The sequence below is a fragment of the Conger conger genome, chromosome 5 (genome assembly GCF_963514075.1).
Source record: "Conger conger chromosome 5, fConCon1.1, whole genome shotgun sequence".
NCBI lineage: Eukaryota > Metazoa > Chordata > Actinopteri > Anguilliformes > Congridae > Conger > Conger conger.
Window position 1 is genome coordinate 36,806,208 of NC_083764.1, and position 72,089 is coordinate 36,878,296.

The 72,089-nt window shown below is 40.7% G+C and overlaps 1 protein-coding gene and 1 pseudogene across 4 annotated transcripts; one reads left to right on the forward strand and one right to left on the reverse strand.

The window, feature by feature from the left end:
* Positions 1–25,354: 25,354 nt before the first annotated feature.
* vegfab (vascular endothelial growth factor Ab) lies at positions 25,355–37,494 on the reverse strand. 4 transcript variants are annotated; one of them, XM_061243072.1, is made up of 8 exons: positions 36,814–37,494; positions 34,896–34,938; positions 33,034–33,230; positions 32,567–32,643; positions 32,422–32,454; positions 30,486–30,557; positions 27,202–27,333; positions 25,355–26,983 (listed from the first exon to the last, which is right to left on the reverse strand). In XM_061243072.1, exons 1-8 carry the CDS (start codon positions 36,874–36,876, stop codon positions 26,962–26,964), a joined length of 639 nt encoding a protein of 212 aa, XP_061099056.1. In that variant the 5' UTR covers positions 36,877–37,494; the 3' UTR covers positions 25,355–26,961. The 4 variants fall into 4 exon arrangements, with proteins under 4 accessions (XP_061099056.1, XP_061099057.1, XP_061099060.1 ...); XM_061243073.1 differs by lacking the exon at positions 36,814–37,494 and adding an exon at positions 36,622–36,767; XM_061243076.1 differs by lacking the exon at positions 36,814–37,494 and adding an exon at positions 35,198–36,422.
* A 33,749-nt stretch (positions 37,495–71,243) lies between these two features.
* The window catches only part of LOC133128854 (putative nuclease HARBI1), a 1,030-nt pseudogene continuing 184 nt past the window's right edge, over positions 71,244–72,089 (forward strand).

Here is a 72,089-nt window from a genome sequence, read left to right on the forward strand (position 1 = left end):
TCTCCAAAAGTTGAACTATTTTCAACTCAAGGCGCCCAGAGCGCTCCGCCAAAAAACGCTAGCCGCCGAGCGCGCTAAAACACTAGGCGCGGCGCTGGGAAGAGGAGCGCGCCTAGCGCGTCTTTAGCATAGAAATGAATGGCAGAAAGGCGCTGGCAGCTCAAAAAACGCTTTCTGTGGACACGGCCCCTTAGACTTTACACACACACACAAACAGTACACAAACCAAAACTGGTCTGGAGGTACTTTTTATTTATTTGTTGAAAGTTGAAAGTTGCACTGTGAGTTTACGTGATGCCAAAATTGTGTTTGGCGCTCTAATGCCAAATGTAATCAGGCAAACAGTAGATTGGGCTTTTTCAATTTTCCTGCTTTAAAATCTAAATAGACTCGATGGAACCTATGAATTCAGACACTTAATAAAAGGGAGGATAACCCAGATCCTACAGTCCGTTTACAGTGCGGTTGTGTATCTATTAAACTGGGGACAGGCTTGCAACCAACGACACATGACCGGGTTTGCAGAGCACACTTTCTTTCGAGAAAATTAACTAATAAAATGTTTTTGTTGGTTTGCTATATTGGCTGGCTAGCAATGCCAAATTAATCATATAGCTTGCTAGCTAGCGTTAGAGATGATGTTAGGGGCGTTCTGATAAGTAACGTTAACGTTACATTAGCTAGCTAGACCACATCGTATAAATCATATAAATAAAACAATTCTTTTAAGTTTTCACAAATTATTTTTATATTCTAACATTGACTTTATGTGTTCGTATTTTGGTTAACTGACACGGAAAACGCTGCCTACTATTCACATTCGTCAACGTGCATAGGCAGTTATATCATGCTAATTCGCTGTTCTGCCATTTTGGCTCCATATGGCTCTGGCCGTGTATAATTCTATGTTCCGTGTGTCACGTGGCTTGCAGTTGCATCATGTCTTACACTGATAGAGTCACTGGCTAACAGAGGAGCTAACTTTTCACAGTTCATTTTCAATTGCACCTCGTTTCCGTCCATTTTAATAACCGTAGCACATGAAAACCAGATTTTTCATAATCATATATTGGTCCCAGAACGGCAAAACGAGGAGGCTGGTGATTTTCATGTTTTGAATGCAAGTGTGGTTTGGTCATTATCTAACAGTTAATGACTATCATTAGCTACATTAACATTAAGGTCCCTTTAAATTGTTTTAAAAAGGTATAAATCATATTTAAAAATAGTAGTTACATTGTTAGATTCAGAGAAACAGGATGTGAGATTGAGATTGCCTTGATCTTGAGTGTGGCAGAAGGGTGACACATCAGGGTTTTCAAGTGGGCACTCCTTCCTTGATTAGCCCACAACTGTGTTCAACAGTTGATCACCCCCCAATGTGTCTTCTGGTTCTTGGTAGTCTGGATCTAGGGAGCCCAGCTGGGGTCCCTCCTCTTCAACCAGAGCCATTGACTGCTTCTTTATGCTGCCACAAAAGCAGGTTTTATGTTTTTTGCAGGGCCTGGCCATGGATCCCTAGGTCCTTCAGCAGCCTGGTGGTAGATATGCACCCTACTTCTACTGGACAGACTTCTGTTCTCCAGCCATGGTGTTGTGCTTCAGCTGTAAGTTCTGCATATCATAGCTTCTTACGCTACACCATTTACACTCCGTTTACATCATTGCCAGGGTACTGTGAGCTCAATGATGTAAACTGTACGCAGTGAAGTGGACCAGACTATCAGGAAAGTGGTGACTGTAATCTCTGGTGGGTATATTATTGATGGGATGTGATTTATAATTTACATTTCCTACACCTCCTTCTTTTGGCCACATGCTCTTCAGATACAGTACACAGTCACACCCAGACAAGGAAACAGGCACAAATAGTTCCGCCTGACCCACAAGCGTGCTTTTCATTTAGTTTGTAGCTAAATCAAAAACCATGTCCTTTTGGTGGCTTCTGCCTCACTTCATACTGCCCCCTAGCTATAACATTTGCTCTGAGGCATCCTTTCTGTCACTCGCATAGCTTAGCGTGGACTAGCTTGCCTGCAACTGTTATGCTCACATGGTGCACACTCGTTAACTGTGCTCTGGTAAATGGTATATTTCCAAATGGTTTCACATGTTTTTTGGTATTTTTTTCATTTTCTCAAATAACTTTTGTGCAGAGAAGATTCATTTCAGAGATACACATGATGATCGAAGAAGGTGTTTCATTACACCGAAAAGGTAAATTGAAAAAACATATGTGATAAGACAGTTAAAAGTGGTGTCAATTTTAAGGGACTAAGTTAATCAATGTCAAGTCCCAAAAACACGATGAGGCTAACCTAGGGTATCGTTAGCATTCTACTTAGTTAGCTATGTAACTAATGTTAACGTTAGCTATGTAAAGTATTTAACTACGTTAGGTTCCAAAACATTTCTGGGGACCCTTGTGAACCACTGCTGCAGATTGTGCAAGCACAATTGTGCAAGTTTGATGGGAAATCTATGAGATTGTTTCAGATTAGCCTACATTTTAAAACATTTTGTTCCGAAAAATAATGAGATGCAGATATGCATGATGCAGAAGTATTTACCCTCCTTAAAATCTTCATCTGGCAAAAACCAAAGCTGTCATTCTATAACTTCAAAATAATCCTTAAATTCTTACAAACAACACTTGAACAACAGATTGTTTTTGTGAATGTAAGAAAAGTGTAAATGGAATTATTACATGTTATAATTTGATGTATATACAGATGACATGAATTAAAAGGATATATGATACTTTTGGAACATAATTTGGAGAAAAGCGAGATGAACAAAATACCTACTGCTTAAATGGTTATATGAATAAGTCTTTCAATCCATTCTACTGTCATCAGTCTCATTGTTTATTATATTTACACATACAGACTGCTAAACATTACAGTAATTTAACCTGTAAAGGTCAAATGCATGGAACATCCAGCTCAGCCCCATATTACTTTGGCTCAGCCCCAATTGTATTCAAACCTTGGTGATGCCCCTGCAAAGGACATGATTGTAGGAGTTTTTCTCTGGTTTCTGTGCAAAAGGCGACAACCGCAGAGGAGCCTGTGGTGACGCCATGACCACTCTATCCCTACTCTATTATCCCTGCTTTAAATAACACATTGCACAACATGCATTCCTGTGAGAATGTCCTGTGATTCTGTGAGGACATTCTCGACTCCCTTGAGTACATTCCAAACCCAAATCGGGATATTGTGATTGGCTGGAGAGAATGTGAAGAGGATGCAGGTCCTCACTGTGTATTCACTTCAGTACGAGCCACTGCTCTGAGACCACACGCACTGATGGAGATTAAAGCACAATGTCACAGTTAGAGTGAAAGGCACATTAGGAGCTCTGAAGGGGATTACAGAACTATTATGCTTGAGGGAAGCAGGAACACGTAATTTATGGTCCAGATATCAGCAGGGAAGCAAATTTCTAGTAGGTAAAAGAGAAGATCAATCTCTATAGTACATCATCCTGGGGTTGTGTGCTCATGAGGAATCATAGCTCAATGAACTATATAGGAAGTGAACAGGACAATTTGAAAACTTCATCAAGAGTTATTAACAAATCTGTGTTTTAGCATAATGCAAGTAATGTTTTTTCAGCAATGTTTTTATTATTATTATTAACTAATCAGAACACCACAGATTCCAAATATACGTAATTTAAATCACTGTCTTGTGGGATATAAGGCAGTATAATTTTCACACTAACAAGCAGAAATTGTGTAGTCAGGGCATGGTGGAATGCCAAAATGTCTTTTAATGTAGCATTGTATATTCCATGTATACAATGCACTTAGTCGGCACCTATTTAGCACTCGCTCTTAACCATTTCTTCCGATTCATTCATTACATATTAATCTTGTCATATGCGGTTAGTAAATGGTAAGAAATTATGAATTCACCAAACTTGTATTAAAACAAAGCATTTTTCCAATCCGTTTTCCGACATTTCGGACACTGTTTCAATGTGTCCCACAGTTGTTTAAACTAACCCAACTCGCCCCGGGCTTCACTCCCACTACTGTTGACTGAACTGTAATCACCAGGAATGTCCTAGAACTGAACTAATGGTCATAGCAAAGATGTGTTCTTTCTGTATTAAACGTATTTTCTCTAAAATGTGTATATTTTTTAATTAGCTAAAAGTGTTATGTTGTTGTTCTCCCCAAATCAGCAAATTTGTGAACTCCTGAGGAAGCCCATGTTGTTCCTCTAAATTTAATGATGTGAGACAACCTGGCCCTATAGCCTACTGTATAAATGGCCTGCTTTACTGCACTTCTTCAGCCAACTTTTCTGTATTGGCTATACAAATGTACTGTAAAAATAATAAATGAAAATGAAATTTCAATTTTCCATTCATATTTTTATGGTTTCCAATCACATAATTTGAATTATTATTAGCCATCAGCTATGCTATGAGAGCCAAGTCTGCTGATTAACCAGAGTTCAGCCCCACTGCCATACAATAGACAAGAGGTGTTGATAGCCGAAATGGAAATGTGTCTGTCTCACTATTCAGTACATTGCATTACATTACATTACATTATTGGCATTTGGCAGACGCTCTTATCCAGAGCGACGTACGACAAAGTGCATACCCATAACCAGGGATAAGTGCGCTGAAGACCCTAGAGGGAAGTACAATTTCAATTGCTACCCGTACAACAAAGATAAGGACCAGGGCCATTAAAAAAAATAAAAATAAATTAAACAAACAACAAAGCAAAAGTGACCAAACTTAACTATCCAAATACTGCTTACCTAGCCAACTAAAAATACCAAAACACAATGTAAATCACAAAGACAACAATTAAGGTTCACAGGAAGGTAGGGAGGGATGGGGAGAGTGCTGCTTGAAGAGGTGCGTCTTCAGTTTGCGCTTGAAGATGGGGAAAGATTCTACAGTTCTGACCTCAACGGGGAGTTCGTTCCACCACCGTGGAGCCAGAACAGACAGTAGTCGTGAGCGTGAGGTGGAGGTTCGGAGAGGGGGAGGTGCCATGCGGCCTGTGGAGGCTGAACGAAGAGGTCTAGCAGGGGTGTAGGGTCTGATGATTTTTTGTAGGTAAGCTGGGGAAGACCCCTTAACTGCTTGGAAGGCTAGCACCAATGTTTTGAATTTGATGCGAGCCATGACAGGCAGCCAGTGGAGGGAAGTAAGCAGGGGGGTGACGTGTGAGTATTTGGGAAGGTTGAAGACCAGACGAGCTGCTGCATTCTGGATAAGTTGGAGGGGTCTGATGGCGGACGCTGGGAGGTCAGCCAAGAGGGAATTGCAGTAGTCCAGGTGGGACAGAACCATCGCTTGGACCAGGAGCTGGGTTGAGTAGGGAGTGAGAAAGGGGCGGATTCTCCGTATGTTGTATAGGAAGAACCTGCATGACCGGGTCACCGCCGCAATGTTCTCGGAAAGGGACAGTCTGCTGTCCATCACCACGCCAAGGTTCCTTGCACTGGGTGATGGCGTGAGTGGTATCCCCGAGGGAAATGGAGAGATCCAGATGGGGAGAGGTATTAGCAGGGATGAATATCATTTCAGTTTTACCTGGGTTGAGCTTTAGATGGTGGTTGTCCATCCAGCTCTGGATGTCCCTCAGGCAAGCAGAGATACGGGCTGAAACCTGCGTATCAGACGGCGGGAACGAGACGAAGAGTTGGGTATCGTCAGCATAGCGGTGGTAGGATAGCCCATGAGCAGTGATCACAGGGCCAAGGGAGCGAGTGTAGAGAGAAAAAAGAAGTGGGCCAAGGACTGAGCCCTGGGGAACTCCTGTGGCGAGGGGCCGAGGTGTCGATACCGAACCAGCCCAGGCAACCTGGAAGGAGCGACCAGAGAGGTAGGACTCAATCCAGTCCAGGGCTGTGCCACAGATGCCCGTTGCTGACAGGGCAGACAGGAGGATGGAGTGATCCACAGCATGACCGGGTCACCGCCGCAATGTTCTCGGAAAGGGACAGTCGGCTGTCCATCACCACGCCAAGGTTCCTTGCACTGGGTGATGGCGTGAGTGGTATCCCCGAGGGAAATGGAGAGATCCAGATGGGGAGAGGTATTAGCAGGGATGAATATCATTTCAGTCTTACCCGGGTTGAGCTTTAGATGGTGGTTGTCCATCCAGCTCTGGATGTCACTCAGGCAAGCAGAGATACGGGCAGAAACCTGTGTATCAGATGGTGGGAATGAGATGAAGAGTTGAGTATCGAAGGAGCGACCAGAGAGGTAGGACTCAATCCAGTCCAGGGCTGTGCGACAGATGCCCGTTGCACAGCTATTTAAGACAAACATTCAATCACTCTACAGGTATGCAACCAGTATAAGTGATTAACAGCAATAGAGACAAACAAACCTCTGCTGTTCAAATGAGCAATTTCAAATCAAACGTTACTGCGTCTAGAGGAAGGTCCGCAGCGATACTAGAACACCTGGTTAAAATGATGCACTTAATGTCTAAGGACAACTTTTGCGAGTCTAATATATGCTAGCGTTGCTCTGACACACCTATTTAAATCGCCTACAATTGCTCACAAGCAATACCAAATCAAAGCTTCAGTACCAAACTGAACAACAGAGGAGGGTAAATCAAATGGGCTGCATGTTTTAGGACTATTCCCATAGAGGACACTTTGTAATCTTGTATCTTTTTATGAGCAAACAATTACACAACCACATTCTCCAAAATATTATTGTAATATTATTATTATTAGTTTCTGATGAGCCTGTTAGGTTACCGTGACAGTGGAAGGAACGGTATCCTCACTGAACTGTAGTACAAAACAAAATCTCTGAGGTAGTATATCCATTCACTTCATCCGTATTTCAATGAAAAGGAACCATAATGCTCAATATGCTCGCTCACGTATAGTATTTTCATATTTTTAAAGTTCACCGAATGCAAAGATCAGCGTTCTCCATTAACTACATTACTTCATTGGCATTTGGCAGATGCTCTTATCCAGAGTGACGTACAGTTGCTTAGACTAAGCAGGAGACAATCCTCCCCTGGAGCAATGCAGGGTTAAGGGCCTTACTCAAGAGCCCAACAGCTGTGCGGATCTTATTGTAGCTACACCAGGATTAGAACCACTGACCTTGCGTGTCCCAGTCATTTACCTTAACCACTATGTTACAGGCCGCCCCCATTAATATGTGACTATTCAAAATGATAAGGGTTAGATAGACAGCTTGACTGTAACTGGTGGTATTTGTTACTGTAAGTACTTTTTTTACAGGATTTTATTTAAGTATTTCCATTCTTGGATACTTTTACTTTCACTCTGTTACATTTCGAAGGACTTTTCACTGCACTACTTTCTGCAGCATGTGTCCTTACTCATTACGACACATGCTGGAAGAAATATGCTGTCTAAAATATCTCAAAGAAAGGCCAAAGAATAATGATGCACTTTCAAACTGAATCTTCCAATCTGCACGTCGCAGTTATCCAGCCAACTCACTCGTTCAGCCTTGGCTCAGGCCACTACAAGAACCAAAGCTGATCTGAAGGCAAGTCTGCCAAAACAGAAAGTGATCTTTGGGGGAACTGAACAAGAATTAAAATCAGAGATTCTTTCAGTGGAGTTTTGAAGAAGAGGGCATATACAGACTGAAGCAGATGTAAATTAAAGTTAGCACATTATCTCTCAGTAGTGCTTAATACTTTCATAGCGCATTGCTAGAGCGACGCAAGTCAGTTATCCAGTGGCATAACTAAGACCTGTTGGGCCCTCCTCCCCTTCAGTAACATTATCCACACATACACTTGCAGTGTGCATGAACCAGCCATTGAGAACCACAGACAGTGGACAAAGCACAAGGACAAGCACTAGCCAGTCCTCCTCTCAGATAGCAGTAATGTTTCTAACAGATAGACAAATGTAATATTGTGATGTTGTCTCCTTTCTAAATGGACATCCAGCGCAACTGCCGCTCGTGAAATCATCCACCAAGCTCTACAGGTCAAAATTCCTGCCTCTGTCATTTTCAATTGAAAGTATTGATAGTCCACTTGGTCTCTCTTGTCCCATTCTGCTCCTTAAGCAGTTTGTGATACATTTTTAGTTTTGAGAACGAGCGTTTGGCCGTGCCGGCCACTATATTGACTATTGTGAAATTGAGAATCAAGGCAGTGCACACATCAGCCAAAGCAGTTGCTGACGTCACAAATTATTGTTGGCTTCATATTTATTATAATATAAACTGCAACATAATACAACTGCAAAATGGCTATTGGAGAATGTTAAAAAGACTCTCTGCTCGCGAGAACAATACAGGGCAATAAAATCCCACGCTTGCCACGCTCACGGTTTACAACCCTCACCTCCCCACAGACTCAGACAATGAAAGGCATATTCTACCAATCTTATTAATTATCTATCTCAAAAAATGATGTTGCAATGTAAGAACAAAAATATACAATTCAGAAGTTTTATGAAAAAACACATTGGGCCTCATTTATCAATATTTTCAGAAATCTGTGTGCAGATGTATGTGTGATCAGGAGTACACAGCTTTTTTTCAATGGGTATGTTGATAAATACGTGTGCCCAAAATGTATAATTAGCATAATTTGACGCCCCTAAAATACCTTATAAGGACCACGGAAATCAATTTCAGGCAATTTAAAGAGATGGCAGAGAAAAGGTGAGAAAAATCACTGTGTAGCCTACACATGATCAGATTTCTTTTTTTGTTATCATTATATGACTGTGTGCTACAGCTACTAGCTTTATTTGGAACTTAACATCTATGCCATGATGTTTTCCTATAATAAACCTGAATTTGAACTCGCCGTTATTGTTTGTTGTTTATTCTGTTCAAAGACAGATGAGGAAATTAAGCTGATTGTCCTGGTGGAGAAACATAAAATGATGTGCCAAACCTGACGAAGATCCACTGGGACCGAAACGTTGTCTACAATAAAGGTGTATAAGGAGCATATCAGTGTGCAGGCTTCCTTCCTTTCATCCAAACTAACATCTAAACATTGGTAATTAGCCTACTTTTGTTTATTCAGACTACATAAACTACATATGTGTCACATAGGACTGGAATAAAAACTGTAAAATGTGGAGCGGCGTCCACCCTGTTGCATTGACCTTATGCATCAGAGATATTGCTGTTTTTGTAATCTCTGAGTTTCAAAAATTGTTTTACATAAAACTGGAGGCAAAGTTTTATTTTATTGGAGATACACTACTGTTACATTACATTATTGGCATTTGGCAGACGCTCTTATCCAGAGCGACGTACAGTTGATTAGACTAAGCAGGAGACAATCCTCCCCTGGAGCAATGCAGGGTGAAGGGCCTTGCTGAAGGGCCCAACAGCTGTGCAGATCTTATTGTAGCTACACCGGGATTGGAACCACCAACCTTGTGTATCCCAGTCATTTACCTTAATCACTACGCTACAGGCCGCTACTGTTTGGGATACTGTTATCAAGAAACAGTATATTTTAATTGTCATTGTCTGGGCCGATTGCTTTGGTGAGGCTCACGAGTCGGTTGAGTGCTTTCCGTCCTCAGTTCTGGCTACAGTGTTGCACAAAGTGATATATCAATATAAAGTAAGCCATGCTTTAATCTTCTATTAAAGAAATACATGTAAATGTAAGGTAAATATAGTCTAATGCTGTATTCAAGTCATATCGGAATGACTGATAGCAGTGCAATTTCAATTAAATTAAAATTCACAGAAGACTGTCACAAAGATGCTTTTCAGAGTGAATTAAACATATCAGCCCTCAGCCCCTAATTGCATGAGGTACATGACTCCCTTACAGGAGAAAAACCCTTATTATTGTTCGTTGTTTCCTTTGTGAGCCTCACCAAATAAATCTGCTTGGTCTTTGAAGATGCACCCTTTCAGAAGTAGGCTACGCCATGCCCCATACGTGTTTTACGGACTTTATATTCAACTTCACTTAAGCATTAATTAATCAGGATTACCAGAATTAAACATGACCCATTTTAATATTGAATACCATTGCGTTTTTATATGATATGAATAATTATAATATCCATTTGGCATATTAAAATCATTTAGCCACTCTAAATAAAAATAAAATATGAATTAATGGAATAATAAAATAACAAAACATGCTTTACAACCATGTGCTTTCATTTCTGTGCAGAATACAAACATTTCAGCTGAGACCACTCGTGAAGTTAATTTGGCTCCTATGAAAAAATTGACGTCCGAAAACATTATTTGTGCAAATGCATTTCTGATGGATTTATGGTGAATTTCGTTTGGCTCACATTTGATAAATGAGGCCCATTGTTTTTTTCAAAGCTCACTTTTATTGCAAGTCCATACCAGCCATACATGGTAGAAATCTTTGTTTAGCAAATTATTCGATACAGACGTATTTATGGAACCAAATATCCCACCTGGTTATGACTGTTTTCTGACAAACATTGAAGTTTATTGAAGCCATTTTTGAGAAAACTATCTATTTGCCAGGACTATACCTAAGCGAAAGTTCTCTTCAACTGTACCCTTTCCAAGAAGGTATAATATGTAGGAATATTGCTGCATTTGCATAGCAGAAAGAGTGTTTGATTTGCAGGCAATTTTTTGTCTGACATATAGTAAATCGGTGCAGAATACACTAAGCTTTCACTGCAGGGATGGGCTATATCACCATATGTTTTTAGCTTATCCAGGGGGTATTATCTGGCTGTTGTGCATTCATGACTGTAGGATACGTCAATGTCAGAGGACAGTTTTTTAGCTTGTGTGTGGGTTGAATTTGGTGGTACAGGAGACATCATATTGCTTTCGGTCTGTGTATATTCCAATATTGTACTTTTGTAAATAGTTTTATGTTTGTTTGCCTCCTAATATCCAACCCCACGTCCATGAGGTGGTTGTACTGGAAACATGCATGTGCTGAATAGACCTACAATTTTTTATGGAACACCCTGAAAACAGATGTGGAAAATGGTTGCAATAGTAGGTTGTATTCGTTTTCATGTCAGATTTTTTTAGAACAAACTGCAGATTCCAAAGTGAGATTTTTCACAGGGGTGGCGAAGGGTGGGGGGGGGGGGGGGATGGGGGGGGTATGAAGACAGGGCAACTGTGACCGGAAGAGCTATGAACTGGGACAAGAGTCATAGTTAGATTGTAGGGCAGGTCAGAGTGCTCCTGCTATGAGCATAACAAACGTGCAGAAAGGCAGCAATGCATTTATTCCTCCCTATCAATATGCTGAATAAGGCATGATGCAAGCACTCCCTGTGGGTATTACACAGTGCCTCAGTGGGCAGAGATAGCACTATGAGTCATGCTGGCATTCTGTTTCAGAGCTCAGAAGGGTTGGTGACAGGGAGTCACGGGTAAATATAGGCATAATCCTCTGTATAGAAAAATGGGAACTGGTGCCATATAGGTACGTGTGAGAGAGCACACACATGCGCGCGCACCCACAGCCTAGGCACACAGTCACTCACGTCTCACTCAAGCATTCAGGCATACTAATCTACATATAATCTACAATAATCTACATAATACTACATAATCTCAGCCACATTACATATTACACAAATTGAGAACACAAACTCCAGTGCATGACATTTCTCTATCGCAGAGAGCAAGAAAGAAAGAGAGAGAGAAAGAAAGAAAGAGAGAGAGAGAGAGAGAGAGAGAGAGAGAGAGAGAGAGAGAAGTAGGTTCACAGACAAGATGAATCTGGGAATTAAGGGAGAGTCAGGTGACCAGAGTCTGGTGATATTATCTAGCACCAGAAGCAGTCTCCACAGGACTAGCTGAACCAGCTCTAACTAGGCAAATGACAAAAAACATGGCACGGTCCCAGATATTCAGTCACATTACCCTGTGCTGTTCAGTGACATCTCTGAAATATAAATTGTCAGGGAAATATATTTATTATATAATATCAATAACTTCCATACATCTAAAATAAATGTGGTTTTCGCCTGGCGCTTTAGGACTGATTTATTAGGAGTCTAAAGTACATTCTTCAAGCAAAGTAATTTACCTCTTCCCTTCCTCTCTCTCTTACAATTACTTGTATCCCATTGTCCATGCCAGTAAATGCCACAGTTGTTTCTTTACCAAAATACATTCTGGGTTGTGTTTTGATTGCAGAGTCTATCAGATGAATGTCTTGAATGCTAAAGTTCTAAACACAGTGAACGGGGATTTTAGCCAGGATGATTACTTACTTGATGTTGGTGAAATACTGACAGCTTAAATATGTTCTGATATTATTACTAGAATTTTTTAAATAAATAGACACTTCTTACACCCCTATCATAGCCCTCCCATCAGGAGTAAGCATTCACCCCTATGACAGTCTTGAAACCAAGCTCCATCACGGGAACAGAGCCTGCTCTGTTGAGCATTTCAAGAATTTGTGAGCAGGATCACCTGTCCCCAGTCCTCAGCACTCTAACAGCTTTTCTCATGTCAACATCTTAAAGCCCTGCAATTTATTGACCCATTCTGTACTCACTGACTCTTGACCGGGAATGACCTCATCTGGGATAGTAGGAATTTTCATAACAGAATACCCCATTCAGATTGGACAATCAACTGAAACCAGACCAGCAGTTCAAAGGGGCAAAAATACAGTTACAGAAACTGCAGTATGGCATTGCTATCTGCCCAATTACAGTAAAGCTCACCGCTAAATCATTGAAAGCTGCAGCACTGCACTGTTGAAATGCAAAATGCAGTAAACCATATAGCTAAAGCACTGATGCACAATTGAGACAAACTATTTAGCAAAGCACACACCTACAGAAAACAAGAATGTAGTGCCATTTAAGGCAAAACATGACGACACTACAACGCTCACTCACTATGTTGAGCACTGGGTTTCTAAAACACTATTCAACTATTCTCTAGGCTTAAGCTTAAAAAACTGCACCCAGAAAATACAAATTAAAGCTACTTTGTAAGTACATGAACATTGTCCTTCGAAATTCCAATTATTCATTGTTGAATTGAATGCTATGTCAACTGAAACCCTTACAACTATTTTCAATCTAGGCCCATTAGCCAAACTATAAGAACACAGGACATGTAGCCTCACTGATGATAAATTAATCTCTTAATATACTGCAGTTCTTCAGTGAGTTATTTGATCCTCTACCCTTCTCCTACTGTGCTGGATCAGATAAAGCTTCTAAAATAATAAACAACGTCATGGTTACGCCAGAAGATTAGGCCACAGTGGAGGTCCTGTTCCTGACTAGAGGGTGCTTTCTCTGGGGTCCAACTGGAACAATGTGGGTGTGTCCAATGGGCCTACTTTACCACTCACTCAGTGACCAATGATGTGCTGTGCTCGGAGTCCTCAAGAGAAACTTAGTGCTGAACCAGTGACCAGATGCCTCTTAATCAACGGCCCTTGGGAGCCAGTAACCAGTACATTTTCAGTGTAATGAGCCCCCACTGGAAAGTAATACACTGTGACTACATAATACACACTACAGCTAACTTTAACAATACAATTTTCTATTTATACACATTTAAATGTATTTATGCAAAGACCAGAAGTACTGAATATCAGAGTTTAAATATCATTATTCAAACCACAAAATAATATCTGAAATATAAACACGTCTATACAATGCAGTCCATAAGTATTTGGATAGGACAAATTCTGTTCTTGTGGCTCGGTTCTCCAGCAGATTGGATTTAGAATGAAAGAATGATGAGGTTAAAATTCAGTCTGTCACCTTTAATTTGCTGGTAGTTACCTCCTGCACTCTTCCGGAGCCAGGCAAGGATGTGTCTGTGAGTACTCTCAACGGAAGACTTCACAAAAAGATCTACAGATGCTACACTGCAAGGTGCAAAACACTAGTTAGCTGCAAATACAGGATGGCTAGGTTACTGTTTGCTAAGTAGTACCTAAAAGAGTGGGAAAAGGTCTGGAAAAAGGTATTGTGGACAGAGAAGACCAAGACTCCAAACTCATTGGATGATGTTTCATCCCACAGCAAGGCAATGAACCCAAATATGTACCAGCGCTTTCTTTTTCTTGATGTTCCAAACAGTTCCTGGAAGGAAGTGATTGAATGCCAGACTAATCAGAAACAGCCGAGAAGCCAACTGTCCAATTATGTTTAGTCCTCTAAAATAACCTGATATGGATGTAAATAACCTCAAATTAAAGGTGATACTCTGCACTTTAACCTCATACATTGTGTAATTTCAAATCCAGTCTGCTGGGGTACAGAGCCAAAAGAACAGGAATTGTACCGTTTGTACTATTGTACCACTGTGCAAATAAAGAAGTTCTGCCTACTTGAAGTGCCATTCATTTTTTTTTTTTTTTTCAGATTTTTCCCTTTTTCTCCCAATTTGGTAGCCAATTGTACCTCGTCTGATTCAATTGGAGGTAGTCGTATTAGATGTACCGCCCGTACCCTGTCCCTCGGCGGCCCGAATGAGAGCGACACGCCTTCTTCAAGCCGTCTCGTCTCCTGCCCGTTGCCGTGATTCCGAGGCGCCCAAGGTGCTTATTGTGCGGCGATCTAATAACCCTGCCAAGTCCCTCCCTCTGGAGCAGCGAGCCAATTATTGCTGCCCCACGTGAGCCGGCCAAACTTGGCTTTTGGCAGGACCGAGAATCGAACCCCGGTCCCCGGTGTGCAAGTGCCATTCATTTGTATTGTGCACACTTTATTGCAGCAAATAAACTGAGGAATGATAAAATCATTGAGTCTTGCTAATCATATTTTGCGAACATGTAGCCAAGCTTACCATGCACAATACACTTCAAGTCTTGCAAATAAGCATTTGCAACGTTCCTCTGTGTATTCATATCATTGATCCACCATGTGTATCATGTATAAAAACCATTCTTGTCCCATTAGCCTACTGTCTTATCCAGCCATTTCACCAATGAATATATCTTTGCCCAGTATCTCCAGGGCCTTAACTGTAAGTCAGAGGTCTGACTCCATTGGTTTCACATGTTTACATAGAATGACAAATAGAGATGTCCTTAGTTGTAATGAACATAGCTGTCGACTGGCTGCCTCAGAGGATTTTTATTTAACTGCCAAACTGGAGCACCATTTTTTGCAGAGACCAGATGTGGGCCTGCCTTCAGACGCAGTGCATCTGTAAGAAACAAGTTCAAAGTTCAAGTCAAAGCAAAGCTGTATTTTCTTTTTTTTCTGCAGGAATACTGCTAAATATTCAACTAGAAGTTCAGTATTCTATTCTTTAGGTTAAAAAAAGAATAAGGGGTAAAGTAAGCCTGCTTGCTTGAATTGCCCTTAAATCAGAGATTAAATCATTCACAGCATTCTTTGTGTATTTAGCTCCACAAGAAGCCTATATTTAAGGAAGATTATAATGTATTTTGTATGTAACATAAATCTGCCATGTACAATATGAGTGCATTCACACTACAGCATAGCAAGAAACACAAGGGTAATATTGTGTGAAGTAGCAGATTTAACCCTATCAACTTTGCCCCCTTGTGGTTGAGTTATTGACATCTCAAAGTATTGTTGCATTCATATTTATATAATACAAAAACCTGTGATGTAATACAACCACAAAACACTGATGCCAGATTGTTAAAAAGACTTGTTTTTTGAGAAAACAGCAGTTTAGATGCTTATCATCCTCTTATTTGTAAAGCAGGGCAATAGTATTTCTGGTTTGGTAAAAATATACAGTACTGTGCAAAGTCTTAGGCAGGTATGAAACAATGCTGTAAAGTAAGAATGTTTTCAAAAATAGAAATGTTAACAGTTTCTTTTTTATCAGTTAACAAAATGCAAAGTGAGTGAACAGAAGAAAAATCTCAATCAAATCAATATTTGGTGTGACCACCCTTTGCCTTCAAACCAGCATCAATTCTTCTAGGTATGCTTGCACAAAGTCAGGTATATTGTAGGCATATAGTCAGGTGTGTGATTAACCAATTATACCAAACAGGAGCTAATGATCATCAATGTAATATGTAGGTTGAAACACAATCATTAACTGAAACAGAAACAGCTGTGTAGGAGGGTTAAAACTTGGTGAGGAACAGCCAAACTCTGCTTCCAAGGTGAGGTTGCTGAAGACAGTTTAATGTCAGAAGTCATACACCATGGCAAGACTGAGCACAGCAACAAGACACAAGGTAGTTATACTGCATCAGCAAGGTCTCTCCCAGGCAAAAATTTCAAGGCAGACAGGGGTTTCCAGATGTGCTGTCCAAGCTCTGTTGAAGAAGCACAAAGAAACGGGCAAGGTCGGACTGTAGACGCAGTGTTCAGCCAAGGAAACTTAGTGCAGCAGATGAAGGACAGAACATTGGCAATTGCAAGATGTCCAGCAGTGCTATCAGCTCAGAATTGGTAGAAAGCAGTGGGACCCTGGTACACCCATCTACTGCGTGGAGAAGTCTGGTCAGAAGTGGTCTTCATGGAAGAATTTCAGCCAAACAACCATACCTCCGACGTGGAAACAAGGCCAAGTGACTCAACTATGCAGGAAAACACAGGAACTGGGGAGCAGAAAACTGGCAGCAGGTTCTCTGGACTGATGAGTCAACATATTTGGCTGTAGCAGAAGGCAGTTTGTTCGCCGAAGGCCGGTGAGCGGTGCAAGAATGAGTGTCTGCAGGCAACAGTGAAGCATGGTGGAGGTTCCTTGCAAGTTTGGGGCTGCATTTCTGCAAATGGAGTTGGGGATTTGGTCAGAATTAATGGTCTCCTCAATGCTGAGAAGTACAGGCAGATACCGATCTATCATGCAATACCATCAGGGAGGCATCTGACTGGCCCCAGATTTATTCTGCAGCAGGCCAACAACCCCAAACATACAGCCAATGTCATTAAGAACCATCTTCAGCGTAAAGAACAAGGAGTCCTGGAAGTGATGGCATGGCCCCCACAGAGCCCTGATCTCAACATCATCGAGTCTGTCTGGGATTACATGGAGACAAAAGCATTTGAGGCTGGCTAAATCTCCAAGATGTTTGGAACAACCTACGTGAGGAGTTCCTTCAAAAACTGTGTGCAAGTATACCTAGAAGAATTGATGCCGTTTTGAAGCCAAAGGGTGGTCACTACCTAAAAACGTTTGCACAGTACTGGGTGTTTGTTTTGAAAATTATTTGATAGGCATAATTAAACATTCATGGAACCAAATATCCCACTTGGTTATCAAGCTACGCCTGTTTCCTGACTAATGCTGAAGTTTTTCGTCATTTGTTCAGCCATTTTTAAGAACTATATATTTGCTGGGGCTATACCTATGCGAATGTCAACTTTAACTACTTCTTAGTATTTCGTAAATGCATTGCTAGGCCATTTCAGGACCAGTAATTTTAGTAATTTTCCTTCCGTTTCCTACCCTTTCCAACAAGGTATAATCTGTCATATTCAGGTGACAAACAGTTTAGGAATATTGCTGCGTTCACATAACAGAATGAATATACAGATGTGTAATTACAGGATTTGTACTTCTTATAGATAAACCTGTAATTGTGCTAGTGTGACCTGGCATAACACCACTCGATTACGCCACCTTGGGAATTACGCCCAAGGAAATAGTTGTAAGAATCGAGGATTAGTGATCAATCCCCACATAGGTGTGTTCAACTAAATGAACAAGCAGAGATGTGGATTCAATAATAACAGAGTTTATTAATTACAACTCTAAAAACACAGTAAAAACAACCCACACAAAAACCCACAGGATCCCCAAAATCATAAAATGAGCCGGTAGGTCTTCCCCGCCGCTAGGGGCGCTACTGGGTGCGTGCGGGTACGGGTCCGTGGAGGGTGGAGGACTTACCGGAAGTGGAACCGAATAAACTAATAAACTATCAAACTAGTGTGGGGTATGCATCCATCGACATTTAATGCTTGAAATTGTAAGAACTCTGCCAATTAAGGTGGCCACAGACTGAGGTACTTTTATGAAAACAGTTCAATAAACACTTTTCTGAGAGAAGTGTTATGTCTTCTACATTAATTTTCTTGCTTGTTTAAATGCTTACATCCCAGAGCATAACGCTGAGAATAAGAAATAAACAACCTCTGATGCGATCAAGTAACTCCACTGCAATAGAAGCCTCAGTGAAGTGGATTTCTTCTGGTAGATTTGATCATCATGTTTTTGAGAAATAGGTAACTATAACACATTTGCTTCCTCCATGTAGACCTATTTGCTAACGCTTGGCTAAGAACATAATTGCTTCACTGCTGGTTGCACAATCCAACGTCATGCAATGCATAATTAGCTAGCACCACATCACATCATAAGCACGCATTTTATTATCAGGGGCGTGTCTATGGGTGGGCTGGCCCAGAGATGAGCCTTGCCCACCCAGAGGAATCTGCCCATCCAATGAAAACTCACCGTTATAGCTATTTTTAGCGTTCATAGTTCTCTGTAATTTTTTCACTGGTCATCAAAAAATGCACTGCTTTCCTATTGGCCATTTTGAAGGTGTGGGAGTGCTCCTCCTTTACATTATTGCCAAACCACGTCACTTCTTCACACATGTGGTACAGACACGGTGAAGTGAACTGCAAGACCTGTTTGTAGCTAGCTACTCTCAGCAATCCAATTAAAACTGTTAATACCTTTGATTCTTGTTCATTCTTTTCTCTGGTTCTTATAAGTTATATTAGTAGTCCTGTAGTTTTTAGTTTATACAGTTTGCACATTTTGCAAGCTGTGTGTTTCTTTCAAGTTACAAGCTTACTTGGTGGCCATTGGTTTAGTGATTTGGCGAGCTGTATTTGTTGGCTGTTTGTCAACAAATGGATTTGGCTTGTTGGGTATTAAATAATGTTACAAAAGTCTGCATGGCAGGAATACCAGCATTGCTCATAGACGGGTGAAAGTATCATACAGCTACTGGCTCAAACCCAGATAGAAAAGAACATGTTAAAATCATAGGCAAAGTCATTCAGTTTCTCAGTGTAAATGAGCTAGCTCTCTGTTTGATTAGGCTTTTTGATTACAGGATACTTTTCCTAGCTCGCTATTTTTAAAAAGTAAAAAGATTTTAAAAATGATAAATAATAATTTAAAAAATGTTTAGCAAATCATATTGGGCATATTCTTCTATCCTATGCAGATCCTAGTTCATCATACAAATGTTCATCCTCTAGGATTTGCTTTCTTCTGTAGTTCATCATACATTACAATACATTACATTACATTACAAGGTATTTAGCAGACACTCTTATCCAGAGCAACATACAATTAAGTGCAGATTGAACACAGGAACAAGTGTGAAGAGGAATCGGAACCCTTGAAGAATACATCAATTTACAAACTAGCATACCACGGTTGGCAGCTAGAATACCCCAAGTACAACAATACAATAGTTAATACAAAACACAACAATATCTATATATAACTATGTACGTGCCATTATAGTCTATGGCATACACAGTGCATCCGGAAAGTATTCACAGCGCTTCACTTTTCCCACATTTTGTTATGTTACAGCCTTATTCCAAAATGGAATAAATTCATTTTTTTCCTCAGAATTCAACACACAACACCCCATAATGACAACATGAAAGAAGTTTTTTTTTTAATTTTTGCAAATTTATAAAAAATAAAAAACTAAGAAATCACATGTACATAAGTATTCACAGCCTTTGCCATGAAGCTCAAAATTGAGCTCAGGTGCATCCTGTTTCCACTGATCAACCTTGAGATGTTTCTACAGCTTAATTGGAGTCCACCTGTGGTAAATTCAGTTGATTGGACATGTCTGTCTATATAAGGTCCCACAGTTGACAGTGCATGTCGGAGCACAAACCAAGCATGAAGTCAAAGGAATTGTCTGTAGACCTCCAAGACAGGATTGTCTCGAGGCACAAATCTGGGGAAGGGTACAGAAAAATTTCTGCTGCTTTGAAGATCCCAATGAGCACAGTGACCTCCATCATCCGTAAATGGAAGAAGTTCGGAACCACCAGGACTCTTCCTAGAGCTGGCCGCCCATCTAAACTGAGCAATTGGGGGAGAAGGGCCTTAGTCAGGGAGGTGACCAAGAACCCGATGGTCACTCTGTCAGAGCTCCAGCGTTCCTCTGTGGAGAGAGGAGAACCTTCCAGAAGGACAACCATCTCTGCAGCAATCCACGAATCAGGCCTGTTTGGTAGCCACTCCTTAGTAAAAGGCACATGGCAGCCCGCCTGGAGTTTGCCAAAAGGCACCTGAAGGACTCTCAGACCAAGAGAAACAAAATTCTCTGGTCTGATGAGACAAAGATTGTACCATCCCTACAGTGAAGCATGGTGGTGGCAGCATCATGCTGTGGGGATGTTTTTCAGCGGCAGGAACTGGGAGACTAGTCAGGATTAAGGGAAAGATGAATGCAGCAATGTACAGAGACATCCTGGATGAAAACCTGCTCCAGAGCGCTCTTGACCTCAGACTGGGGCGACGGTTCATCTTTCAGCAGGACAACGACCCTAAGCACACAGCCAAGATATCAAAGGAGTGGCTTCAGGACAACTCTGTGAATGTCCTTGAGTAGCCCAGCCAGAGCCCAGACTTGAATCCGATTGAACATCTCTGGAGAGATCTGAAAATGGCTGTGCACCGACGCTCCCCATCCAACCTGATGGAGCTTGAGAGGTGCTGCAAAGAGGAATGGGCGAAACTGCCCAAAGATTGGTGTGCCAAGCTTGTGACATCATATTCAAAAAGACTTGAGGCTGTAATTGCTGCCAAAGGTGCATCAACAAAGTATTGAGCAAAGGCTGTGAATACTTATGTACATGTGATTTCTTAGTTTTTTATTTTTTAATAAATTAGCAAAAATTTTAAAAAAAAACTTTGTCATTATGGGGTGTTGTGTGTAGAATTTTGAGGAAAAAAATGAATTTATTCCAATTTGGAATAAGGCTGTAACATATCAAAATGTGGGAAAAGTGAAGCGCTGTATAAGGCTAGTCTAGGGATACAAATGGTCATCATAAAAGATTTTTTAAATTAAAGTTCAATTTATTTTTAGATTTTTTAATGGCCCCCCGATCCCCTTAAAAAATTAGATGCTGTAATTGTATTCCTTTTGCCCACTTCTCAAATTGGGGAGCGGGGTCGGAGGACCAAAGGCGACCAGGTTGGGTTCTAAAAGTTAACCTGAGATAACCATAATATTTTCTGGGGGCATCCATAGAGACAAAGGATACACCCCTTTGTCTCTATGGATGGAGGAAGGGGAAAACGATAAAGGGAATAAATAACTCCCAGGCAATTACCCAACCAATAAAACAACCAATCAAAACCCTTGAGAAGTCAAATCTGACTCGAGCAAGGAAATAACAAATGGCAGGGAAACTCAACCTCACGTCCTGATTACCGTGGTCGTAAGACGAGGCGAGTATGAGATGGGTACGCAAACAGTGCCAGGGAGAACACTATGCAGGCTCCCAACAGCCTACCTAGAACAGCAAAGTGATAATGAAAGACATCCCGTCTCTAATTCCACTGACAAAGTAGGAATGCTGACTCTAACACTAGAATACACAAAAAAACATGAAATCTAATTAAACTGATGAAGCAGTATTACTGATCCTAACACTAGAATACAAAAAAGATTAACCATCTAATCCAACTGACGAAGCAGGATTACTCGAAAAAGTGATGGGAATACATGAAACACATTGACCCCCTAGTTCCACTGGCGAAGCAGGAATCCTAATAACGCGGTAGGAAATGTAAACAAACAGCGACGGCGGTCTCAGTCACGGAACCCCAGGCTTATCTGTGATTTTGTGAAGCTGTCCTCTGAGTGATACTCCAACGACCATGTACACCACTAGACTTTGAGGAAAGTCAGCAACCACAGATATTCACCAGGCGATCACCTAGGCTAATTTAGGAGACTTACAAATGCGCCAACTAAATGCACCGGAGGTGAGCAGGGGTCTCTCAAATACAGTTACCTCTGACAGCGGCAAATTGAGACTTAGTGCTATATACACAATAACAGACATAAACAATGGCAATAACGAAAATTATGAGTATTGAAAATGACCAAATGAAACCGCACACTACGGGAAAAAGACACACAATAGCGCCTAGACTAATTTCCACATAGAGATAGGGGGAATGAATGAAGTGATGAAGAGTTGCTATGTGTTCAGGTCCCATAAACCCCACCACAGCAGGTAAATGAGACTCATCAGTCACACACCTGACATAGTGCACAAATGAGAAATAAAAACAATGTGCTATGGGAATTGGAAAAATGACAAATAAGCCCCAATTCAAAGAGAAGCGGAACTTGCACAGCTGACCTTCATCGGCAATCAGATCACAGCAGACAATTGAAATCAGTAGTCAGCATGAGGGTATTGATTAACTGATAACCAAAGTGAAACTAATCACCAAATTTGCAAATAAACAACAAGCGTGCCCTCTACCAGAGAGGTAGTGCCTCAAAATTCATCAGACAAGAAGCCTAGAACCGTGACACTTGTTTACATATCCTATTTAGAAAAAGCGAAATTTCTGTTGTTGCCCAGCCAAATAATCCAAATGCCAACCCAAATATGACATTTTAGTAACACCTCTGTTTATTATTTGGCTCAACATTTACGGTAGCCAAGTCATACCTTTCCTAAACTGGAATGGGAATCACACTCACCAAATGCCACAGTCAATTTCCTAAAAAACTAAGAAAATGAGCCTTGCAGCACTGTTCAAATCTATCCATTTAAACCACCAATTCCTTTGCTAAAAGTCAGAATGTACAGTGGGGTCTAAAAGTCTGAGACCACCAGTGAAAATGCTTATATTTTGAATATTTATTTAAATATAAACCTTTAAAATTACATATTATATTCTCAGTATAATAATTTGAGCGAAAAAAAAAGTTAAATGTACATGAATTTCAGAATTTCAGAATTTCAGTATTTGGTATGTCCCCCTTTTCTTATGTTACTAAATGCTTGGCTTTTGTCAGTCTTAAAGAGCCCCCATAAATGTTAAGGTCTGGTGATTGTGGATTATGCTGCACTCCTTTCACTTCTTTGGTCTTCAAGTAGTTCTTGCAAAGCTTTGAAGTAACTAATCTGTTGACATTTTTTCTAAATCCTAAAACTTCGTTTATTTTCATGATTACATGAAAAGAACCCCCAGATGTTCAATGTGGTTTCAGAATGTTGGACCCCGCTGTATGCATCAGTGAAAAACGCTTATTTCTCACAACTACATTATGGCCAGGGTATTTGGTCAATCTTAGTTGCACTTCATTTTTGTAGCTCTGTATACTTTACTTTGTGTGAGGAAGAACTTTTTTCATCACAGGAAAGTCATTTATGCAAGTATTTTTAACTTGCAAAGTGTAATTTCACAAGAACTAAATCCAACATTATCTGTTGCTTTGTTATGTTCCTTGCCCTGGAACAAAAGTTTTCAAACACCATATGTGTCTGACATAACACCCCCTACCACCAAGCCTCTGGGGACAATACTTCAGGCCAGGACTTTAGGCCACCCCTGCTATTTTATTTAACTGGTTACCCAGCTACAGAGGTCACATTTCTCCAGGCGGTTGTTTTTTTCTCAATAAAACTTAATCAGCAGGCTCTTGATTATAGAAACTCCTGTTGGGAGCTGTACCAGTTTGGTGTACGCCTGGGCTAATGCTACGTCTGATGCAGAACAACAGCTTTAAATCTGATAAAACATTTATGCCTATTGCACCACCTGGATTTGGTGACCCTTCCTTTTTGTATGATCATTCAAGTGATTTATCTGTCAATAAAAATTGAAGTGGTACTGGTAAAACAAATCATGCATCTAGTGGACAAGATTACATCAACAATATTTGAAAACTCCTTCAGATCCATGATAATTATCTTCATTTCGAACATGCTACTGTGTGTTTCTACAAGCTTGTAGGCATTGATTTCACTTAAGTTTTATGAAAATGATTAAATTTGAAAATGAGAAATTTCAAGATACATAATGGCCTATTGTAAGAAATCTGCACAAATCAAGCCCTCTCCAGCCTGCCACACACAGTGTAGTCACACTTTTTATGTTTACAATGTGTAAACTATTGTCAATGTGTTCTTCTGTTTTGTAGATATATTTAAATTTGTTTCCTTACTTCTAATCCACAATGTACTCTTTTTGTTTCACATTCAATTATTTGGTCTGTAGGCTGTTGATACTGTAAGACACCATGGCACAAGATGCATGCAGCTTTCGCTGCAAGTAACAAGCACACCCAGTATCTGTTACTGAAATGGTAATTGATGTTAACATGTTTTCAAAGTAGGATACAATCATTATGTTTTTAGAAGGGAAATGCATGTTAACCCCTTAAGTCTCACTGGCTGGGTGATGTTTTTTTTTGTTGCATTAATACATATTTTTTTACGGTGCAATTTTCAATCACTATGGTAACAGGATGTACCATTTGAAAGAAAGAGTTATAAAACACAGTTTTATCTGTGTAACCAGTTCCTTATTTTGTAACATGGAAGTGGCAAAACAAGTGTGGGGGGACCTTGCCTTCTAGGGTAATGTCAGTGTCATTTTCATGGTAAGGGTCCAACGCACCAAATGCATAATAGTGTTGAATTCTAAAAAAGGAGAAACTCAGAGAAACATCGATAGAATGTCCATTGTTGTAGAATTGTCTCTGTAGGAATTATTATCATTGTCCATTGCATACTTGCATGTCCATTGCATTTCTTTCCAGGTTCATTGTCTTTATATGGAGTTACGATTAGCTACCTTCATCAGTCTTCATCAACCTTCATCAAGCTGACAGGCTGTTACCTCTGCCCAGCGTGGGCAGATTGACACTATTTCTCTGGTCATTGGGGTTTCTCCTCCTTCTGGTTCCTTGTAAACATTGTTTTTATTGCTTGCTCTTGTTTTTACTCTTGCTATTTTAAAATGTTTGTACTGTACCGCGCTTTGAGGTTGGGAAAAGAGCTTCACAAATAAAATGTATTATGAAATACTACTTTGTTCATTTTTATCAAGGGTGCCAATAATTCTGGAGACCACTGTCTTCAGGAAGGGGATTATACACCCTATAAGCCCTCGGAAAATTATTTGTGGTAATTCACATTAGTATTCGCAATGTTATGAGTATATACCAAGATTACCGCAGTATTAACCCAGTCCAGACACTAACTGAAGAACAGAAACCATCTATGAGGACAGAGATGATAGGTTGTGGACCTTGACTGGACCATCTCCTCCTTAGAATTTTCAAGAGGTCCAGGGTCCCCTGTATCAGCACTGGAAAGGACAGATCCCACTTACCACTGTATTCCAAACCACAAAGACAATATAAGACAATATATACACTTAAAAAGCCAAACTGTCATGCAAAAAAATCTGTTTTTCATTTAATAAAATCTTTTGAAAATAAATATGCTTACTACTTACACTAAAACACAACAGATGTTAATAGTTTAAACTTACCAATTTACAGCACCAATAAATATATTAATGTGAAAATATACTAAATGTGGCTGCATGTGATTACAGAGAACATCTGTCATTATTAACACAGGTAGAATGTTCCAGAAGCAGGAGCTCTCTCATGTATGGCTGGAGTAGTGTGGCTGTAGCACGGATGGGCACAGAGCTCAGCTGTTAGAGGGCAGTTTAGTGCATGGTACAGTGTGAGCACAGACATCAACAGTGAGAACGTGGCACAGTCATGCTCAATATGATCACAAGCATCATCCATGACAACCCCGAGCGACCCTCCTCCCAACACCAGCCCAACCCCAACATCCTGGGAAGGAAACCTCGCAGAGAGTATTGTCCTGAAAGCCTCTTAACGCTTTTAGGAATGTTTTTAGTGTTATTTCATCTTTAGAAAAAGCCATTAACCATTCTCTCCAGAGGGCCTGGCAAATTGGCAACATGTTGACAACAAAGGAAGCAACACACCTTAACATAACACTGCATATAAATAGAGCAAATTAAATACAGACTGAATACTGAACATATTCTAACATTTTAAATTATTTAAAAGGGATATTAATTACGTACATACAGACAGTTTTGAAATGGTGTGTGCAGTTCTCCCTTAGGAAAACCAACAAGTTCAGTAAGAAAAATGGGTCATAGATAAATGCCTCTGTGTTTTGGAGAACAATGCAATCACAAACTAAATTTCAGGTGTTTCCATATATACCTCCAATTAATATCCCTTTACAAGTATTTACACTCCGAGTCTTACTGAGTGTTAGTCGGTGGTTGCCTTGGTGACAAAAGTCTATATGCCCTGCTCACAATGGAGTACTCTTGAGAGCAGCAAGTGACATCACAAAGCGGAAAAGTTCCAGCCTTTCTCCTTTTCCAGGACCTGCCATTCTTTTCCTTTGGAAAATGTGTAGGGAAATCCTCTACACCACTGCAGTCATCATATTCCTCTACTCTCTTGACAGAGAGATGTGCTCTTGCCTTCCTCTCCAAGGTCAAGGCCAGGTCTCAGTCATAAGTCCAAAGGGAAGCCTTCATTGCCTGCTTAGTCAACATTTTTCTCCACATGTATCCCAAAATCCAGTGAAGTTTTACATAAAGTCAATCATTTCAAAAGAGAAAAAGCCCATTACACTGGAACTCAATCCGGTTCACACAAATGCACCGAATCCCATTCACTACCAGCAACGAAAACACAGTCCCATTCACACACCAGCCACATGCACTGGTGTAGTCGTTCACTTCTTATAGTGTTGGCTTTAGCAGCAATACAAATTTGCTATTTTCTTACTTCATATATATATATATATATATATATATATATATATATATATATACATATATACATATATATACATATAAAATATACATATATATATATATCAGGAACTCTTGCTGTCTCTCATTCATCTCAGTCTTTCCAGGGAATGCATCCTTTGAGAAAATGATCAGAGTTCAAAGTGCTGTGCAGATATCCCCCCTTCATGGTAGAGTTTGTGTCTCTTCTCATCTCCTTGGCTTGTCGCATCTGGAACAGAACACCCAGGCGGTTAGAGAGGCAGGTCATATGACCCCCCACCCTACAGACAAAAAGGGATGGTGGCAAAATGTTGAGCTGACTGTCTGTGCCAAAGCAGGGCACAGACAGAAACAAATGCGTAGGATGATTCAACATATGAATACACATACTGTGTAATGTTCAACATTGATGCAAACATGGTTTATCGTAATGTATCATAAACAAACCTGCATGTTCTTTCATTTAACTCCAGCTGTCTGGACTTGCAGTCTAGCTCTGAATGTTTGCAGGAACATTGACAGGTCAGGGGGTCCTGTACAAACAAGCGCTTTCTTCTCTCTGAGCAAGGCTCACAGTGGCTGCAAAAAGGCAGAACGGGAGTCAGCCACAACATTCCAACAGACAGAGGGAGAAAAAGACATTGACAGACAGACATGAAATAACCAGCCCCCCCCATTCACACCCACCACCGGGCTTCCCTTCATACACTGGAGCTGATCATTGAAGGCCAATGTCCCTGCCTGCATAAGAGAGCAGCATGTGGGAGCAGGCTACTGCTATGTGAAAGTGGGTTCATGATGTGCTGGTTAGTGGCGGATAAGAATGAGACATACCAATTGGTTAGCTAGCAATCTGTAGAAATCAGTTAGTTCTGAAATTAGTTAGCAGTTTCTAGATGTGTGATTGATGGAAATGGGTTGCAGTGTGTAAACTTGTGCTAGTGATGTACAGAGATGGGTTTGTATGGAAATCAGGTTAGTGATGTATTGACATGGGCTAACGGTGTGAGTAGAGGTGGGTTAGTGAAGTATGGAGCTGGATTAGAGAAGCACAGAGCAGGTGGGTTGGCACATGGAAATATATTAAGAGATTTATGGAAGTGGTTTATTGGTGTATAAGAAAGTCAGTGAGAGAAATAGGACTGGTGAATTTCTGTATCTGAGAAGTACCATGTGCCAGTTAGACACTGAGAATACACTATCCTGCTGTCATACAAACAGCCTGTGACCAGCTGTTTAATGCAGTCTGGAGCATACTGTAGTGCTCAGGATTATGGTACAAGCAACATTAGCCCCCACTACCAATCGCACATCCTGACATACAGTTGTGTTCAAATAAATAGCAGTGCGTTAAAAAAGTGAATAAAGTGCCACTATTTTTTAATGGCTTTTAGTTCTATATCTATAGTGGAAACATTCAAGCATTCAATTCCAAATCAAAGCATTAATTTTATCTAGTCTACATTATTCTATTACAGGAAGCAAAGAATAAGAATATTAATCTGTTCAAAAAAATGGCAGTGTTGACATTTTTCTATTCAAACTCAAACATTACTGTATAAACTGAAGAGATTTTTCAAGATTTAACTTCACTTTAAATTACTGAACTAATGTTTAGTTGCATAACCATTGTTTTTGATAACTGCTACGCATCTCAAGTCAACCAACTTCTGGCACCTAGAAACAGGTATTTCAGCCCAGGATGAACAAACTACATCCTACAGTTCCATTTTTAATGTCACTCCACAAGTTTGGGGTTGAGGTCGGGAGATTGAGCTGGCCACTCCATTCCCTCAATCCTTTTTGTCTGGAACCAAGATGTTCCTCACTTACTCATGCATTTGGGGTCGTTGACTTGTTGAAACACCCATTTCAGGGGTACTTCCTCTTCGGCATACGCCAACATAATCTCTTTGAATATTTTGATGTATTCAAACTGATCCATGATCCCTGGAATACGAACCCAACACCGTAGTATGAAAAACATCCCCATACCATGATTTTTGCGCCACCATGCTTCCCTGTCTTCACAGTGTACTGTGGCTTGAATTCAGTACCTGGGGGTCGTCTGATGTACTTACTCTCATCAGTACACAGAATGTTACGCCATTTCTCTTTGGGCCAATCGATGTGTTCCTTGGCAAATTGTAACCGATTCTGCACATGCCATTTTCTCAACAATGGTGCTTTCATGGGGCTGCTATCTTAGCTTCAATCAAATGTCTTCTGACTGTAACAACACTTACAGGTGATTGTAGATCATCTTTGATCTTTCTGGAGCTGATGAATCTTTGCCATTCTGACTATTTTTCTATCCGCATGTTCTTCCGCATGTTGCAGGTTTTTGTTGCCATTTTAAAGCATTTGAGATCATTTTAGCTGAGCATCCTATAATTTGCTGCACTTCTTTATACGTTTTCCCCTCTCCAATCAAGTTTTTAATCAAATGACGTTGTTCCTCCGAACAATGCTTGGAACAGCCCATTTTACTTAGCAATTCAGAAGGAAATATATTTTATAACAATGTGTGAAACATTATTACACAATTAATGACACCTGTTTTTTTACAGAATGAATGAATTCTCTCATTAAACTCCACACTGCTATTATTTTGAACACGTCCCTTTCAATGAATGACTCAATTACTCAGAACAAGCAGTGTGCATGTCATGACATTTGGGTCTGTTGTTTTTCTATTACACTACTACATCTACAAGTTAATTATTTGCCATGCAGTAATATCACTACTACTAATAACAGTGGTTCATCAGGTTACTGTTCTGCTATTTTTTTAACACAACTATAGTCCCATCCCTCTAGTTTAATATCTCTGTAGTTTGGTTACCAGACATTACTCTGCTTTCTGAGCCTGGGGACAGATGCCAGTGAGTAATCAGGTTACTACCGTAGAGCAGATCAAGAGCACCAGGTTCTAAAGCAGCATGTTCTCTTGGAATGGCACCTTTCCATATGTTTAAATAAAGCTCATGATTGCCGGTGTTTAAAGGTGCAATATCACTTATTTCATGAAATGCCTTGCGCACATGATCAGATACGTGAAGAACAAATGACAAGTTCAATTTGAAAAGCACAACATGAACACTAGTTTTTTGTCCGGTGAAACAAACCAGTGAATGTGAATTTAGACACACCTAGATAGATCCTCAGGTCCTGTCCTCACATCGTGCTCGACAGATAAAACCCTCTTTCTTTGTTCTGGCCCTCCTGAGATCTTATCTCTCTTTTATTGGAAAACAAAAACCTAGCAAAACATTTAGATTTGGTCTATTTTTCTGTAATGTTGATTATAGATAAGAGACATTACGAACAAGACACACAATACTTTGGTTTACATAACGGAAAAAACAAGATGAAATGAAGTGTTAAATCCCAGTCATGTCTGCAACAAAAGACAATGACAAAGGTAGATGTTTAAAAAAGACACATGGACCAATCACAAAGAGCAGCAGTCAGACTCAACAGCACTCCAGTCCCATTCCACCAGTCACATGATTAGTCAGATCACACAAAAGCACATGCGTGGTGACATCGTTACCTTACCATCTGACTCCTACAACGCATTATCGCCTGCCAAGATAAAGCTGCTTTGAAATAAACTGGGAAAAGTAAGCTCCATGCCAATTACAAGAAACGAACAAACTCTTCCCAAATTAACTTAACGGCCATGACAGACATGCGAGTGTGGCATGGGATATGCACAGCTGACATACGAGGGTGGCTTTTTCTCTCTGTTTTTCCTTCTCTTTCTCTTTAGGCCTTTGCCCTTGCCCCTCCGGGGTTTTCTGGAAGATAAAACAAAACAATGCACACATATCTAAAGTGAAAAAGTCAGAGGATCAGCAGGGATTAATATTAAGGTGATGCCTCTGCTCAAGAGGACACAGGCAAAATCCTTCACAAGGCCAGGAAGGAATAGGCAAGACACAGCCTCTCTGATGAGACACAGGGGAGACACAAGTAAAACAAAGCCTCTTTCTGTGCAAGTAAAGACATGAGACCCTGATGAGACACAGCTTTTCCACATCATAGAAGACAATGTTTAAGACAAAGACCTGATTGAGACTGAGTCCAAGGAGCAGCAGATAGAACAGGATACTGCCTTTGTGCCCAGAAAGACAGGACATGAGACACACAAACACACATGAGATGGTGTTTTTGTGTTAAGAGACACACAGATGAGACAGTCCCTGGAGTCAGAAGTGAGACGCTGTTTTCTCTCTCTGTCTAGCAAGACATAATGTTGGTGAGACAGAGAGGATGTTTGCTGCACTTTCTATACCCTAAAAAGTTATATAGTGGTAATCTTTTGTCCAATCTTCCAATTTAGAATATCCAATTAGCTACTTGCATCCACATTCATGCATCAATCTATGCTGTGAATTCTGTAAAATGAAGACATCCACAGTTGTCCTCGTAAACACATGGTGTCACCAGCCCCTTTCTTTTAACACCACAGCCAACAGCCATGTTTGCACATGCATGTTTGAGTCAGAGGAAGAAATTTCAGGTGCAGCTTTGGCAAGCAGTCTTTAAATACCCAATTGACCAGTGGCGGGTACTAGAGTGTGATGAAATACAGATCCCTGACTGAAACCGCCCATCTCCAGGAAACAAAATAGCCAACCGTAGGAATACTGGCCAGTTTGTGCGCTCTTACATAGATTTGAACTAAGACCATGGGACTCATCCAAGCACCAGAAAGGTGCCCTGACTAGAAAAGCCACCCACCAGTCTTCATAGTTGTATTGTGATGTATTAATATGAAATAGTTCCATCTCTTGCTGGGAACCAATTTAACCTGATGATATTCTGTGAAATGAATCCTTGAACATTTATCTTCTGGCATTACTGAAGGGATTTTTCCATTCATAACACTAACAACAACACTAACATGAAACAGCAGTTATCACACAGCACCTGTTACTATTATGAAAAATGATGATGGTATCAGCCACAAGTCTGCATATGGATATTATAAAGTATTACACTGACATCAATAATACATTTATATTCTTATTAAAAAAAATAGTAAAAATGATAATAAAAATAAATATAGCAAGCAAACTGAAAGGAATAGAGGATGACATTCTTTGTCACCTGGACTTCCTAGGAGCCACCTAGAACAGCACAGTGCCCCCAAAGGGGCCCCAGGTCTCCTGCATTTTCTGAGCTGCTTCTCCATCATTTACAGAATGTAAATAAACTTCCCAGAATTCCATTTCCATTTTTCAACAAAACACATTTAAATGTACTTTTCAGTTCATACTCTTAGTACATAGTCACTCTATAAAGGTTTATGTTATGGAAGATGCCACATGACTAGGCCCCAATAAGAAATCATAATTAAAAATGGACAGCACAGAACAGAACAAGAAGAAAAGGAATGCTGAATTTACATTGTACGAAAACCTTAACAACCACGTGTTACACAATACCTATTTCTCACAGTTGTCTTTGTGTGTGCATGTTTGTGTGCATGGTGTGTATCCTTTGCTGCATCTTCAGAGCATCCAGTTAATTTTTGTATTTCAAGTCTCCAGCTTGCTACTGGTTCATCCCCTCCCCTCTTAATTCCCATTCTGGTTTATAGCCCTTCTGCCCTCCTCCTTATGCATTTGCCAAAAACTACAAAGAATCCGTACTTACTTTTCTTTCCTTTCTGTCACTTCTTTCTTTGGTCTGAAAAGATCAGAACAGAGGACAATGCATTATCTCATGGTGTAAGGTTTGTTCTATGAAAAAGCCTTCTGGGCCTTGAGATTCTATTCTCTGCTTGCCTGTTATATCTTACCTGCACTCACATCTTCTGTGTTCTGTAAAATTCAGCAGAAAATTGTTTTGTTGTTTTAGGTGTTTGAACATTTTTACCTGTTGAAAGATGAGAGAATACATCACAATATATCACTCTGCAGCACTACACACAGTGACAACATAGGTGGCATGTTTGAGAGCAGTGGCTTCAGAAAGTACACAGGCCCCCACACTTTTTGCACTTCATTGTGTTGTAGATTTAATTTGAAATGGATAAAATTGCCATTTGCCAAAAAATCTAAACTGAAATCACAAAAGAATCTCTCAACATGTATTCACTTTTGTGATAATTTTATCAATCTACAACACAAAGTTCTGAATACTTTCTGAAGCCACTGTATATACGTTTTCCTTGGGAAAGCAGGGACTGCGATGAAAACAAAAGATAAGCAAGAATAAGAAGGCCCTCACCTCCATAGTGACACTGTGGGGCTAGAAAGAGCTCACCTCCATGGTGACATTGTAGGTCTCAGTGGGGACGCACTCCAGTGCTTCATCATTGCAGCAGCCAGCACAGCGCATGAGAAGCACACATGATGGGATAAATATGTGCTCAATCTCATCGGGATACTCATGGAAAATATCAACCAGGACCTCCCTCGTCCGGCACATGCTCTTGTTGTACACCTCCATGAAGGGAACCACTACAGGGAAAATAATTAATATATTTCATCATTACCTTGATCATCTTCCTTGTCCTCAGCATTACTATCAGATGACAGAAAAGAGACCACCTTGTCGAACTGCTCTTTTCTTTCCGTGCAGTCATTTGAATCATAGTTGCTGTGATAATGTTCCACTCCTCTGCTCTTTCCTTTTTCTCTGCTCCATTCCCTCTCTCTTCCCTGTCCATCTCTCTCTTTTCATCATGATGTCATATCCCTATATCCCTCTTGGCCCTTTAGTCCACCTTACCTCACCCTCTCTCTTGCTTTCCCATCACCCCTCACTCTTTTCCCTTCCTCCCTGCCCTTGGCGCTCTCCCATTTTCTCTTTCTCCCTCTCTCTCAGGGGACCTGTTCAGAGTAGTACCTTGTTGAAGGGAGTTTATTTCTCCTTTGTTAGAGAAGAGTTGAAGGCATTTCCTGTGTGGTGTGTATCATAAAAGCCAGCTTAGCAGATAAACAATAGCACGGATCTTGAGCTCAAACCCGGTTTATGCTGACAAGCTAACAAGGGTCTTAATGTGCCCCAGGGAAACAAACAAAAAGCATGTAAAGCCTGCTAACAGACCACCCCTATCTGCACAAATACTCGCATCAGCTAACCTAGCCCTCTTACGAAGGAAATTTATTCAGCCCATGTATCACAATACAGGTTTGTGTGTGCATGTGCAAGCCCGTACCGTCTGCTTATGTGTGTTAGAATTGGACAGAGACAAAAACTGGTTCATTTATCCATGGTTGAGTGAGAGCCACATGACCATGAAAACATTTTAATGATTATTTATATTCGGACAAATGTTTATTTAGATTTGCCTGAAACTTTTGTGCAACTATAAATAAATAATTATTTTTAACATTGTCACAGTAGAGTGGTCATTTACTTCACCCAACTTACACCTTTTGTAGGACCAAAACCCAGTCACATTTGATTCTTTATCTTTCTCATTTGCACATGGTCACAGCTCCACAAGTAACTCCACAAAGAATCTCAGTATTATTGCACCATGATTTTTGTTGCTATCAAATTTTCAATCATGCTATCAAAGAAGGCCTTTGAGCATTTCAATATTTAGCAATTGTATTATATTAAATAAAAACTGAACATTAAAAAAAAGTTTCAAACTACATTATTAAAAATGTTGGTCTATTTGAATAAATTCATTACTAAATCTTAAAGCTGTTCTCCAATGACATCTGTATGGTTTGATGAATTGATTATAAATCTCACTACTCAGCACTGAGATGCACTCAAATTATTTCACGTGCATAACGGACTCCAGAGATTCAACCACTTCGATATAGCGATATAGAAACTTATGATTTTAAATACAAATCAGTGTTCTTCTTGGTATAAAAAAATACCAAGAAGCAAGAATAAGACACTATCACATGCAGTGAAAATACATTAATCAAGATAAAAAACTGCGTCACAGAACTAATTTTAAACCAACTACTGTAAGAACGTTAAAAGCTTCAATTAAAAAAGAAAAAGAAACTGTAGTGTAAACGAGGTCTGAATTTATTTCCGCCAGGGGGCAGACCAAGCCCCACAGGCTTCTATTCAATGAAATACACCGTCAAACCCCTGGCCGATTGTATCAAGATGCATCACTCAATGCGCTTCCACAATAAAAGCTCACCTACCGTCATTTGTGTTCTTCACTCCCTCCTTGGGTATGTGGGCAGTCTGTGAGAGACAGAAGTATACACATATTTAGCGGATCTATGGCAGGGCAGACTTTCCACCATAAAAAAATATGCTATACCGCAATTACATGCATTTCTAAACTGACTGAAATCCGTTTTTCAGCAGGAAAATTTCTACTGGACATCCTTTGCCATTCATTTAAGGAGAAAGTGGTCGTTTTTTGAATAAGCCAATGTTTAGGTCATTTGTCTTCGGAAGAGGATAACACTAGTTAACTTAATTCCGTCCGTACACCTACTGTTTCTGGGAAGAATTAAATGTGCTCTATATTAAACAGCGCAGAGAATGTGTCCTTTCCTTCAAAAGCAATCTGATATAATTTACAAGGGAATGTCACTGGATTTGTAACAATGGCTCCTGATATATGCCCACTTCTTGATCACAAATGGCCTGATCTCTTGATATTTATTTCCCCGCCTCCAAACTCATTAGAAAGTCTGGCTGGTTGAACAGACGTGCCACGCTACAGTGACGCTTCTCGCGCAACAGCTCTGAAACATTGCGTGAGAATCATGCCAATCTGGCTTCATCGACCGGAGAAAATAAAAGTCGGCCAGCTGAGTGAGTGTGTCTCATATGAGTTCATAAGGCCATTTAGGAAACTGTGTGCCGGATTCTGAGTAAAACAGTCTGCAGTGATAGCCTACCTTGGTCGTGTTGAAACTAAAATACACTTCGTCACTAATGCCCGCCCCTTTTGTGTTTGCGGTAGGCTAGTTAAGCGGCGAGAAGAAAACGACTGGAATAAAAACGAAGTCGTAGCTTTATAACGTTACGAGGACGTCTGTGTGCGTCTTGATAAATGGTTACTCATTAAAATGTTCACTGCTGGCACGGTTAGGCTGGCAACAGATTTTCCCGGCGGCGGTGCAGCAGGTTAAATTATTTCAGCAAGCACTTTACCGGTTCCAGATGATTCGCGGAGTAAACGGTCTTTAGAATTGCAATCATTTATTGAATTTAAGGGTCTTTCATTTTTTAAGTAAGTTTTAAAGTCAAAGCGTGTTAACCGAACATCTAAACCCAACTGTTGTTTTCTTCACATTAAGTAGACTGTAGTTCATTGGGTTTTTGAACTTCGTTTAAGAATATTCACTGTTCAAGTTCAGTGACTCTAGGTTTAGATTTAACAGATAAATGTAGTTGCTCGCCTTTCAGTGGACTTCTCCAATTTTCTTTACCAACCTTGATGTGCATTTTCATATGCATGATGTTCGAACCAATTATTATTATTATGAACAGAACACACAACTAAATCTGTCTATATAGGACATGAAAAACATACTTAAATATAAATATATTTGATTCAGAAATAAAACCTAGAGATATGCTACAGAGGCAACAACTAGGCTATTACTACGACTATAGTTATCAGTATTATAAATAACCTAATAACGAGGAGGGATTCATAGAAGACCATATTTCCTTATCTTCCTGTGTCTCGTTACAACTTTCACATTACACATAACCTGGTTTCCAAATCTCGCAAATTAAACTGTTGCTGTGCCTTTAAAGAGTTATAACACCAAGAGGCTGGTTATGAGCAGGCCTCCAGGATCACAGATGTCAAACTCCACCACATTCTCTCAGCTATATATACTATAAATCTAAACATAACAAGAAAACACTCAACGCACTCAGCGCAGCGTTTACCAAAAATACCTGGGCAAGATATTTGCCCATGATACTTCTTTGATATCCGCGAAACAAACTTTTCTGGCTGCTTAGAACACGAGGAATGACCTCGCAGGGGGAGCGACAAGGACGACGTGCTCATTAATGAGACGTTAACGCTTCACTTTCAAATGATTTCTGATCCTACGTTGCTCCTTCCTTTTAAAGCGTGGACCTTACCTTAACAGTTGACAAGTACAGAAGCGCGAAAAATAATGGTATCAGACTGATAACAAAGTTCATGGTTGTAATTCCAAATATGAGTCTCGTTTTAAAATCCTATCCGACCAATGATTGATTTCTTCAAATGCATTTGTGGTGATTAAAAACAAACAAAATTGAAGGCATTTCTCAACCAATGCTATAGCAGCATGATTCCCATTCACTTCCAAACACTGTGGAACTGATAGAACACATGAGATAAATCCTTAAACACGTTTTGCAAGTGTTGCCAATATCCATAAACAAGAGAACCCCAAGTGCGTTGTGCCTTTAATCTCTTGATTTCTTCAAAAGAAATAACACTCCACATCACAGTTGAAATCCCATACTTGATTTGTCACCCTCTCCTAGCGGGTGTCCGTCGCAAAAAGAAAGAAAATAGAAAAAGAACTTCGACTTCCAAAATAATTGTAGTAAACTGCAAGGCACTCTTAAAAGCAATGCTACGGTGTATATGAAATACTCTTTATAACATCGACGTTGAGGTGTTAGCCAGTGTAAAAGCATTCATCAAAACTCCTTCTGCGAGGCGCAGAGAAGATGGCATTGGTGACTGTATTTCCTCTTTCCCGATTTTCTGATCTTTTTCCTAAATCGCTGGGACATGCACACACGGACGTGGAGGTCTCGGTTTCTCGCCTTGTCCGTTTCAACACTGCTGTAGTGCAGTCAGTCCCGTGTGTTCAGTTGCGCCGCTCTCATTGGCCAATGCGCTGTGTGGGCTGGCCAACTTTGTATTCAGTGTCCCAACCAAGCTTTAAACCCTTATAAAATCGATAACCTTTACAGAGGTAAAGCTGTTGGGAAGAGCGTACTCCACCTTCATACCGTATAAACTGACAGGACTTTGCTGTTTGTACGTTAACCATGACCATATTTACGTAAAATGAAGTGTTCTAAATACTAAAACCTAACAACGATGTGCTAACTCTGATTAGATTACGATGAACAGAACAGGTTAATTTCATTATTTCTGTTGTCATTCATAACGACTATATTTCCAGAGGTGTAGGGTGTTGCTGTCAGTAATTCAGCCATGAGGAGACTACAGAGACTGCATGGGTAAATACACCACTCTCCCCACACACATCACTGAACTGAACTGTATGTACACTCCCACATGTGGGACTGTGGTTAAGCCAACTCACTCACTTTTACATGCTCTGCCCTTGTGATCGCCACTCTGCACTCCACCCTACACTTGGAAGCATTCCCATGTGAACAACGAGCATAATAATAATAATAATAATAATAATAATAATAATAATAATAATAATAAGGCATTTTTTGAAGTACATGTACAGTTACATCTTTCAGAGAAGGACACTGGGGCCCCAGAGCATGGTTAGCCTTGGCATTCTTGGACCATTTACAGGGTCAGCTGCAGTAGAATTCCTGAAAACAAAAGAAATACAGACTGTCATCACAGTCTTACAAAGCTAGTATTCTGGGGATAATGCCCAAAACAGGGCAAAAGAAATGGCAATGAGTGGGATTCAGAATGTGGAGGTTTAAATAAACTTTCATAAAGGTGTAATTTAGTATTTCCAGTGAAACGTCATTGTCAAAAAAGTGATTGACAAGCTACTTTAGAGTAGATTGAAGTGTATTTTCTGGCTTTAGACCAAAACTAAATAAATATCTGATTTGATTCTCACCATTGTAAAGATAGTCGATCACCAGAAACTATCTAAAATATAATTCTTTCAAAATATATATATATATATATATATATATATACAGTACTGTGCAAAAGCTTTAGGCAGGTGTGAAAAAATGCTGTAAAGTAAGAATGCTTTCAAAAATAAGAAAGTTAATAGTTTATTTTTTATCAATTAACAAAATTATACCAAACAGGAGCTAATGATCATCAATTTAATATGTAGGTTGAAACATAATCATGAACTGAAACAGAAACAGCTGTATAGTAGGGTTAAAACTGGGTGAGGAACAGCCAAACTCTGCTTCCAAGGTGAGGTTGCTGAAGACAGTTTAATGTCAGAAGTCATACACCATGGCAAGACTGAGCACAGCAACAAGACACAAGGTAGTTATACTGCATCAGCAAGGTCTCCCCCAGGCAGAAATTTCAAGGCAGACAGGGGTTTCCAGATGTGCTGTCCAAGCTCTGTTGAAGAAGCACAAAGAAACGGGAAACGTTGAGGACCGTAGACGCAGTGGTCAGCCAAAGAAACAAGTGCAGCAGATGAAAGACACATCATGCTTAATTGGAAGATGTCCAGCAGTGCCATCAGCTCAGAATTGGCAGAAACCAGTGGGACCCTGGTACACCCATCTACTGTGCGGAGAAGTCTGGTCAGAAGTGGTCTTTATTGAAGAATTGCGGCCAAAAAGCCATACCTCCGATGTGGAAACAAGGCCAAGTGACTCAACTATGCACGAAAACACAGGAACTGGGGTGCAGAAAAATGGTAGCAGGTTCTCTGGACTGATGAGTCAAAATTTGAAATATTTGGCTGTAGCAGAAGGCAGTTTGTTTGCTGAAGGCTGGAGAGCGGTACAAGAATGAGCGTCTGCAGGCAACAGTGAAGCATAGTACCTTGCAAGTTTGGGGCTGCATTTCTGCCAATGGAGTTGGGGATTTGGTCAGAATTAATGGTCTCCTCAATGCTGAGAAGTACAGGCAGATACTTATCCATCATGCAATACGATCAGGAAGGCATCTCATTAGCTTATTTTTCTTCTGTTCATTCACTTCTTCTGTTCATGCATTTTGTTAATTGATAAAAAGAAACTACAATTTTTGAAAGCATTCTTAATTTACAGCATTTTTTCACACCGGCCTAAAACTTTTTCACAGTACTGTATATATAGACATACAGATTCATACTTGGTCTATGCATTTGGCAGTATTTGAATCCAATGGATTTCAAAATATTATAGTGATGGCTCAGTCATATGAGGACTTTACATGGACTTTGAATATTTGATATGACAACCATTAGGTTTGATATTGAGCTACTTGTGTCATGTTGGGCTGGCATTGAATCATCACTCTTTTTTGTAATAGTATTGAGAAGGGAGGTCCAACTGTTGAGCCTACATTGAAAAATGTAGATGTTGATCAAATGATGTTGCTATATACCATTCAGTGAATACCCACAGCCTTGGGGGCATGGATAGTGTGTAACACAGATGATGGGGAATGTGCGTCTTTTAAAAAAATGTATGACATATGTACAAGTGATGAAAGTCCTTCTTCAATCAGTTTAATATGGTTTGGTAACTTCTGTACATTAAAACAGCAAATTTCATACCGCTGTGGTTAAGCACTTGTTGATCAGGTAAACGATGCACAGCAAACCCTGCATCCCCAGTCCTTTAAGTTAATGTTAAATGTTAATGTTAAATGAAACAGCCATATATTTCATTTCGTTTTAGTTTTGTCCAAAATCCCAGATTATTGACCTACCAATTGCCATTATGGTTCTTGGTTTTAAAAATTGACAAAAAAAATTATAAATGTGACTTTCTTTTCTGAATTAACTTTTCAATTGCCATGTTTACAATTCTGTAATGTTCCTCATTCTGGTTATGTTTATTTTATGAATATGTGGTTTTCAGGTGTATTAAAAGAAATAAGCCAATCTCATTCATATATACATGGTTAGCTGTACATCCTGTTTACATCCTTCCATCAGTGCTATAGAAAAGCATCCTAGTAATTCTTACATGGACACTCAAGTGTTTCAATTGGCTGGGTTGGAACTGCTGGTATTGTTATGTTTATTGGCCATAACCCATTATGGACTAAGGCGCCCTGTAGAAAATCCATAGAAAGACCTACAAATTAATGCATTTCAACTGTCATGTGTCTTGAAAAACAGTCATATGATCAAATACTACGCTGGCGTCTCATCCACCTGTTCAGGGAGATGTAACAGGTCGCATCCGCCCAGAAAGGGTTCAAAATAAAATGAAGGCTGTCAACTTTGATACCGGGTGGCACGGATGGTGCAGTGGGTAGCACTGCTGCCTCACAGCAAGGAGGTCCTGGATTCGAATCCCGGTCGGCCGGGGCCTCTCTGTGCGGAGTTTGCATGTTCTCCTTGTGTTTGCGTGGGTTTCCTCTGGGTACTCTGGTTTCCTCCCACAGTCCAAAGACATGCAGGTTAGGCTGAATGGAGAGTCTAAATTGCCTGTGGGTATGAGTGTGTGGGTGAATGGTGTGTGTGCCCTACGATGGACTGGCAACCTGTCCAGGGTGTATTCCTGCTTTTCGCCCAATGTATGCTGGGATAGGCTCCAGCCCCTGTGCGACCCTGTTCAGGATAAGCGGGTTAGGATAATGAATGAATTAATGAACTTTGATACCGTAAGTCAAATAAGTTTTCATGATTAATGACTTAAAATTTTTGAAGACTAGAATGCATAACGGGGGGCCTTTTTTGCCCCTGCTGTGATTTGTTTCAAATATCTCCTTAATAAATGGGATTTACCACTTGATATTTCATGAATTCCTCAACAATCTTCTTCTTAACCATCATCGATGAATTGTATTATTATCTTAAGTAAAAAAAAAGCTTTTCGTATTTCTACCCCAAGTTTCCATAATGGGGCCCAAATTCATTTTCTATGGGAATTCCATTTGGAACCTTTGAGTTTTGCTGTGTCATTGTCAAGAACTTTATTGCAGCACAGGACATTGATTGACACATGACCTTCAATACTTCATGTAAATGTTTACTATTTTCATAATAATAATTATTTCTTGATGATTATTATTATTAATCCTTTATTTTAATAGGTGGTCACATTGAGATCTCTTTTTCAAATGGGACCTATATACATTGGTAAAAAACACATATGGGCATACAAACAGACAGATATAGTTTGGCAAACGTTACAATTAACAACAACAGCATGCAATCAATCAAAGCATTTACATACAGAATTTAAATAATCACATTATTGAACAGGACAAGGGATGTTAGTTTATGCGCTTATGCGTCTTCAAAAGAATTCCAGATAAAAGTGGCAAAGATTTTTAAAACATGACTGACCAAACTTCGTTTTCACACGTGTCTAAAATCAAATAATAAGATCTTGTAGAATAGTTATTGGCCTTCACCATGATTAAAGTCAAGAGCTAAGGGTTCATGATAAGGGCCTTATATACTCACCAAGCACTTTATTAGGAGCATTTTTACTTTATTACACCTGCTTATTCATGCGATTGGCCAATCAGCCAATTGTGTGGCAGCAGTGCAATGCATACAATCATGTAAATACACATTAATGTTCACATCAACCATCAGAAGAGGGAAAAAATGTGATCTGAAATGTGGCTTTCACAGTGGAATGATTGTTGGTGGCAGGGTGGTTGGAGTATCTCAGAAACTGCTGATCTCCTGGGATTTTCAGGCACACTAGTCTCTAGAGTTTGCAAAGAATGGTACAAAAAAAAAATCCAGTGAGCAGCAATTCCACAGAAAGAAACGCCTTGTTAATAAGAGATGTCAGAGGAGAATGGCCAGACTGGTCAAAGCTGACAGAAGGTGATAGTAATGCAAATAACCATTACAACAACGGTATGCAGAAGAGCATCTCTAAACACACAACACATCATAACTCTGAGTGGATAGGCTACAGCAGTAGAAGTCAAAAAAATAAGTCTAATAAATACCTAATTAAGTGCTCGGTGAGTGTATATTGTGCCATTCTCTTCTTTTTGTTAAGGAGGGCCATCCAACTTTATCATAAAATACACAATGGTGAGTGCAGTATCCATCCCCAGTAATGAAGCGCAAGGCACAGCGTAAGGCACAGCTATCACAGCGATAGACAGCATCAAGAGGTTTTAGAGTGGTAGCAGTAACATGCCCATAATCAAATATAGACAAAACTGTTGATTGTATAATAATTTTTTTGTATAATAATAATTAATAATAAAACCGAAAAGAGACTGCAAATTGGCGATGGCCATATTGTGCTTAGAGCCAGTGGCATAGAGGATTTTATTGTCAGTATAAAATTGGACATTACAATGCAATGCAATGTTGGAAAGACTATGTTATATCAAGAGTGAAACAAAAGTGGGCCAGGAATAGACACTTAAGGTACACCTTTACTCATTTCTAGAGAGGTAGATTTAATACCATCAGCAAAAATAGCTAGCTTGCTAACTACTAAGTATGAGCAAACCACTCGAGCGATATGAGCTCAAAATGTCATGTATACATAGAAAACATAACATAAACATAATATAAACCTATCCATAGTATAGCATATATAACTACGCAGATTACTTTATGATTACAGTTTGTATGTTAGATGACTAGATTGATTAGATAACAAGCAAAGAGGAATATGACTTTTGGTGGCTAGTTAGCTACCTAACAATTGTGATTGATGACACTTTATTACATATATGACTGTGTACTAGTAAGTAGTGTAATTACTAATTGTACTTGCAAAACTGTTCTCGATCCTACTCTAATCATTACCCCTAATCCTAACAGTAATCCTCTTACCCCAACCTCTAAAATTTAACCTAACCCTAAACCCTAATCCCCTATCAATATATCCATCTACCTCTAAATATACTTACTGTTAATTACTCACAATGTACATTACAAACAGTGTAATGTAAAGTTTTACTGTACAAACACCTTTATAGATTTGGCCATTCTATCTTGTCTTTCTGTACGTAAAGCATGGCACAGAACAGCAAATATGCTGCTAGATATACAGCAGCGATGGAGCAACTGGATCAAAACATAAATATCTAAGTACATATATATTGTACACATAGTTCAAGTACATACAGTCAAAAACATGCAGAATGTATCTAAAATTATGTTTGGATAATTCAAATCTTATTTTTTCCTTGCAAGTAACTTCAATCTAATATCCCTAATGATGTGTACAATAAGAAAACACAAATTTCTGTTATCTGTTGATAGTTGAAGTTTTATTCATTTTACTTTTGAACATGTGTTAGGTGTGGTGAAGCCCCAGTCACAGATTCAGGGATGTAGTAAATGACAGGCGTACACAGTAATACACAGAAACAGGTCAGAAATCAGGGCAAATCAGGCATCATAGTCAAGTCCAAACAATGGTTCAGGGTCCAAGCAAACAGGGTACAGAAGTTCAAGCCGGGTGAAGTAACAGGTCAGGTGGAGGTTGAAGCCAGCTAGTCAATCCACAGGGATCAGGAGAACAGGAAGGCTGAAGGGACAGGCGATGGTAGGCGGGCTGGAGCATGAATGGACAGAGAAGCAGGCAGGTGACAGAAACCGATCAGGAACTTGCAGGGTGTTTGTATGAGTAAAATATGTAATATAAATGATTGGAAATCACATTATATACATTCCCAAGGCAGAAATGCATGTAGGCCCCCATTATGTAAGAGTGTATAGTTTTTAACTTCCATTTTGGCTGTGGTGGTCCCACAAACCATCCTATCATTAATAATTATTGCTAAGTAGTAACTACTGGGTGTCTCGGTGGCGCAGCCTGTAGAGCACTGAGCCGCTCATTGTGAGCCGTGACGTCGGTGGTTCGAATCCGACCGTCTGACATTTGTCGCATTTCTTTCCCTCACTCTCGGTCCCATTCTTCCTCTCTCTCTATACCATACTGTCCAATAAAGCTGAAAAAGGCCTAAAAAAATATCTTTAAAATAATAACTACTGAAAGTGAATTGCATTAGTTAATGCATTAATCTTGACAACTCAACAAAATGCATTGCTTTCAGGCACTCTGACCTGTGTCTAATTTGTGCTATCATTGTCTGTGTTTTTCAGTGTTCAGTGTTTCAGTGTTTTATTCATTGGCGGATTATTAAAGGCATATGCAACCTGTTATTCAGGATTTTGGATATTTGGAACAAGGGTTTAACTGGGTTTACATGAGTAAGGTGTTTACATGAGCAGTAGCATAACAAAATACTTGAGTTTTCTGAGTAAGGAATAATCCTCAAACTCAAATCCTAGGTCAGTTTAACACATAGGACTATCCTTACCACCGAGGGGAGAAATAATTAAAACATTCAGAAAATCTTGGGAAGTAGCAGCATCTGTGTGCACATTCCAGCTGTCATGGACTGGCTAAAGAGTACACATACAGTGGTGTGAAAAAGTGTTTCCCCCCTTCCTGATTTCTTATTTTTTTGCATGTTTGTCACACTTAAATGTTTCAGATCATCAAACAAATTTAATATATATATAATAATAATGCAGTTTTTAAATGAAGGTTTTTATTATTAAGGGAGAAAAAAAATCCAAACCTACATGGCCCTGTGTGAAAAAGTGATTGCCCCCCCGTTAAAACATAACTTAACTGTGGTTTATCAAACCTGAGTTCAATTTCTGTAGTCACACTCAGGCCTGATTACTGCCACACCTGTTCTCAATCAAGAAATCACTTAAATAGGACCTGCCTGACAAAGTTAAGTAGACCAAATGATCCTCAAAAGCTAGACATCATGCCGAGATCTAAAGAAATTCAGGAACAAATGAGAAAGAACCACAGTGAGAGCCATTATCCACAAATGGTGAAAACATGGAACAGTGGTGAACCTTCCCAGGAGTGGCCGGCCGACCAAAATTACCCCAAGAGCGCAGCGACGACTCATCCAAGAGGTCACAAAAGACCCCACAACAACATCCAAAGAACTGCAGGCCTCACTTGCCTCAGTTAAGGTCAGTGTTTATGACTCCACCATAAGAAAGAGACTGGGCAAAAATGGCCTGCATGGCAGATTTCCAAGATGAAAACCACTGCTGAGCAAAAAGAACACTAAGGCTTGTCTCAATTTTGCCAGAAAACATTTTGATGATCCCCAAGACTTTTGGGAAAATACTCTGTGGTCTGACGAGACAAAAGTTGAACTTTTTGGAAGGTGTGTGTCCCATTACATCTGGCGTAAAAGTAACACCGCATTTCAGAAAAAGAACATCATACAAACCGTAAAATATGGTGGTGGTAGTGTGATGGTCTGGGGCTGTTTTGCTGCTTCAGGACCTGGAGGACAAGCTGTGATAAATGGAACCATGAATTCTGCTGTCTACCAAAAAATCCTGAAGGAGAATGTCCGGCCATCTGTTTGTGCCCTCAAGCTGAAACGAACTTGGGTTCTGCAGCAGGACAATGATCCAAAACACACCAGCAAGTCCACCTCTGAATGGTTGAAGAAAATCAAAATGAAGACTTTGGAGTGGCCTAGTCAATGTCCTGACCTGAATCCTATTGAGATGCTGTGGCGTGACCTTAAAGATGCTCGAAAACCCTCCAATGTGGCTGAATTACAACAATTCTGCAAAGATGAGTGGGCCAAAATTCCTCCACAGCGCTGTAAGAGACTCATTGCAAGTTATCGCAAACGCTTGATTGCAGTTGTTGCTGCTAAGGGTGGCCCAACCAGTTATTAGGTTTAGGGGGCAATCACTTTTTCACACAGGGCCATGTAGGTTTTTTTCTCCCTTAATAATAAAAACCTTCATTTAAAAACTGCATTTTGTGTTTACTTGTGTTGTCTTTGACTAATATTTAAATTTGTTTGATCTGAAATATTTAAGTGTGACAAACATGCAAAACAATAAGAAATCAGGAAGGGGGCAAACACTTTTTCACACCACTGTACCTTAAACTAAAAAAATGCATTTGTGTCTGTTCTTAGGGTCACAGTCTGCACACATAGCCCTGTCCTGGCTCAGAGGTTCCTCATACCCCTCCCTCCTCCACCCACAACTCTCTGCTCAGATTCCACACCCCTCAGACAAGTGGCTCTTCCACACAATGTCCATGGTTCCCTTCCTTTCTGTATTGCTCTTAACAAGTAAACACTTTTATTTAGGCCAGGCTGAGTGAATGAGTAAACTCCAACTTGACAACCCCATCCTAATCCAAAAATGCTTGGAGATATGAGTACCGCTTCAATTTTCTGTTCAACCACAGAGCATTACAGGTTAGTGAACCAACTTCTCATACCCTGAAAAATTGAAAAGATAACCAGACACTGTTTTAATGTTTCAAAACATGATTAAGAGTGTACCAAAAATGTTATTGAAAAACCATTATAAAGTGTACTAGAATGTATTTTTACTCATTTGTCCGCTTCGTACCCCAGCACCTGTTTCAGTTTCAAATGTTTTTTAATGAAACATTGACAGTAAATAGAGATGGATGAGAGCTTTCCATTTGTGTAAAAAAGGAATGACAAAAAAGATCCAAAATGTTTTACAAAAAGAATTGAACATGACACCTACCCACCATGCACGGACAAGCAGATTAAGGAAAAATGAGCTTGTCCTTCTTGGCTCTCCCTGCAATGTACTATGCACATCAACATTAAATGGTGTAACTGCCGACTGTGACCAAGAAAGCTAAAATATTGTTAAATATGAAATGTCTTCTCATGCTAAATCACAAAGAGTGAGGGGTACGGACGTTTGGAATTAATGTATGGATGGGAACTTTTTTGGGTGAGAGTCAATCAATCAATCAAATAATTAATCCACCAATCAGTAAGTTAGGCTCTCAATTTGGTATAAACTTTATTGTAACATCTATTTGCCTGAAAGGCAGCACATTCTGTAGCTTTTTCACACTGTTTCTGCCTCAATAGCACTCTCACTTTTTCGATCTTGATGGCATTCCCACGCTCTTTCTGCCTCAATAGCATGCTCACTCTTTCGGTTTTGATGGCACACACCCTTTAATCCACATATGCAATAGTTCTGTTCTCACTCAACCACACGTTTTTTTGCAATGCCTTTTTTTCTCTCTGTATCACTTTCACACTATCCTCCCTCGGAAGCTGCTATGCTGCCCCCTGGTGTAGTGCACGGAAAAGCAGGCAGAAGTGTTGTAGGAATGTCCATCATTCACATGTTGAAGTACGTAGGCAGAGGGGGGGCAAAGTTAGAGGTAACCATGTGAGCTTGGGTCCCTTGTCCCTTGAGCTCTGGGGCCTTAAAGCAGAAAACTGCAATCACCCTTTCCCACTGTTTCAACACCTTTGAGTAAAGGCTATACATATTTTTAATTCAGTCATTTTGATATATACATTTGACATATACACTGCTCAAAAAAATTCTGGGGACACTTAAGGGACATCAGATCTTGATGAACTATTTATTCAATTTGAAAATCTTTACTGATGTACACTGTATAATTTGTTGAGCACAAAATGACATAACAACAGAAAAGGAAACCAAAATCATCAACCCATTGAGGGATGGATTCAAAATCACACTGAAAATCAAAGTAAAAAATAGAAATCACAGGCTAATCCAACTTGTGTGAATTTTATCATGGTAACTCATAATGTGACTCAGTAGTGTATATGGCCCCCGCATGCCTGCACGCACTCCTGAAACGTCTGGGCATGCTCCTGATGAGTCGGTGGATGGTGTCCTGGAGGATCTCCTCCCAGACCTGGATCAGGGCATCAGTGAACTCCTGGACAGTCTGTGGCAGTACTTGGCGGCGTCGGATGCACTGATACATAAGGTCCCATAGGTGCTCAATTGGATTTAGGTCAGGGGAACATGAGGGCCAGTCAATGCATCAATGAGTCAATGCATCAATGCCTTCCTCATCCAGGAACTGCCTACATTACATTACATTATTACATTATTGGCATTTGGCAGACGCTCTTATCCAGAGCGACGTACAACAAACACCTACATACTCTGGCCACATGAGACCGGGCATTGTCCTGCACCAGGAGGAACCCAGTGTAAGGTCTGACAATCGGTCTGAGGATTTCATAGGTATCTAACAGCAGTTAGCGTACTGCAACTTTTTAATGACCATATTCATCACTTCTGTTTGTCCCACTGTCATTTTCTCAAGCTTTTACTCCTACCCCATTGGCGTGTGCGAGGGGTTAACAATGCATTCCTGCCTAACCCATCTTCTGTCAATCTCTCATCAGGCGGGCCTAGGGCCGGGTCCTCGACATTACCGTTAGCTTTGATATGGAGGTCTGCACGACCCTCCAAGGATATGCCTCCCCAGACCATCACTGACCCACTGCTAAACTGGTCATGCTGGATGATGTTACAGGCAGCATAACGTTCACCACGGCATCTCCAGACTCTTTCACGCCTGTCATATGTGCCCAGTATGAACCTGCTCTCATCTGTGAAGAGAACAGGGCGCTAATGGTGGACCTGCTAATTCCGGTGGTCTCTCACGAATGCCAATTGAGCTGCACGGTGCTGGGCTGTGAGCACAGGTCCCACTAGAGGATGTTGGGCCCTCATGCCACCCTCATGGAGTCTTGACAGTTTGGTCAGAAACATGCATACCAGTAGCCTGCTAGAGGTCATTTTGTAGGGCTCTGGCAGTGCTCCTCCTGTTCCTTCTCGCACAAAGGAGCAGCTACCAGTCCTGCTGCTGGATTGATGCCCTTCTACGGCCCTGTCATGCTCTTGAGACTGCTGGGAGACACAGCAAACCTTCTTGCGACCGCACATATGGATGTGCCATCCTGGAGGAGCTGGACTACCTGTGCAACCTGATTGGGCTGCAGGTAGTGCCTCATGCTACCAGTAGTGACACTAGCAGAACACAAAACCAGAGAAGAATCAGTCAGGATGGATAAGGAGAGAGCAACTGTCTGTGGCCACCACATGCAAAATCATTACCTTTTTGGGGGTTGTCTTGCTTTTGCATCTCCATTGCACCAAAGCAGGTGAAATTGATTCACAATCACTTGAGCTTCCTAAATGGACAGATTGATATCCCTGAAGTTTAATTGACTTACACTGGTGTCACATTGTGCTGATTAAGTGTTCCCTTAATCTTTTTGAGCATTGTAATAAAAAACATGGATAAAAACTTAAATTTTATGTTGAAACATATGGGAAAACTGTATACTTTTATTTTGATACATTTACTCTTATGGCTCAATGTTTTTTATTTAGTAATGTAATTTATTCTGAAAACCACAGGTGCCAAAATTAGCTAACACCCTCAACAATTACTGTAAATAAAATTGAGTATAAGAGTATAAAATGAGGTAACAAACATGCACAATCCTTTTCTCAACCATGAGCATGGGAAAATCAAAAGAACTGTCAATTCAGAACACAAAAAAAAAATCAATCAACGATTAAACACACCACTCAATAACCCAAGGATTACAGTTTAAGTGCAGAGATTGGTTGTGTCTTGAGGTCACCAAGTCCAAAAAAAACACATAAAACATCACCTCCATACCAACAAACTCTTTGGAAGGGTGGCACGAAGAAAGCCCTTACTGAGCACAATAAAAAAATCCAAGTGTTTGAAGTTTGCTAAACCTTGCTAAACATTATGACTGGAAGAGAGTACTATAGTCAGATGAGACCAAAATTTAACCTTTTGGCCATACACACCATCAAGACGTTTAGTGGCAAAATGGAAGCATCTCATATCTACTGTCAAATATAGAGGGGGGTCATTGATGTTTTGCTGCCAGTGGTCCAGGAGCACTATTTAAGATCAAGAGCACAATTAATTCAACAGTGCACCAGGAAATCTTGGCATAAAATCTGGTTTCCTCTGCCAGGAAGCTGAGACTTGGTCATAGGTTGATTGTACAGCAGGACAATGACTCCAAACGTACATCAAAATCCACACAAAAATCCTTGTTCTGCAATGGCCATCTCAGTCTCTAGACTTAAAACCCACAAAAAACGTGGTCTGAACTAAAGATGTTTGATCACAAAGATAGATGTTTCTGCATGGAGGAATGGTCAAGAATCCCTCCAAATCTGTTCTCTAAACTTATCACAAATTATAGGAAAAGATTCATGGCTGTCATCTTTGCCAGGGGTGTTTGCACAAACTATTAAACCAGGGGTCCATCTGGAAAATAAATGTGCAAATAACACCCTGAAGAGTGCACAGCATGACAGACATGGTACATATCATACATGGTGTTTCACTGTTTGGTGAAGTGCCAACAGCAAGGCAGATATGGTCTTCTCTTAAGGACCTTTGTAGGTACATCAAATTCTACTCCTAGCCAGCAATACATAACTAATTTGTATCTTTTTATGTTGGTGACTGGTACTAATTAGTTCCCAAATAGAACATTATTGTACTTTCAGGGTACATTTGGGAGTATACATTTAGACGTCCTTATATGTCTGAGAGTGTTGTGAAGCTCCCACCTGTGAAGCTCATTGGTGAAGCTTGTGGTTCTTCCATCATGCAGTGCATCTCTGTAAATCTCATAATCCATAATCATATTGTGAAGTTCCGCTGTGAAGCATGCTCCTTCTCCTCTCTGATCTATTCCGCTCATCTGTTCTGCCTGTAGGGCCTGTACAGTTTCTGGAGCAGTCAGTCCATCATGGCCATCATGTGATCAAAATTTCCTCACTGACGAGCAAAGCTCCACCCCTAATGCTGTACTCCTCAGACTCCTAAACCTATTGTAAACCCCAGTGCCAAACCACCCCCCCCCCCTTCCCCAACACTAAAAAAATCACAAGACCCCAACCACACACTGCTCTTATCCCCAGTCCCCCAACAGGAGTGAAATCCGCAGGGTCGATCCAAACCCTGCCCTCCCACACTGCTGTATTCCCCAGGCCCTGCCTCCCAACACTGCTCTAATCCCCAACTTTGCCTCTCCTCAACACTAGCCTAATCCCCAGGGACCTTCCAAGCCCCACTCATAGGCCCCAGGCCAAGGGCATTAAAGACCTCTCACATGCCCTTTGTGAAAATATTTAGCCTAGGCCCCTTGTCCTGCTTCAACACACACTGTATGGTAATACACACGTTAACCAGTGATGCCATTCAGTTCTTTACATTTTTTAAAAATGCATCCTGCTCTGTGTATTTCCTGGCTAGATGGCAAGCTAGCCAGGCAGTTATTTATTGTACTCCTTTGCCTGCAGGCTACAGCATGTTGATACAAACTTGTAAAAACGATAAGACAGTCTTGGTCTTTTACCAAAGATTAAAATATAAGCAGGGATAAGGATATGTTTGGGCAATTTGCCCTGATTTGTTTTTGCTGGTACTTCAAGCTGTTAAGGTGGCTACTGTTTCAGGATGCTGCTATGGTTCTATATGTTAGCTATGTTCTGCTAAAAATAGAGAAGCTAGCCAAATGGGTAAGTCTGGTTTTCAATCTTTTTTTTTATCTTGGCTAAATTAAAGGTTTAAACTAGGCTTGAATTGGTTTCTAATTTGCAATTCCTGGTCCACCTTAGATTTACACTGGTGTTGTAACTGCCTATTCAGTTTCAGAAAATTTTTAAATGCCAAAATTGTCTTGGACCACACATTACACAAATATCACACAATTTAGCCAACATAGCCAGCTTCTCTATTGTGTGCTGGTGATAACCAATATAGGGAAACTTTTTAGCTAATTGAGAGTTGTTTGTTTACAACTCTCATAGCATGACTAGCTACTCATTAGGGCAGTGTTTGTAAATTCACTCTGAAAATCTGATCTGATAAAAGAACACATTTGAGATTTCCTGAGAGGGGTGCATGGGGGTTGGACCCAAAATGCATGACTCAGAAACAATAGTTAAATAAAGTCCTGTTAGGGCTTTATTCGGGACGAGTCCCAGGAGCGTAGTCAACACAAGCGAAGTCCATACACGAAGATCCAGCCAAACAAATATAAAACAAACAAAAAGCACGGTGCCGAGGGAAGAGGCAATCTCGTAGTCGGTAGAAGTGCAGGGAGGTCCGGTAGCAGGAGAGCAGTCAGCGGGGCAGATGAACAGGCGGACGGCAGGCAGAGGCGTAGTCGTGGGCGAAGCGGGAGTCGAAACCATGAAACAATAAGCGGGGCAAAAGTACAAAAACGGTAGGCGAGGACGTAGTCAAAAAACAAACAGTGGTCAACAAAACAGAAATCAATGGACGATGGTCGATAACAGGCTTGGATCGTAACGTGTAAACAACCAGTAGTAATGCTCAAGAGTTGCGTAGTTAGACTAGAGGCAGACAATTTTGCAGAGAACAGTAGCGCGACTGGGCTATAAATGCGGGTGTAGACAGGTGCAGACAATTAGTTAGAGCGTAGCAAGGAAATGGAAAACAGGTGCGATGGATGACAAGTTTAACAAGGAGATTAGTAATCGTTAGTAATAAACCTATCCTGCCCTAACATTAGTAAATTAGTAAATGACATGCACGAGAAACGTAAGGTAACATGAACACATGATTAGTTTGTTAGTCTCTACCCAATCCTGATCTAGCGTTAGTAGTTTTAGTAAATAGACAAATGGAAACACTTAGGGAGTGAATGACAGAAAGAGAGAGAGAGAGAGAGAGAGAGAGAAAAGGCGGAACGCAAGGTTTGTGGAAAAACATGTAAAAGTGTATGCATAAAAACGACCAGTTAACGTAACAATAAACATGCATCAAAACATAACACAAAGCGAAACTAAGACGATAATCACTCAACATAACCAGGTAATATAATCGTACGAAAACATAACTAGACATGACAAGAAAATAAATCGTAACGAGACATAACTAAACATGACAAGAAAATAAATCGTAACGAAACATAACTAAACAACATGACGAACCTAGACAACATAATACATGATAAGACACTACGTGACTAAGACAACATAAATAAACATAAATAAACATAAAACATGGCGAGACAGACCTGAAACGTGACATTTCCAAGTGTTCATTTTCCAAAAGATTTAATTTTACAGAGACATTTTTGTATTTAATTTAAAAAAGTAACATTACTGTAAGCAATTTACTACTTTTTACATAAAAACTTGCAGTTTTGTGATGCAGTTTTAACGCCAAAGGGTGTTCACAAAAAATATTGATTTGATTCAGTTTTTAACTATTCTGCCAAATTACTCAAATGTAATGTAAAATGTATAATACGTTTATTTCATTGAATTATTTTTGAAAGAATCTTATCTGTACAGAATGTCATACAAGACTTTTGCACAGTACTGTATGTTTTGTTGTCTAATAAGTCATATATTAGATCTGTTGGATTGTATGGAGGCGGCACGGATGGCGCAGTGGGTAGCACTGCCGCCTCACAGCAAGGAGGTCCTGGGTTCGAATCCCCGTCGGCCGGGGCCTCTCTGTGCGGAGTTTGCATGTTCTCCCCGTGTCTGCGTGGGTTTCCTCCGGGTACTCCGGTTTCCTCCCACAGTCCAAAGACATGCACGTTAGGCTGATTGGAGAGTCTAAATTGCCTGTAGGTATGAATGTGTGAGTGAGTGGTGTGTGTGCGCCCTGCGATGGACTGGCGACCTGTCCAGGGTGTATTCCTGCCTTTCGCCCAATGTATGCTGGGATAGGCTCCAGCCCCCTGCGACCCTGATCAGGATAAGCGGGTTCAGATAATGGATGGATGGATGGATGGATTGTATGGTTGTGTATGGCGCCCCACCCAGGTAAATGGCCACAAGCTGCGACTGATCATTTGCCAACCACAGCTTCAGCCTTGCATACAGCCACACATACAGACACACATGTATGCACACACACAGTACACAAGCTCTCACATTGTAGAATATTATATACCAAGACTGGTAGGCAGACTTATATGGCTCAGCCAAAAGTGTTCCTAAAATTGTTCACGCATGTACACATATCGTTTTATATGGACTGTTTCGGTTTTTCATTTAAGTTTAACCAGATAAAGATGTAATAGAGATTTACCTGCAGAACACAGTGCACAACTGTAGTATTTGTGCTTCAGGTGAAAGTTTTGGCTTTACCATGTACTTTACTGGAAATCATAATGAAGTAGGGTACAGATCCGAATAATTTAGTTGATTGAACGGATACGGAGACAGATACGGATAAGGCCATACTCCTAGTCGATACACACCCCTGTGCGGGCGCTAGCAGGGAGACATCTGACTAATGAAACAAAAAATATATAGAAGTAATGTTAAACAAATTACCTCCGGAGGATAACAAGGGCATTTTCTTGTACATAACTAGGGACAGACCAATATTGTGGACAGCACTTTGTCACAGGACGCCCGAAATGAAGAGTTCAACAGCATAATGTAAGGCTTGCTGTTGGCTTGAATGGTATATGATCTCCAGCAATAAACTATTATTTATTGCGGTAGCTGGCTTAATGATATGGATAACATAAACTTACCGTGTTCCGAACAGCATGTTAGCTCACTATGTTCATAACAACTTTCACCACTTCATTTGCAATGCTGCACCAAAGAAGAATGTGGAGGACCAACAGGAAATGTCAGTGTCATGATTTTTGACCAAAATCAAATCTGACAAGTTTTTAAAGTATTCTGTGAAACTGAGAACTGCGTGGTGTTAGTCCCTTTACCATGCGGCGTCACATTTTAAAAAATTACACACAATCGACCAGCATGCCTGGTAACCTACCCTTTAACGAACTGCTGGATCTGTGAACATGATGTCCATGCAAATGTAAATCCTTAATTTGGCAATTAGGCTATTATCTGACTTACAATGGTGACATTTAAATTAAAGTATTTTAAGATGGCCTAAAATACATTTTGAAAATGAAATAAATTTTTAGCTAGTAGGCTACTCCAGTTTTTTTTGTTGATAAATAAGATACAACCCCTAGCGTTCATAAGCAGTTACACGGTTAACCGTTTTCAAAATGGGATGGTAACAGTTTACAAAAGCTGATGATTTGTCACATCCCTATTGCAAACAATAAAAAGATGGAAACTTTATTATATTTACAATGCACATGCCTAGTAAAAATAACTTTTTACTAGAATGGTCACTGAGTGTATTTCAGGCAGTTTAGCTTTATGGAAAACCAAAGGTAGGTCAAGGTCAAAAGGTAGGGAAATGACCTTATTTTTATTTAATGAAATTATAAATGTGCTGTTGTTGTATTGTCCCCTGTAATCTCCAATATTAGCATAACAATTAGCATTCTCAGCCACACATTTTCAGAAAATGGCCCAACTGAAAGAAACAATACATTGACAACCCCTACAGAATATATATCACCAAGTGAACACTATAGACACTAATAAAGCCTCAGTGATATCTATCGCAAAAAGAGATATATTCACCCCAACACCTAGAAAATACAGTCAAGTCCAGAATGATTGCACCCTTGATATGAATATGCACAAAAAAAAACTGTAAACTGAAAAATAATACTTTTTCAAGAAAAAAAAGTATTTCCCAAAAAGCTGGTTTCACAGTTATTGGAACCCCTTGTTTAATACTTTGTGCAACCACCCCGGGCAAAGATGAGTTATTTTCCTATGAGTATGAATGAGTATAGTATTTTCCTATAATTTGTGATAAGTGTGGTAAGATTAAAAGGGTTTTCACCATTCCTCTGTGCAGAACATTTCAAGATCATTGATATTCTTGGGGTTGTGCTTATGGACTGCCCTCTTCAGTTCAGACCACAGTTTTTTTTAAGTCTGGAGACCGAGATGGCCAATGCAGACCATGCATTGTTGTTTTCACTTGAATTTTGATGTATGTCTATGGTCATTGTCCAGCTGGGAAATCCACCTATGACCAAATCTCAGCCTCTTAGCAGAGACAACCAGATTGTCTGCCAAAAAGTTCCTGAATTCATTATGTCATTGATCTGAAATAGTGCCCATGGACCACTGGCAGCAAAACATCCCCAAAACATCAATGGCCCAACTACACATTGGACAGTAAGTATGGGGTGCTTCTCCTTGTATGCATTACTCTTTTGCCAACAAACATGTCAATCACGCGTATAGCCAAAAGTTAAAATCTCCTCTGACCATAACACTCTTCCACTCATAATTTCAATGAAGTTTGGTTAAACGCCTGTTTTTATTTATTGTGTTCAGTAAGGGCATTCTGTTGTAAACCTTCCAAAGAGTCTGTTGGTATAGAGATGGTGTATTAAGAGCGCCAATAATACTGGACCTGACTATATCCACGCTTACCCTGTGAGAGAATAGCTACCCTTTACAGCCAAGAGATATCACACAACTGCTGATATACAGTATATACCCCACATAATTGTAGAATAGCTCCTTGGACAGAGCTCCTCGTCTCTGCCACAGAGAGAGCATTGTACAAGTGTGGGTGATAAAAAGGTCAGAAAAGTGACAGGTTGTGTTCTGGGCCACCAGTCTATGTCAAAACATTAAAACATTCAGACAGAAGGACAGGCAGCATAAACCATAAATCCTGAGCCTTGCTCATATTCCCCTTCCTGACACATCACCTGGGGCAATAGTGATGGGTGGTCTGTACCCATCCCCCAATGTTTCACACTCCACTACCACAGGCCATATGCCAGAGCTCCCAGATTGCACCAATACATCCAGTCAGAGCATGCCTGTGTTCGTATTGTGGAACTGCCAACAATTTCAGTGTCCACACTGTGGAAATGTAAGTCTTTGTGGGATCATCAGCTTATACCCTTGGATGAATTTTGTCACACTTTCAGTACAATGATTTGCCCACAGAATCAGTCCTTTTGCCACCTTGATACGGAGTGAATCATAAAGTTGGTGTTGTATATGGGAGCAGGAAACAAAGATTTAGTTAATGTTACCTTTGGCATCAAAAAATGTGAGTTGTCATTATTAACCACAGGATTAAAATGGTTTCCACATGTCAAGTGGGGAGGATAATATCTTAAAGATTATGAACTCTTACTTTTCTTTCAATTATGAGAGACAGACACAATATCCACAATGGCTCAACTCACCTCAGAAACGACTTAACCCTGTGTTCTCACTGAGGGCAACTTAATTGATGGGTTGCATGAGTGTACTTGGCTGAGGGAGGGACAAGAGCTTACCGTTGTTTCCTCTTCGTCGTCTCCTGCAGCAACAAATGTTCAAATAAATGTTGAAGAACCGCAATACACAATAAAACATTTACAAGATAAATTATTGTATAAGTTCCTGTAGTTATGCAATGGGACTGGACTGAAATTATTATTTGTTTTTTATTATTTGCTTTTGCTAGTTAGTGATATCGGTGGCACGGATGGTGCAGTGGGTAGCACTGCTGCCTCACAGCAAGGAGGTCCTGGGTTCGAATCCCCGTCGGCCGGGGCCTCTCTGTGTGGAGTTTGCATGTTCTCCCCGTGTCTGCGTGGGTTTCCTCCAGGTACTCCGGTTTCCTCCCACAGTCCAAAGACATGCAGGTTAGGCCGATTGGAGAGTCTAAATTGCCTGTAGGTATGAGTGTGTGAGTGAATGGTGTGTGTGCCCTGCGATGGACTGGCGACCTGTCCAGGGTGTATTCCTGCCTTTCGCCCAATGTATGCTGGGATAGGCTCCAGCCCCCCTGCGACCCTGATCGGGATAAGCGGGTTCAGATAATGGATGGATGGATGGATAGTTAGTGATATCCTTCTCGTTTGCTAGCTTACCAGCTACCGATCATCTCTTCAATCAATAAATCACTAGCAATAGCCATCCAGTGCTGTATAAAATTCAGTAAAAGTTTCACTTTATATGGAAAGTCACAGAAATATTAATCATTAATCATTTTGGTATGCTTAGCTAGATATGTAAACATTTGTTAGTGACCTAGCTAGCTAACAGTATTCATATTAGGTTTACGTTAGTGTTACCTGCCCTTGGCTAAGGGTCACAGGATAACCGGATGGCCGGATAACCTGTGGCTAGGTGTTTAAGTTGTTTAGCGTTTCAATGGCAGATTTATTTGAAAACTTCTTTATATATCAGCTATACACACAAGTGATATCAAAACATGACACTCATACCACTTCAGGTAAGTAAATAACCAAATACATAACGATAAACAATGAGACATGTGATCCATACTTTCATTCACTTCCATAAGCCGTAAACTTATTTAAACCAATGTACATAGACATTTCCATATGACAGCAAAACTTTTAAAATAACAATTTCTGTTTCACCTTTAATCAGTAATCACAGTAAGAAATATTAATAACCTTTTATTTTCACATTTTATGTAATGACACAGGTCAGTATAATAATGTGTTTAACTCCCTCCTTTTATTAAGAGTATGCCACTGTAATAACAACAGTATAACAGTATGCAGCAATCTCAAGGGTCCAAACTAATGCATTAATCACATTGAAGAGTAACACATTTAAATGCTCTATTGTTACCCTGTGTGTGCATGATTATTGTTATGTGATACTTAATTGTAACATGATCCTACTGATTATCAACACTCTTATTTTGGTTGAGATCTCATTTCAACACACAACACATAGTATTTTTTTAATAACACACATTCATGAACTCTACCAACTCACATGGCAACCGTCATTTCATTGAATGTAAGTGCGACGTCACGTCACTAACTATCACAATCTTCCAATTTACTTGTTAACAGAAATGCTACACCGATTCACTGCACCAATAACGTTATTCCAAATGTGAACTTCATAGGATTCAAACTGAATACTGAAAATACATCACTCAATTTAGAATAACATTAGCTATCATTCACAACGTGTCTCTACATGACCAACGTTAACAGTATATCAGTATTACCATAGACCACATCAGCTATATGGTTACCTGGTGGCTAGCTCTGTCGACGAGCACTGGATACAGGGTGCTTGCCCTTTTCATAAATCAAAATTCCATACTTTTTCCAGACTTTTTCCACACTGATTTTTGAATTTTTATTAAGACCTCTACTTTTTTACTTGTGTGTATTTTTGTTGGGATTTTGACCTGTTTAGGTTATTATCCATTTTAATGACTAAAAGCACAAGTTAATAAATGAATGAATGAATTAAGTTAATTAATCTTTTAATAAAACAATACAATTGAACAAGGATACATTTTCCAATCCCAGTGAATACACCCGTTAATTGAAGTTCACAAATGCTCAGTCCTCAACTCCAGACATTGAGATTCAGCCTAACATTCCCACACCGGTACTGCAATATTATAGAACCAGGTCATGTGATTTTGCAGGTAACCTTCTCACAGCAGTTAGTATTTCTCAGACGGAACCAATAATATACATTTCAAGGCCTCTAAACATGCCCAGTGCGAACGGTGAACAAAGACTAGACCACACAGGTTGTCTTGTATTGGTAATGGCTTGTATTGGTCATGGTAACCTAGTTTTTAATTTCATTTCATTTCAAATCCAGTTTCATCTGGACTTCGCTGAGCTCCACTTGCTTCTCTTTGGCATCTTTTCTCATGGCATTTGACTGAGATATCAAGGTGATCCAGCTAATCTTCCCTGCTTTCTCAGCCAGTTCATCTGCAGAGGATAAGAGCCCATCAATGTTCACCTGTATTCGTCTCTTTGTTTCCTTTAATTCATCCACCTCTTCCAAGAGGGCCTTTCTCTTCTCTCCTCTCTGCAACACTAATTTTTTGTCTTTTTTCTTCATCCAAGAATGTCCTGTATCTCTGCCTTGAAGATGATGCAGAAAGGAGAAGATGTTTGTGACATCTCCAACCCAGTTGACATGGTCAGCAACAAGTGCAACAACTTGTGCAACAAGTTCGCTCTTTCATATTTTCAACTTGCCATATGTTTGTACAGCAAGCAATCCAGCCTCGACTGAGAATCATAAACCAAGAACTCCTCATTCGCCCTACAGTATGTGGAAAAGTCATTGAACTGCTTGAGGATTTCATCACAGTTTTCTTCTTTCAGTTGTCTGGCACTTAGAAGCTGCGAGAGACATATCTCTAAGTTTCTTTTGCATTGATCAGGACTGCGCACAATTTGCTCCAGCCACCGCAAATTCCGGACCAGAGCATACCTGAGTGGACATTTCTCCAGGAATTTTGAAAACCGCTGCTTGAAAGAATCTTTTTGTGTCTGAACGAACAGTGAACACATCTTTTTCAGAATCTTTTTTCTTGCTTTTAGCATTCGTTCAGCCACAAACCCCACATTCACCTTGGATGCCTCTCTGTCATTTACATAATCATTTACGTCTATTGAACAGGTTGTCTGCAGAGGTCACTTGGGCCTTCACATCTTCTTTAATGAACCTGTTCATAAAGTCTGTGAGTGTCTTGGAAAGGTCCTCCCCAAGGAATGACAGTACTGGCTGGTCTGTCTGTTACTTCTCCAGGAAGGGCTTAAACTCTTTAGCAATTGAGAGGAATATGTTGGCTTTTATAATAAATAATGGGTCACCATAGCTTTCTTCCACAACACTGTATGATTTGATCTTTGGTTCTGGGACTTGTTTGGCTGGCACACTTAAAACACTGCTTCTGCACTTGTGGCCAGATCTCAAGCCATCAATGCTGACAGTATTGTTTTGGGAAGAGGTGGCAGCCAGTGACTTTTTCAAAGACTTTACATCTGGCTGGTGAGTCTTTGAAGAACCAGAAGAGTGAACTGAGAGTTTGCTCTACTCCCCAGTTTGTTTTTGGCACTTCCTGCATTAAATGCGTTGTGCATTACATGGAGCCCACAGCTCCTAATATTCAGGAGTTTGCTGCCAGTTTCTCCCTCAATATTCCATGACAGCATGTCATATGCCTTCCAGTTGACAGCTGGATCATACATAGACAACTGGAGGATACCACGGATTCCAGCCACCTCACAGCTTTCCTGAATCCATGTGTCCAATCAGAAGCAGTGGCATGGCGAAGGAAATGAGAATCAAAATATCTCCTCTGTACTTGATCGCCAATCCAAAACTGGATGTGAACATCCAACTGCTTCTTTTGAAGATTGTCGTTTAGGCTCTCGTCAAATGAAAGGACATATTTTTCTGAAGCTCTAACATTTGCTTTCAACAGTGACTTGAAATGGGGAGCTATTCCGAAAGATGTTAGGTATGCTGCCTCGGACCCAGCACGTGAACTTGTTTGCTCTATCACTGTCAGGGAACATTAAGTGAAAGAGGTCACTGAGCCCATTGCAGCTTTTGAATGAGTTGTGTTTGGTAATTAGATCGAGGGCCCAGTAAATCTCAGCAGGCAGGACTTAATTGCCGTGCATAAAGCCTGCTAAAGACAATGAAGAGGTTGCAGCAGCAGGAGATACAGGGCACAGGAGTGACATTTGAAGTGCTGAAACAAATAAACATGTATAAGTTTTAAACGATTTCATTTACAATTGTCAAAAGTTTGTAATCCATCCATCCATTATCTTAACCTGCTTATCCTGAACAGGGTCGCAGGGGGGGCTGGAGCCTATCCCAGCATACATTGGGCGAAAGGCAGGAATACACCCTGGACAGATCGCCAGTCTATCGATTCGAACCCGAGACCTCCTTGCTGTGAGGCGGCAGTGCTACCCACTGCACCATCCATGCCGCCCAGTTTGTAATGTAACATGTAATTAATGCAGTATTAATGCAATGCATATGCATGAAATAGTAAGTATATTCAAATAAAAGTTATTTATTAAATTGTTATTTATTGTACAAATAATTTAGCCTACATTCGGGTCCAGCAATATATTGAAGAACACTTTTGAAATAATAGAATATATTGAATTTCTTAATTACATTACATTACATTAATGGCATTTGGCAGACGCTCTTGTCCAGAGCAACGTACAACAAAGTGAATACCCATAACCAGGGATAAGTGCGCTGAAAGACCCTAGAGGGAAGTACAATTTCAACTGCTACCTGTACGACAAAGATAAGGACCAGGGCCTATTTGAAATTATTATTATTTTTATTTTTTTTTTAAATTTTAAACGAACAAATAAACAAACAAACTAAGCAAAAGTGACCAAACTTAACTATCCAAACACTGCTTACCAAGCCAACTAAAAATACCGATACACAAAGTAAATCACAAAGACAACAATTAAGGTTCACAGGGAGGTAGGGAGGGATGGGGAGAGGTGCTGCTTGAAGAGGTGCGTCTTCAGTTTGCGCTTGAAGGTGGGGAGAGATTCTACAGTTCTGACCTCAACGGGGTGTTCGTTCCACCACCGTGGAGCTAGAACAGACAATAGTCGTGAGCGTGAGGTGGAGGTTCGAAGAGGGGGAGGTGCCAAGCGGCCTGTGGAGGCTGAACGAAGAGGTCTGGCAGGGGTGTAGGGTCTAATGATTTTTTGTAGGTAAGTTGGGGAAGACCCCTTAACTGCTTGGAAGGCTAGCACCAATGTTTTGAATTTGATGCGAGCCATGACAGGCAGCCAGTGGAGGGAAGTAAGCAGGGGGTGTGAGTATTTAGGAAGGTTGAAGACCAGACGAGCTGCTGCATTCTGGATAAGTTGGAGGGGTCTGATGGCGGATGCTGGGAGGCCAGCCAAGAGGGAATTGCAGTAGTCCAGGCGGGACAGATCCATCGCTTGGACCAGGAGCTGGGTCGAGTAGGGGGTGAGAAAGGGGCAGATTCTCTGTATGTTGTATAGGAAGAACCTGCATGACCAGGTCACCCCTGCAATGTTCTTGGAGAGGGACAGTCTGCTGTCCATCACCACGCTGAGGTTCCTTGCACTGGGTGATGGCGTAAGTGTGGTATCCCCAAGAGAAATGGAGAGATCCAGATGGGGAGAGGTATTAGCAGGGATGAATATCATTTCAGTCTTACCTGGGTTGAGCTTTAGATGGTGTCATGGTTAGATGGTGCCAGCTCTGGATGTCACTCAGGCAAGCAGAGATACAGGCTGAAACCTGTGTATCAGATGGTGGGAACGAGATGAAGAGTTGGGTAGCAGTGGTAGGATAGCCCATGTGCAGTGATCACAGGGCCAAGGGAACGAGTGTAAAGAGAAAAAAAGAAGTGGGCCTAGGACTGAGCCCTGGGGAACTCCTGTGGCAAGGGGCCGAGGTGTCGATACAGTACCAGCCCAGGCAATCTGGAAGGAGCGACCAGAGAGGTAGGACTCAATCCAGTCCAGGGCTGTGCCACAGATGCCTGTTGCTGACAGGGCGGACAGGAGGATGGAGTGATCCACAGTGTTGAAGGCAGCAGAGAGATCTAGAAGAATGAAGACAGAGGAGAGGGAGGCTGCTCGTGCGGCATGGAGTGATTCACTGACAGAGAGGAGCGCGGTCTCTGTCGAATGGCCCGATCTGAAGCCAGACTGATTGGGGTCTAGCAGGTTGTTGTTGGAAAAGAAAGAAGAAAGTTGACTAGAAGCAGCTCGTTCTATGGTTTTAGAAAGAAAAGGTAGAAGAGATACCGGGCGGTAGTTCTGGATGATGGAGGGATCCAGAGTAGGCTTTTTTAGTAGAGGTGTGATGTGGGCCCTGTAGGAGGATGACAGGGAGGTGACAAATGGGAGAATGTCAGGTGTGATAGTCTGGAGAAGAGAAGAGGGGATAGGGTCAAGGGCACAGGTTGTCGGGCGGTGGGAGAAACATCAGAGTCTGTAAGGGGGGAGAAAGTGGAAAAGGAAGGGATGGGCCTTGAGGGGGGGAAGGGCACAGAGAGGGGGGCGGAGGTTGTAAAGGAACTGCGGATGTCTCTGGCCTCATCGAAAAAATCAGCAAAGTCATCAGCAGCGAAGGAGGACTGAGGTGGAGGAGGCGGTGCGTTCAGGAGAGAGGAGAAAATAGAGAACAGTTTCCGGGGTTTAGAAGCGGAGTTCTGAATTTGTGTTTGATAGTATTTTGCTTTGGTGGCAGTGACAACGGAAGAGAATGCTGCCAGGAGAGACTGGTAAGTTGTGAGGTCTGATGTATTTTCCCCACTTCCTCTCTGCTGCACGGAGGCTGGCCCTGGAGGTACGGAGGGTGTCAGATGTCCAAGGACTAGGGGGGGATGTGCGAGGTGGCTTTGAGACAGGGGGACAGAGAGAGTCAAAGGCGGAGGAGAGCGATGAAAGGAGGGTGGCAGTTGCAGAGTCAGTGGGGAGTTTGAAGAAGGATTCAAGAGGGGGGAGTGAGGCGGTGACAGTGGTGGCAAAGGAAGAGGGTGAGAGGGAGTGGAGGTTACGGCGGGCTGAGGAAGTGTGGGTGGGAGGAGGGGGAGGAGGATGGGGGGAAGAGGGAGGGAGAATGAGATGAAGTGGTGATCAGATGTATGCAGAGGGGTAACCGTGAAATCGGAGCATGAGCAGTTCCACACAAAGACAAGGTCTAGGACATTGCCTGCCTTGTGGGTTGGAGGAGAGTGTTGCAGGGAGAGGCCGAAGGAGTGGAGGAGCGGTAGGAAGGCAGCAGCCTGGGAGGCTTCAAGGTGGATGTTGAAGTCTCCAAGGAGTATCAGTGGGGTGCCATCCTCAGGGAAGGAGCTGAGAAGGGTGTCTATCTCATCAAGGAAGCTTCCCAGGGGCCCTGGAGGATGATAGATAACTGCTATAAAAAGGTTAGTAGGGTAGGATACTGCAACAGAATGGAATTCAAAAGTGGATATGGACAGATCAGAGAGGGGGAGAACAGAGAATTTCCATGAGGGGGAAATTAAAAGACCAGTACCACCGCCACGGCCGGAAGGCCAGGGAGTGTGCGAGAAGGAGAAGGAGGATGAGAGGGCAGCGGGAGTGGCGGTGTTGTCAGGTGTGATCCAGGTCAGTCTTAAGAAACAATGGCAAGTGATCTTATTTTCATGTTTAACTCATTCACTCATGAGTACCTTACCAATATACATGACTATATTAACGTTTTCACAGATCACACAAATTAGTTGTTATCAAAAAGCAGTATCGCAATGTAAATATCCCTGATTGCTATTGTACTCATATTGCCATTTTCATTGATGGTCGTTTTTAATTCCATTTGAAATTTTCTATATTTATAAAATTGTCATATTGTCAATATCAATATGGCCTTCATATTGAGAAATATCAATATATTGAAATATTGCTGTTCCCTAGCCTACATGTTATCTAACTAAATATCTGTTTCATTAAATTTCATTAAATTAACTTGATTTTATTAGCAGGCTGCACTTCACCATATTCAACGAATAATGTTACTATCTGTAACCAAGTGAATATACCTTAAGAGCTCATTGCAGTGTTCACCTTTTCATGAGTCAGTTTTCTATATAACCTCCCCGTTGATGTTTTGGACATCAATATGATCACATCAGATAATTTGGCTGTGACAAAACGGGAATGACACCATCATCAGGCATCTTTAGAACAGCATTGACGATGGTATGTGCTAGCTATGTTCACTAACATAAAGCTAATGTTAGCTAACATCCCGAAGCCAGTGTAGGCTATTATCAGACTGTCGATAGCTAGTTAGACGAGACGATACACTCTCAAGCAATCATTAGGGAAACACATAGCTAGCTGAGTTATCTATCTAACTTATTTGCAAGTAAATGAACAGTGTTGCCACTTACCTCTGTGAAGCAGATTTTGCTTGAAAAAAGGAAGACACCGGGTGTGATCTCAGAGCACTGGCAATGAGACTTGCATGTTTTTTTGCCCTGTAGATGGCTGACCAACACTGCCTCTCCCATGGTGCTGATCAATGTTAATTTCTTTAGCACATATCTTGCACAACTCTTTAGTGTTTGATTTGGGTCAAGAGCGATCCATGTTTTATAATTGGGGTTATCGAGCCTTAAGATCGAAAACAAAGAACAACCCATTTTGACATTTCTCAAACAATTCTACCACGCTAAATTCTCACGCTCAGTTCTACCAAAATTTTACTGGCCTATGGGTGCCAAACCAGGAACCTTTCCGCGTTAGATTGTGAATTAAAAAATAAAAACATATTGCACATATGGAGTGCACATATGGACAATTTTCGGGTTTTTGATAACAAGGCACATACGCGTTTATTTTCATTTCATTTCGTTTTTATATATTTTTTGCATTGTGTATGAATTACTATGAGCAAAACTTCCATACTTTTTCCATACTTTAACTCAAATTTCCATACTTTTCCAGGTCTGGAAAACAGTAATTTTCCAGACCTGCGCAAGCACCCTCTGGATAGCGCTTGTTAAAGCACATTTCTTGACACAGTACACAAACCTAATCAAAACCTTTATACAGGAAACGCAGAATCTATAGACCAGACTGGTGAATCCGGGTACTGGTACTTTGAAGTACATGCCCCTTCTCGGGGGTAAGAATGACTTTGCCGGAATAGGATATTTTACCTAAATTAGCTATAACTTTTGACAACAACATCTGATGATTTTTTCATTATATGTCCGATAAGCTGAAAGTATTTTGAGCATTTCCATACCGAGTTGACATTTTTTTGTTTGACACCTGCACCAGTCCGGCGGTGCACGTTAAATCACTTCAACACATTCTCACCAGACGGACGGATGGATAGATAGATAGATACTCAGCACGAGTGTCAAGTAACATTAGCTAGATAGCTCCATGTCTTGTACCTTTATCATTTGTATAGATAGATCAAATTAATTTATATTGATAGATAAAAAGAAAGAACCAAGCGATACAATCCACCGATATATATATATATATATATATACACTTATGTACAAGACACATAGCTAGCGTTACTCGATTGGTGCTGAGTATCTGTCTATCTATCTGTCTCTAAATCTAAATCTAATCTAATCTAAGCTAAGCTAAATCTAATTTATTTATCCACTGCTGTCTGTCTATCAATCAAGAGAATATGTTGATGCGATTTAATGTACCACCAGACTTGGCGCAAGTTCTCATTCTCAAAAACAACTCATTGTAAAAATGTCAATTTGGTATGGAAGTGCTGAAAATACTTTCAGCTTGTTGGACAAATAATAAATTCTGTTGTCAAAAGATATAGCTAATTTAGATTTTAAAAATCCTATTTCTGCAATGTTATTTTTACCCCCGAGAAGGGGCGTGGCTATGTAGGTGACACGTTGCCGGTCTGGTCTATTGATCGTGAGCAGAAAGCTCCCCCTAGCGGTCTGTGTAACATGGTTAGCTCAGCTAGTTCGCTAGTAAGCACGGATCGTGCAGTGAAAGCGAAGGCTGGTAGCAGGTTACCGTGACAACACTCCCCGATGACGTAACCCTCAAATTCAAAAGAACGTTGTTGCCCTTGGCTAGAGGCGAGTTCGTCTTTAGCTGACTGGTAACGCGTTCGTTCAACAAATAATTTGGACAAGTGAGAGGCCGGGGTTCAAATCCCACCTCGGACTTTTTTTCACCTGTTACATCTGGAAGGTAATTTGCACAGAATAAAAGGTTATTAATAGTTTAGATTCAGTATAATATTGTATTAAAAATAAAAAATTATATATATATATATATATATATATATATATATATAGGGGGTGCTTAATTTTAGAGTGGATTTCAACCATTAGCCAACAATATAAATTATGTAACTTCACACTAGCTTTCAATTTCGATAGCTAACGTTATTCATTCCATTTAGCAAGCTAGCTAACATTAGTAGCCTAACATAGACCTGAGAGGAATACTGTTAGCTAGCTAGGTCACTCACAAGTGTTTATATCTAGCTAAGTATATCTGTATATCAAAGTAGTTTGCTATAGCTAATATAAGTTATCCAGTAACCAGCTACTATTACTACTACTAAGTTACAGCTACTATTAGTTAGATTCATTATGTCCTTTAGGGTGCAATAAGCAATTGGGGGATGGGGAGGCGGCTTTATTTTGTTGTCCTGAGCTAAAGGGAGAAGAGATAGGCTACAGATTAGTGAGACAGGTGCGTGGGGGGGTTGGACCCATAATGCACGACTCAGAAACAGGGGTGTAATAAAATCCCATCAGGGCTTTATTCAGGGAATATCCAGAGAGCGTAGTCAAAAAACAAGCAATGTTCGTTCATGTAAAATCCAGCCAGTACCGAGGGAGAAGGCAGTCCCGTAATCGGTACACCATGCAAAAAGTCCGGTAGCCAGGAAAGCTGTCAGCGGGGCAGAAGTACAGGCGGATGGTAGGCAGGCTCAGGGTCGATGACGGCGCAAGAGTCAAGACCGAAGTCTGCTCCGCGGGCAAAGTCGTGGTACAGGCAGGCGATGGTCAACAAAACAGAAGTCAATAATCTTTGGTCAATAAACAGGCTTGGATCGTAACGGGTAGACAAATGGCTTGACAATAACACTAAAGAGGTGCACTGACGAACAAGGGGCAACAATTTTGCAAAGGCATGACATGAAACTGAGCTTTATATGCAGGTGTAGACAGGTGTAGACAATTAGCTTGAGAGCAGCAAGAGAATGGAAATCAGGTGTGGAGGATTGACAAGTCAACGAGGTAATTAGTAATTGTTAGTACCTATCCTGCCCTAGCGTTAGTAAATTAGTAAATGACATGCACAAGAAATGTAAGGTAACATGAACACATGGTTAGAATGTTAGTATTACCCAATCCTGATCTAAAGTTAGTAGATTAGTAAGAAGACAGGGGAAATTGAAACAATTAGGGTGTGAGTGACAGGCAGGGAGAGAGAGAAAGCAGGAATGCAAGGTTTGCAGAAAGACACAATGACACAACATAAATTGTGACATAACAAGTTTGCGAAATTATGACAATAAACTATATAACATGACATGGCAAGACTAAGAAATACATGGTAACAAGAACTAAACATGAAACATAACATGACATGACAATGAGGCGAGATTAGACTAACAAAATACGTGACATGACAATAACGTAACTAAGACAATGACTAAGCATGAAACATGACGTGACAAACACGAAACGTGACAATTAGCTTTGTTAGCTTCAGAAGTGTCTCCTACATGCTCTGAGAGTAAACCTTTGCCGCGGTTTTGTCGGGATATGTGAGTAGTCCATAATCTGACCCGCCGGCAGGTCAGATGCAAGGTGGCTAGAGGTAAACATAAGCTTGCCATCTTGGGTAATTTTAATTTATTGAGCATGTTATTAGGATCACCTGTACACCTACTTATTCATGCAACTATCTAATCAGCCAATCCTGTGGCAACAGTGCAATGCATAAAATCATGCAGATACAGGTCAGGAGCTTCAGTTAATGTTCACATCAATCATCAGGGGCCGGTTTTTCAAACTGATCCAGATTTGGAAATCTCTTTTTCTGCTATCCAGGATCACGTAATCCATTTTATTTTTATGCTGGTTTTTCAAGGCAATGTGGGATTGGATTACTCCGATCCGGATTCAGGATTACCAAATCTGGATTACCTGTGGTCTAAATGGGACTATCACAATGTAGCTATGTAAAGAACAACAGGTAGAATAGTGTGGGGTCACTCCAATATGCTTTATTTGAACAGAAAATAGGACTAAACGGAACAGCAAACAAACAATATAAACATCCCCCTCCATTGTCCATTTCTTGGAAACAGGCAGTCCGCTCATCTGAGACCTACAACAAATAAATAAATACATACTTTACTCACAAATACATTATGGATGTTTCGAACAGGTTTCAAACAAAGATTTATTGAATTGAACTGGATAAAAAAGGCTTAAATGTCCAATACTTAACAAAATAAATTACTTCTTAGTTCTTCTTATGAGTAATTCTTCTTATGAGTTCTTCTTCTTCATCATCATCATCTGCTTCGTCTGCTGTGGAGAGACCAGCTTGTCCAAGCTTGGCCTTTAGGAGGCGGATCTCAAGTCTGGCCTTGGTTTGCTGCAGTCGGGCAAGAATAAGCTGTTCCTCTGCTTGATGGATCTGTACTTCTGCCCTTTCAGTCTCTTTTTGCAGAAGTACCTTATAGGCGTCATCTTTCTTTGGGTGGTTTGAGCCTCTCTCTGGGGGTCCTGTGGGAACTAGGCCTTCTGGCTCCACCTGTGATTGACCTTCTCCCTCGATTACAGGGCTGAGATTAAGAATAAATGTTTCTGAAGATGGCTCACTTTCTGCTGTCATCACAGGCTCACCATCCTCTGCAACATCTTGGATCCCATGCAGAGCTTCCGACTTTTCACCTCCAATAATATCAAGGACTATCTCTGTGTATTCACCCCTTTTATATAGGTTGTTGCCTGTTTGGCTGTTCTTGGCTTCAGCGTGGTCTTTTGTTGCCCTGGCCTTAAGATTCTTCCACCGGGTGTCTCGGTGGCGCAGCCTGTAGAGCACTGACCGCATGCTCATTGCGAGCCGCGACGTCGGCGGTTCGAATCTGACATTTGTCGCATGTCTTTCCCTCTCTCTCGCTCCCATTCTTCCTGTCTCTCTATACTATACTGTCCAATAAAGCTGAAAAAAAAGGCCTAAAAAAAATCTCATAAAATAAAACTCACCATAAAAAAAAAAGATTCTTCCACCGAAATCGTAGTTGCTCTGTTGTCCTCTTCTGGCCAAACCCCATGGCATTCACATGTTGTGTGATTTCAGCCCAAATTTCCTTCTTCATTTTACTGCTCACTTCACCACCCTTGGCAGAACTAAAAGATCCTACCAATCCTACCAATCCTAGAAATTCAGGCTTTTTGAGTCCATGGTTCCACCGCTTTGATGTAGCAAGCATCATTTTATGGGCCTTGGGTATGATTCCATTAATTGAACACAAGCCAAAGCAATTAAGCTAACAGGTGTGTTTGGGAAGACCAATTTACACAGCCATATGTATATTCAGCCTTTCTCAGAGGACTCAGAGAGAAGGTCACAGAGAGACAGTGACATGGCAGGTGTTGTCCATCGCCACCACAGGAGAAGATACCGTCAAAGGGTGTATGTTGAGCGTCTAGATCCACTGCAGAAAGATACCAATGAGGAGCTGTATGCTCGGTTTCGCTTCGGAAGAGCTGATATTCAGTATATTGTGGACCTTCTCAGGCCCAACCTCCAGCGCAGAACCCAAAGGAGTCATGGTCTGTCTGTGGAGGAACAGGTCCTCATTGCTCTTCGCTTCTATGTGTGTGGGACTTTCTACCAAGTTGTGGGTGACTACATGGGTGTGGAAAAATCAACTGTTTGTGATGTTCTGAAAAGTGTGTCAACTGCATTGGCCAGCCTGATTAATGAATTTGTTTCATTTCTGAAGGATGACCAGATCGTCCAGGCCAAGCAGAATTTTATTCTTTTGGGGAATATGCCCAATACTATTGGAGCAATCGACTGCACCCATGTGCACATACAAGCACCTCATGAGAATGAGTGGGAGTTTGTAAACCGAAAGGGGAGACACAGCATCAAAAGTTCAACTTGTGGGCAACGCTGAGCTCCTCATCACAAACTGCGTTGTGAAGTGGCCTGGGTCTGTCCATGATGCGCGCATCCTGAGGGAGAGCGCTCTATATAGAGAGCTCCAAACCAACCAACCAAATGGTATCATATTAGGAGACAGTGCCTACCCTCTTCTACCATGGCTGATGACCCCTTTTCTGGCTGCAAACACGCCTGAGCAGGCACGCTTCAACACTGCTCATTGCAAAACAAGATGCACCATTGAATGCTTAAATGGAGTTCTGAAGAGGCGCTTTGCATGCCTTAACTACTTGAGAGTGGAACCACAGAAAGCATGCAA

Excerpts from the sequence above, each read along its gene's own strand:
- vegfab (XM_061243072.1), bottom strand. The coding sequence starts at position 36,876 with ATGAACTTTGTTATCAGTCTGATACCATTATTTTTCGCGCTTCTGTAC. Across the intron at positions 33,231-34,895 it reads AGTGAAGAACACAAATGACG|TGGTTCCCTTCATGGAGGTG; the intron begins GTAGGTGAGCTT and ends TTTTCCCTGTAG. Across the intron at positions 32,455-32,566 it reads CACAGAAGATGTGAGTGCAG|ACCAAAGAAAGAAGTGACAG; the intron begins GTAAGATATAAC and ends TGATCTTTTCAG.